Raw genomic sequence first — 72,089 nt, 5'->3', positions numbered from 1 at the left:
ACCAACTAAATTTGATTTACTGAAGTCATTGCGACTTTGAGTTATCGCTTTTACATGTTTCTGAAATGGTCAACCAATTGTTGGACGACAGACGATGGATGGTGAACCAATTGTTGTATTAAGCTGAAAATTCGTTAAATGATTATTTAAATAATTCGTTAATTCCTACACTTTAGATTTTAATTTCGTGTATCTAATTTTATCTGTCTACCTCTCTTCATTTTATAGTTAATACGATAGCTTATATTTGAACATCTGGACGGACAGACTTCCTCTGACAGGATTTTGCTTATACATTCATAAAAATCTACAAATTTGGTTTAAAGGCATTATATCGAATTTCATCTATCTAGCTCCAAGCGTTTTTGAGTTATCTTTATCACAAACAGAGACAAAAATAATTTAAAAGATTATCGAATTCAGGGAAGTCTAAAACGTTTGGTTTGGTTATATTAACTTCCCGTTTTAAAGCAACACTAGGACTATTTTGGGACGGACCTCGTCATTTTGAACCGAGGTCAGGTGACGAGGACGACACCTGAACTGACATTCCCTCTCCACACTACACCGCACCAACAGGAGGAAGTTTGGTCATGACAGATTTAACGTGCGACAGACCCCCTTACACGGCGGTTCTTGGGTGGAATCGGGTCACGAACCTGAAACCCTCCGGCTCCGAAGCTGAGACTAAAATGTGGAGATTCGTCAAAATCTCGAGTTCGAATTTTTGATGATTACTATTTTTTTCTCTATACTACGTATACGAGAAAGTAAAAATAGTTTCTAAGAAGTTCTTAACTGTATGCTGAAAAAGCTGTGAACAAATCTTTTAATTTATATCGCGTTTTGAACAAATAATTCATGGCATAATTGTTAAATTAATACATTAAAAATCAAAAACTCTTTTATTAGCATTTTTACCCCTTTTCACATTGTTAAAATATGTCATGAATAATATATCAATGTTTTCAAACCTCATCTTATGCTTAAAACTTAAAGAGGTTTTATTCTTGAAACTTTCTTTCCTGAAAGTTACGAGATTTTCTGTCTTACTATCTCTCAATTCGACCCTATTTTCTTGTTTAAGCCGCCTATCAGACAATCGATAAATTTTCTTAAAGTTTTCCGAAGGCATTAACTGTTTTTATTGACTTATGAACTGTTTCTGAGCATCCTTTACGATTTCTGCTTTTCTTGGACTACGAAAATATCCGCCTTAAGATCTTGGAAAGCTTCCGTTCTGAGTAATAAGAAGCAACAGCCATGAAAAAACATACACTACTAACGCACTCTGTCAATATTGGAAAAGATTTAAGTAGTTCAAATACAAGAAGAAAGAAACTGGAATAAGATTCGACGTACGACATCTGCATGAAGAAAAGATTCTAACTAGCTGTGCTCACTTTCTCCTTCTTTTTTGTTTCTCTTTCTGATGCTTTTGCATGCAAATGGACTGAGACTAGCATATTCTAAGCTGAAATAAAGAAGAAAGAACACGACATGAAGCATCGGATTTTAGAAGCAAATACATATCTCAGCAAGCATTCCTTAAGACAGCAGGAGTGCTTTATTTTAATAATACGTTTCGCTTCGGAAATCATTCTTTTCTGCTTTTGCTGAAACGTTAAGAAACGAATTGTGTAATTGTTCTTGTCTTTCTATGTGCCAGTAAGTTTATCTGAATTTTTTTCATATCTTAGAAGAATTTAACTAAGTGAAAAATGATGGTTTTGTGTGTTTGCTCTTAGGCAACGCGATTTTATAATACTTTCCAGTCAATGTAATGCACAATGAATGAAAAAAAAATCGACATTTATAAAAATAGCACAGCCGAAATAATTTATAGATATCCAGTAGATTTGGAAAAACCACTGATTCTTTATTTCAAAGTCAAGTTTACAATCTTTGCATGTATAACAATATTTTTAATTTGTTGAAGTGCTTCATTTTAAAAAAATGATTCATAACTGATCTGGCGAAATTAATGAAAAATGCCATGGAATATCTTATAAGTTTGAACAAATCTTGCAAAGTTATGAAAACTTTTTATCTATTTTTTTATTGTTATTTTGTTCTTCAACATTAAAAGTATACTTTGTATACTTTTAAATGTTAATAAAGTATATCTATAAGTATGGCGATTTATAAACGTGTTCTAAACATTTTTATCAAAATTTTTTATAGAAATGAATTTATTTCCAGAAACATCATAATGGTCATAGCATCCCAAAGAATTTTCTTTGAAAGTGTTTATAAATCTGAAATGCAATTCACTTTCTATAATTAATGTGAAATGTAATGTAGAATCGTTCATATTTTAAGCCTTTTTCACTTTTCGGTGCTCTTTTTAAATCCTGAAGTTTTTCCAAGGCCATATAAAGATCAAACAGGTGTTTTTTCGAAGTAATTCGATAGTTTCTGATAACTTAGCTAAAAAGAAGTAAAACATATTGAAGGTCATGAAAATTTTTTGAACAAATTTTTATAAATTTAGTAAGCAATGTAAACGAATGAGCTGTTGATAGTTAATTTTCTTATTTTTGAAATACTGTTCAATAAGGCCTGACACTGATAAATATTTAGCAACAAAAAGGAAGCTGCTAGAAAATTTGATAATTTTGGTTTTATCTTTACTAAAAACCCAGATCATGAAATTCTTCTAGAAAATTCCATGACGTGAAAATCTAATAAATCTTAGGGGATAAGTTGATTCAACCATTCTTGCTTTGAAAGGTAGTCTTCAAGAGCTCTATAGTTGTTTTCGCTGTTATAACGATTTTTTATATAAATATTTGTTATCTGCTTGTGTTAGTGTTGATTATAAGTGCTCTTTTAGTGTACAGTTTTGGCTTTGTGTAAATTTTAAGTACCTATGCCCCGTGTTATCGGGAATATTCTTGGAATAAAATATCACTTTCCGTTAGACATGTATTTTGGACGTCTTGTTTTTAGTCGTTTGAAAACAAAATTGGGCACAAAACTGTAGTTATAGTCACAAGATATCATTCCATATTGTATAAAGAGTTACACTAATCGTACGCTACGAAACAGCCCATTAGCATACAGTCTTAGGCAATTTTTTTAGTAATTATTCGCCGGGATACGGCTAGCACACTAGTAGTAGAAAACCGAATATGTATTTGAAGTGCCTTTTTTCTGACAGGTTGAAACCAAAAATTGTTGCATAGTATTACAGTTAAAGTCACACTATTACGTATCAAATTAAATATATTTAAATCGTTTCTTTTTGAGCTATTACGTAAGTACATTTCATTCTATTTGATAGAAAAAATCTAAGGTATAAAAATTTCATAACATTTTTCGAAAAATTAATTCTAAATGTAGTTACATACTTTAATGTTTTCCTATAACATATCCTGTTTTTACATATATATATTTGCTTTCCGTACAGAGAAAAATTATTTCCTTAATACTCAAGAGTAGTCTATCTTATCGAGTTATAAGAAAGAGTAATAAGTATACCATAAAGAAACCAAACTAACGGGAAAGATTTAAGTAAACCAAGTGTTAAAGAGAAAAAATAAGATTTGTCGTACATCTTAAAGCAGAGATTCTAGTAGGCTACACTCACTTTTTCATTTCTGTTTATTTTTCTAGTGAGTTTGAACGCAGATGGTCTGTGAGTGGCATATTCTCAGAAGGGGAAAAATATACGGAAACAAACACTGGTATTAAGAAGTTAAGTACATTCATAAAGAAATTTCTTAAGAAAAAGAGTGGCAATGTTTTATTTTAAATTATGGCGTTCCTTTCCACTCCTGTTCAAGATCTAAGAAAACGGATTACCGTAATATTTTCATTTATAAATGTGCTGGCATTTTTATTCGGTTTTTATTTGTAACAAAGTGAAATATTGGTTTCACTTAGATAATACAATTCGCTATACGAATTTGTTTTTTAGAATGAAATGAATTGAAAATTGAATAGAAAATTAACTCTTTTTGAAAAGGCGTGCTTCTAATAAGCATTTTTAATACAATCGAAGAATAATAGAATAAATATATATAAGAAATTTAAATTTTCATCTATAATTGCTCTAAAGTAGTGAAGATTATAACGTTTTGACTATTGAAATGCTATTTTATCATATTTGTACATTGTTTGCTCTTAAGTTTAAAAGTTTCAAATGGCTTCATTCATTGAAGTATGAATTAACTATCTATCTCAACTTACAATAAATATAAATGTTTGTGTAAACATGTCCATTGGCCTTCTTCAGGACCATCTGTTAGACCTGGTGCTACTACCATATTTTGCAAAGTTTTAGTTTGGATTTGGAAATATGATCTTGGAGTGTGATAAGAATTTTAATTTATCAAAAATTAAGTGACATTTTGTTATTTTTCCACTATAATTCTAGAAAATATTAAAAAATTGACTTGCACAAAATTGATTTTCCCTCTATTTTAAAATTAAAAAATTGCTCTTTTAATCATATCATTCCAATCGTACACATTCCATCTGAATTTTGATAAATTTAAAATTACTTTTCACTTAATTTTCAACAATAAATTCCGTTGTTGAATTGAAATTAAAATCCCTTTCCTTGTTCCGTCAAATAGAACGAAATTAAAAAAAATCTTTCACTTAGTTACGTAAATTCTCTATATATTCTATGACTTAAATCATCTGCCTTTATAGTTTTTTAAAGTTTCCTCTTAATTATGATGATGTGAGCATAACAGAATGCATTTAATATCGTTTCAATGTGTATATAAATATAAATGTTTTAAATAAAAAACATGAAAAGTTAAATCGTAAAATGCATTTTAGTAATAAACTTATTTTTGAGTTTCTAAATGGAGTAAAAATGGTTTTTATGAAAGAATTTGCTCTGAAATTACTAAAGAAAAACATTAAAATCTCAACTGATTTACAATTGAAAATTTAATTAAACTTTTGAAATGTTCTTTTTATTTAGCACCTGCTGCTCAAGAACTTACTACATACCAAATTTGGTAGCTGTAGGTCTAACGTTTTTTTTTTCGAAAATTTTAAATTATTTTAACACACGAATGTCGAAATTTATAGATGGTTTCCAGTCTGTGAGCATTATCTTGTTAAAATGTTTCAAAAGCAAATTTTTAACACAAAGTTTTAAGCAGTCGCATAACATTCTTCGAAGTCTTTGCCGAATTTCCCATTTATTTTCATCCTTTCGAAGAAAGGTATTTCAGACATTTCGGGACAGAAACATTTTTATTGTTGAGATCAAGCAGTATGAAAGGAAGTTTCAGAAAATGTAGGTGGTTTGCCATGTCTCGGTTTTATTTATTTATTTATTTTTGCTGCTGTTGTCAAGGTATTAGTTGGCTGATATTTTTTTGTTCCCGAACAGCAGTCTGCTATAATTACAGCTTGATGCTCTGAATAAGAGAATAATGGTTTCGCTCCAAGCTAACAAGCTTATTAACCAGAAAACTTTTGGTAACTGTTCTTGTTTGCTTTTGTTTCTTGAGAAATAAATAAAAAAAAATTCTGCAAAAGATTGTTGCACAAAATGCAATTTTGTAGAATTTATTGAAGTTTAAAAAAAGATTTGGAGAGAAAAGTGCTATAAAGTATCACGATTTTAATGAAAATAGTAAAGAAAATGATTTGGAAATCCCAAAGTAAAAGTGAATTATTCTTTAAAATCATATTCTAAATCTCCTTAATATCGAAAAAAATGATGATATCGTTAAAGGAAATCGGACTGTAGGTGAAATAATTCAGGTAGTTTCTAATGCGTTAATTGCCACGTGAAACAAGTGTGTCTCACAATTTATGTATTCATCCAGACCATACGAATCACATATGCTTCACGTGAAATGTTTTGCTTATTTTTATCTGAAGCTCTAAGACTATTCATACTGACCATATGAATCACATATGCTTCACGTGAAATCTTTTTTTTTTATCTGAAGCTCTAAGACGATTCATACTGACCATACGAATCATATGCTTCACGTGAAATGTTTTGCTTTTTTTTATCTGAAGCTCTAAGACTATTCATACTGACCATATGAATCACATGTGATTCACGTGAAATCTTTTTTTTTATCTGAAGCTCTAAGACTATTCATACTGACCATATGAATCACATATGCTTCACGTGAAATCTTTTGTTTTTTTATCTGAAGCTCTAAGACTATTCATACTGACCATATGAATCACATGTGATTCACGTGAAATCTTTTTTTATTATCTGAAGCTCTAAGACTATTCATACCGACCATATGAATCACATATGCTTCACGTGAAATCTTTTGTTTTTTTTATCTGAAGCTCTAAGACTATTCATACTGACCATATGAATCACATATGCTTCACGTGAAATTTTTTTTTTAAATCTGAAGCTCTAAGACTATTCATACTGACCATATGAATCACATATGCTTCACGTGAAATCTTTTTTTTTTATCTGAAGCTCTAAGACGATTCATACTGACCATGTAAATGCTTAACTACTGATAAAATATGTTCCACTGTAAAAAAATAGACTGTTGTTCTTCAATATTATAACAAATGGTTTTTCATTTTTAACGATGATTTATCATTATCTGCTGAACTATTAGAAGATAAATCGCTACATTCGGTTCATCTTCATCAATGCAAGCCTGGAACTAATCTTGGCTGGTATATTATACATTAATTTCTGGAAAAGTTGTTTTTTCTTCACGTAACTACTTTTATTTCTTTTGAAAATGTATAAAATTGTATGTTAAACTAAAATTCTTATGAACAATTATTACTAAAATATATATGAGCATTATGCATAACAATTATTTGTATGAATATGATATGAGCGATTTCATACCATTACTTTCCTCTTAACTATACTGCTAAAAGTTTGCAACTGCGAATAAATAATATTGTGATGTCATGAAAATAAGCCGAGTGAATAGGCCAAATTTGTCTTTATCTTTCTTATTTATAACATCACAGTCGGACAAAACACACAGCATAAAACACATAACATAAAAAACAAAAACATTCAAAACATATAAACAACAGGAAATTAATACATTACAATATTTGTATATCCATTCCCACGACCATCATCTTAATCCACAAGATAGAACACTATCACAAGGCTTCAATGAATTTTACTTTCAACATCACATAACACAACACAACACCACACCACACCACGCTGACTCTCGCCGAAAGAAATCTCCGTTTGCCAAACGTACTACCGGTGTGATGTCATCACATTTTTGATCTACACCAATACGGTGCTCTATCTCCCGGAAATTTTCAAGTCAAATTCTTTACAATATTATAGATGCATTCGTGTTTTGACTCACAAACGATTTGACCAGTTTACATAACTATTTTGATCTAAAAGGTCTCGTGAGACACATTTGATTCTCGTGAACACACTTGATTTTCGTTATTTATGACAGTTTTGTCAAAAAATAATTTCTTTAATAATTACTATGAAAATATTTTTAGGATTTCGCATTTTAATGAGCCAGATCTTGTCCGTGGCCCAAAAGACCGGCACATTTTTTTGTGTTATGATGGTTAATGCATTTTAAATTTTTATACCATTGATGCAATCATTTTACTAGAATCATAATCGCATAACATATCATCCAAGATAAAACTATCCTCTTGTTTCTATATCTTCTGGTTTTTCGTATTATATTTTGCATGAAGCACAGTTGGTTCGAAAATGAAATTGACGCTGCTTTTTTGAGGAGTATCAATTAACATGAATTGAATGAAATATATAATCTCATTTAAGTATTGAGATTTTTTTCCATTATTCTTCATTAACTTTTGTCGTTTTCTCTAATGGTAAATTTATGAAAGTCAAATAGAAATATGTATATTTTATTTTTATGACCAAATATTTTTTAAAACCTTGCAATTATCTGAAAGGATTAAAATTTAGCAGACGTTAGTCAGTGCAAAACAAGTCTAAAACTCAGATTGCTTCAGAATTTCGTGCTCGCTCTCTTAATCTGAGATAATTTTCCTTTTTAAATAATGAAAAAGAATTAAATACTTGCTCCTTTTAAAGTAAAAGCTGAGAAATTAAGTTTAGAAAGAACTTTGACTATTTGTTTAGAAGAAAACGGGTTTTGTTCAAAGAAGGATAAAAGGCCCGTTTTTGCAATTACAGTATTAGAGAAGAATGGGTATTTAAATAATCAGTTTTTTATATTTATTTTCTAAATTGTTAAATGAATCTATCAGGTTCAATGAATTTCATTAATAAATATAAATAAAAAAACTGTGCACCTAATTAGCATATGTGTTCAAGCAAGAACTCATCAGAATTTATTTATCTATATGTATGTGGAATAAAACATGCAAATAATAAATTTCAAAAATATCCTCAAATAAAGATAATAACTTAACAACCATAATGTTTTTTTTATATATTGCCGCATTGAAGAAAGACAGTCGAATCTGCATGGCCGAATGGTCATGGCACTGGTCTCATAATCAAGAGACCGTGGGTTCTAATCCCTCTGGAGACAATGTGGTTCATAGTATATGTAAATATTTAATTGCTTGATTTTATGTTTTCCTTTATTTCATGTTCCAGAAGATACTGGACATTTTTTTAGTTTACCAGACAAGTGTTCTGGACTTTTCTTACTGTCTCCAGAAAAGTATTCTGGAACTTTTCGTGCTAGTATAAAAGCAGAAGATTTGTCAGTCACTATGTTCCCAGTTCAGAGTTGGGTTAATAAATTGGTTTAGCTCTACCTCTTGTGTGCGCCATTCAGTTCTATACTATAGAATCTACGTGAGAACATATTGCCACATTGAAGAAAGACAGTCGAATCTCCATGGCCGACTGATCATGACACTGGTCTTATAATCAAGAGACCGTGGGTTCTAATCCCGCTGGAGACAATACGGTTCATAGTATATGTAAATATTTAATTGCTTGATTTTATGTTTTCCTTTATTTCATGTTCCAGAAGATACTGGACATTTCTTTAGTTTACCAGACAAGTGTTCTGGACTTTTCTTACTGTCTCCAGAAAAGTATTCTGGAACTTTTCGTGCTAGTATAAAAGCAGAAGATTTGTCAGTCACTATGTTCCCAGTTCAGAGTTGGGTTAATAAATTGGTTTAGCTCTACCTCTTGTGTGCGCCATTCAGTTCTATACTATAGAATCTACGTGAGAACATATTGCCACATTGAAGAAAGACAGTCGAATCTCCATGGCCGACTGATCATGACACTGGTCTTATAATCAAGAGACCGTGGGTTCTAATCCCGCTGGAGACAATACGGTTCATAGTATATGTAAATATTTAATTGCTTGATTTTATGTTTTCCTTTATTTCATGTTCCAGAAGATACTGGACATTTCTTTAGTTTACCAGACAAGTGTTCTGGACTTTTCTTACTGTCTCCAGAAAAGTATTCTGGAACTTTCCCTGCTAGTATAAAAGCAGAAGATATGTCAGTCACTGTATTCTGAGTTGGGTTAATAAATTGGTTTAGCTCTACCTCTTGTGTGCGCCATTCAGTTCTATACTATAGAATCTACGTGACAACATATTGCCACATTGAAGAAAGACAGTCGAATCTCCATGGCCGACTGATCATGACACTGGTCTTATAATCAAGAGACCGTGGGTTCTAATCCCGCTGGAGACAATACGGTTCATAGTATATGTAAATGTTTAATTGCTTGATTTTATGTTTTCCTTTATTTCATGTTCCAGAAGATACTAGACACTTCTTTAGTTTACCAGACAAGTGTTCTGGACTTTTCTTACTGTCTCCAGAAAAGTATTCTGGAACTTTCCCTGCTAGTATAAAAGCAGAAGATATGTCAGTCACTGTATTCTGAGTTGGGTTAATAAATTGGTTTAGCTCTACCTCTTGTGTGCGCCATTCAGTTCTATACTATAGAATCTACGTGAGAACATATTGCCACATTGAAGAAAGACAGTCGAATCTCCATGGCCGACTGATCATGACACTGGTCTTATAATCAAGAGACCGTGGGTTCTAATCCCGCTGGAGACAATACGGTTCATAGTATATGTAAATGTTTAATTGCTTGATTTTATGTTTTCCTTTATTTCATGTTCCAGAAGATACTAGACACTTCTTTAGTTTACCAGACAAGTGTTCTGGACTTTTCTTACTGTCTCCAGAAAAGTATTCTGGAACTTTCCCTGCTAGTATAAAAGCAGATTTGCCCCTCACTGTATTCTCAGTTCAGAGTTGAGTTAATAAATTGGTTTAGCTCTACTTCTTGTGCATGTGTCATTGAGTTCCACACTAACGAACCTACATGACAATATTTTTTCCTTTTCTTTCAACCCTGCATAGTTTATCATTTTGACTTAATATTTTTAATATGATTCTAACGATTTCAAATCCATTCAATCATTCATTTTTGATTATTTAATATTACAAGAAAGTTAACTTTCTTCACTAATGATTAATGCTGGTGTCGAAAACATAATGCTAAATGAGATTCCCAAGCACTTTTCCAACTGATGAAATATTTTTAGGTTCTTAACGCAATCAAAAATGTTTAATGAGTATTGCATAAATTAGGTTTACAAGAATGATTGATTTATTCTGTTCGTGAATAATTATGGTATGATTGGAAGCAGAAATTTGATTAGAAAGCAATAAGTTCTGAAAATTATATAACGTTCAAATTTTACCACGAGGAGGAACTACAAATTATCTCTTGAAGGAATAGTGGAAATAAAAAACGTCCATTTGTTTGTAATTGGTTGTACATCTGTTAGTGCTTGTTGAGGAAAAATTGTGTGTTGCAACAAATAGATCAGTGAGTCAACATCCATCTCCCTTATTTTGTGTCATAACAGAGATGGACGTGGGTATTTTGCGTCACATGATGAGGCCCCTCTTTTAATAAGATGGTTTAATTTAATTTCACATTTTAAATGTATTAATAATTTATTTTCCGTTAATATTCTTTTTAACTTTATGAATATGTATTTTTTATTATTTATCTATAATTACTTCAGGCTTCCCGTCATCCATACTTGTACGCAATAATTTTAAAGTAGAAGTTCAGATTAAGAAATCTTTTAGTAATTGAGTAAATGTATTGAAGCATATAGGGACATGGCCAATTATAGTGATAAGAGTGTTAATACTATCCTAATATTTTATCATTTCTTGAGTTTATATTTTTTACAAACTTACTTATTTACCAACTTGTAAAATACAGATTTTTGATTGACCTACTTGCAATTCCCTCTCAACTTAGACGTCCTAAGCAGCTACCCAGTTGGAAATTCACCCCTGGGTCATACTATATACTGTTACAAATTTTTTTTTCTACAAATACCGCCAATCAATTGTAATAACGCAGCTCATTTAATCACTAGTGCAGCAGCTTGCTTGCTGTCTAACCCTCCAATTCTTTTACTTGCCGGTGACTCCAACTAGTCTCACACATGACTTCGCCGCAGATTGAGAGTGCCTGTCTTTTATGGTTCAGGGGAGCGGGGCTAGAATCTTCCAGACCAATCAGGACGTCTCTGGGTGTATCTCGGTTCCTACTGGATGGATCGTGAAACTTCTCGAACTTTCCAGTATGATCCAGTTTGTCCCCAAAGCTGCCAAATAATCGCCAAGTTTGTCGCCAAGCTCTGAGGTCATTGACGCGTCACCCGCTCAGCGTGCACAGGACAGATCGTACAACGGTCTTTCTTACAATGACACTATTCGTGCTGGGAAAGAAATTACAGGTTTGAAACAATACTCTTCTGTTGAAGAGTTATAGTTCTTGCTGTTTTGATATTGCATGCTTGTTGTGTAAAGGTGTTATATTTTTTATACAGAGATATTTCTTGAGCTAGAATTCCATTGTTGTTTTAATGCTGCGCAAACTGTGCGGAATTTTCAATGAAATTTCAGTATGGCCATAGGGCTGGAGAAGAATACAGTGTAAGCTTTGTTATATTTCAACGAACTGCAGCGACCGTTGACGACTGCATTCGGCAGTAGTGTTCACGTTGTTCAATATGCGGTACAAAGTGATTTCAGTCTTAGGGAAGAAGTATTGCATCTATGTATAGACTATGAAAATATTCAACGGAAGAAATTCTCCTAATTATTCTCACTCAAAAGAAAAAAAATCCCACCAATCTCTAAATATTTGCATACCTATAAAAGAGCGATTTCCTTCTAAAATCAGATGGTAGTGTATTGATTTGGCATCTATTTGGATTTCAGATTAAGCGCATTTTAACATTGACTACATCGTGAGGCAAAATTGGCGAATTTGAGGGAAAAAAGTTCCCTTAAGCTAATCGATCATCTCTGGATCCAGGAAAAATGATGGACCGTTATGCCCTCTAAAGAAATAATTAGTCTTTTTTTACTAAAGCCGCATGGATTTGTGGTAATAAAATGCTTTGGAAAATTCTAGTCACATATTGTGATTTATGCTATGGTATATGCAAAGCCACATTGTATGCTTGCAATATTTGTTTTCATGATCTTGTCACTATCCTTCAAAATCGCAATCATATAAAAAGCATCATAGATTGTCCCCTCTCATTCACCGGATTTGAATCTTCGACTTTTTTCCTGAGAATACTTCAAAGACAAGTGGTGCATCAGTAAAATTCTCAAAGTATTGAAGAAGTTGAATGTTACATCTGTAAAGCTTGTTAGTCTATATCAAAGCTGACACGGTTATGAGCTAATTTTCTTTGGAAACCTCAAAGAAAATATTTTGGAGAAGTATGGTGCGTTATATTGAAAATTTTGTTATTTATTTTTTCAAATAAGTGGCGAAATCTTTTGGCGAAATTTGTAACGACTTTGAACAATACATATTTTTTAAATGTTATTATATTTAAAAATGCAAAAATAATATCAAATTCAATGAGGCTCTACTGAAATGTGCTTATTGCCAATAAAAATACTGTATAAATTTAAATTTAATAGTATAATCCAATAAAAATTTATATTCATGTATAAAGGTAATTTGTTTCTTATAATTTTTTAAAGAGTTTAAAATATATACAAATGAAATAAGTGCACAATAAAATTTATCTTGGGACATAATAACTTGGAATTTTCTTATTCCAATTTTTATTTTTATAACTTTCATTTAACTTTACTTGTTTCAGATTTGTAAAGGCTGAATCTTGTGATAGATTTTTTTAAAACATTTGATGTGCTTGAATTTTTTTGAGTATTTATTCTCCGAAACAATACATTATTTTTATAATATTAGAACTTAATTATAAGATAATCAATTAATTTATCAAAGTTTGATTCCAAACGAGCATGAGTATCTAATAATGAATTTGAGAAAAAAAGTTGACGTGAAGATGTCACAATAATTATGTTAAGAATTTATAAATTAAAGGCTAAAAATATATACAAACTAAAATAAAATATTTCTATTTTTAAGTATTCCGATAAAAAAACAATTTTTATTAAATTTGCTAACACTCAATACATTTGTTTATGTTATTAATGCTTTTCAATATATCTATTATCATTTCTTTGAGAAGTTCTCCTTGTACCTCAATTTATTTATAATTAGATTATTTATGATGTAGAAAAAAAATCCAAAAAATATCAGTATCCGAGGAATGAATACTAGTTATGAATGCATAACCAATATTCATTCCTTTTACTAAAAATATTCCAACCTGAAAAACGAATACATTTTTGATAATCATTTATTTAAAGCACTCTCTTTTTGAAATAATTTCTCTTGAATTAAAACATTTGGCATTTGTTATTGTACCAATATATACTCAAATTTTTCATAATATACAATTCACTCTTTAAGTTAGGAAGAATTCAAGCAGTGTATAAAAAAATCAGCTAAGTTTCTTCATTCTTTTTGGACTAACTTTAATTAAACTAATGACTCGAATTTAAAAGTCAGAAAGTCATAAGGTTACCTAACAGTCATAGCGCGACACTTAAAAAACACTTCCTGTGAAATTAATTAGATTCTCCAATATTATGAACGAAAGAATTGCTTTAATGAAGGAAGCAATTAAACGCTTCGCTCGAATTCTTAATTGCTTCGGACAAATTGAATTAAAAATAGAAGAATTAATCTTTGACTTTCCTTAATACAGGGTTTGTTTGAAATATTGATATTAATATTCAATTAAATAAAAAAAGTTTTGGATTTTACGAATGTTATTTGAAACTTTTCCTATAATTAAACGCATTCAAATTCTCTATTTTAAAATGGCTTAAAATTTCTACGGCACTGAGGTAAGAATGAAACAGTATTGACTTTTGAGGATAAAAGTTAATTAAGATAGATTTGATGCTTGTGGTCTATTAGAAATTTCATGAAATATATTCGGAAATGGATGCTGTAATTTTGAAACATGATTAAAAGATGAGAATGATACTTGAATAAATGATTCAAATTCCCGATTCACATCAACGAGAGAATGTTGGCCACATATAGGTAGATTTATCACACACCAAGTCTCTATACAAGGCGAATTTGTTGTGTTGTAGGTTCTTGAATTCATGATTCTCCAGGTTATTGAATTCGTGAATCTCAGACTTCAGCCCCTGATCATGGAGACTCGCATATCAGAAGACTGTTAATTTTAGGCTGAATTTTACTGATGAAACTTCGTATGAATGAGTTTGATGTATATTGAACCTCTTAATATACCAGGTTATTTCTAATAGTCATCATATTAATTCCAAAATGGGATTTTTGTCTAAAAATTAAACAAATTTATTTGATTCTAAGAAATAAAATTATTTCAATGACAAACAAATTTCTATATTTTCTAGTCTGGACGATGATATTACTCTGATTCCCTCCTCCCCTCAGTTATTTAATCATTAATTTTATCCCCATAATTTTAATCATTATCTTTAAATAGTTCAGATAGCACCTAAAAAAGATCATGTGATTCTATTAATATCATGTGAGTAATAATCTTCTAAGTAATAAAACATGGTTGTAACTTATTCATTGAATTAGGAATGACGTCACATTAATGAGATACCGTGATATTCCAAGCATGTCAAATATTGCCCCAATGTAACTCAATTCTGTTTTTCCGATATTTTAGAATGTGCAGTACCTCTTATCTCTCATTTACAACTACCCACCTGAATTATATGTGCTTACTCTAAGTCATCTGTCATATGGAATATTATATGATGAGCGTAGAGTATTTGTATGTGAATTCTAATGGTGGCCATAGGATTATTGTGGATGCAAAGATTGTCTTCTATTGTCCACTTTTTTTGTCAGCCAGATTGGCGACTGCTGCAATAAACATTTGTATGCCAGTGAACAATTAAATAAAGCAGTTCTAAAAGGTTCATTATAATGTGTTTAATAGTCGTAATGTCATGAGACTCTCTATAGAAAATGATACGGAATGTACTATGTAATATAATAAAAATAACAGAGAGTTTTAACATTTCACAATTTAATGGAATCCTGAATATGAAATTATATCTAAACCAATAAATTGAAATAAAAAATAACTAATATTGCAGGCATGCCAACTAATCTTCAAAATCGGTTTATAATCATTTTTTTTTATTTTCCCCCCACATTTGGTCCGAATACGAGATTATTCATAACAGATGTGGAAAAAAATCAGTAAGTCCTTAATATTTGCGAAATAGCCATTAAATTCTCTATTTTTATTATAAAATTAAGAAAGGTATACTTTTGCTTGTTTAATCAATTTATATTGCTGAGTGATCATTAGTCAAAGTAATCAACATTAGCGAAAAAGACTAATCTGCAAGAGCTGATTTCGCTGAAAAACGTGTATTTTTCTCTGATAAGTGACAAAAGATGAAAGGATTGATATGAATGACAGCAGAAAAAAAATATCAACCGATGTATTCTCTAGATATTGCTAGCTAAATATCGAGAGAATGTAAACGAAACCGAAATTAGTGACAATCAAGCAAGGCTGGACTTTATATATCAAATTTTTTTCTAATCACTATAACTCAAAGCTGCTATGCCGATTTAATAAAGGCGATCAAAATATCTCCAGCCGTATTTTTACGACAACAGAGATCAAAAGTATAGTGCCACTTAGTGCTATATTAACAGCTCTTGCAACCAGTTAGTTCATCGAGGTTAATGGTAGACAATAACACAAATTCAGGTCTTAAGAATTTTGATAATATTTACCGTTTAATGATCATAACGAAATTGGGTAAAATCGAATATATTTTTATTACATCAAAAGGAAAAGGAAAAAAAATCTAATTTATCTCAGGGATATCTATAATTTATCTCAAAAATTGTTAAAAAATTTCTTAATTGATACTTATAAACAATCATTCCTAAATATCTCATCAATATATTGTTCCTGACTGAAATTTAAAATCTTGTACTGTTTTTGTAAAAAGTCTGTTGAATGATGATGCACGCTGGATTTTAAATTTCCAATTGCTTGACTGATTTCGGCTTTTGTTAGATAATTTTCTTCAGCCCATCAGTCCTTGTTGGAATCATCAACATGTATTTCTTGGTATGAATCAAAGAAAGATCACAAAGTCTTCAAAATTTTACGAAGAAGAGGCGTGATATTTTCACCTTCACCATAGCATTGTCATTTCTCAATTTTGTTAAACTTTCTTCTTAAGAGTATCAGTAATGTCTGTCACATCCAAATGAATTCGTTTATTTATTATCCATTCTGCTTTCATAACTCTTGTTGCCAACAATTGAGTTATGATCGTCTAAGAGTTTTTAAGAGGTTTATGATCGTTTAAGAGATTTCAAGTCAGATCTGGAAAAGTAACTGTCCATTTAAAGCAACCCAGGCAGTCCAAGATAATGACAGTGTTAACCGCGATCACATTCTCGGCGTCGGCCGAAAAAAAATTCATTTAAATATCTTGTGAAATTTGATTTTAATGGCTTCCCGAGCAAAATATTCTTATGTATTCATTTGATAGATATATTTGATACTATTTTAGAAACCTGATACCATTATATTCATTTCTCAAATTTTGTGTCTGTATCTTCATGCATTCAAATATATAACAGGAAAGAGTAGCAGTGTTCAAAAATGGAAAGACTATCCAACTGTCTCATCACTGCTTGATTCTGATGTTAAACCCTAATTGCATGTATATCAAAATTTGAAATTTTTTATTGAAACCTATTCTGCTTGTATGAATAAGCAGAATTCTTATATTTTGATCATCAACAATGAGAGGAAAAAGATAGAATGAAACATTAATAGCAGCAATGATAAAAAGATTTGAATTTTGCTTCAAATAGGAAATGTGTTACTGTAAAATAAGCTTAAGATTTGCTTTAAAAATTCATCAAAAATGGAAAAAAAAAATACATGGCAAAGAAAAACATATTATTTAATAGGTAATGTTTGGAATTTAAAAACAAATAAGTTAATATGAAAAAAAAATTCAAAATTTTAAGCACTTTTTAATCAAATACAATTAAAAAAAAATGAATGAAAAGCAAATGAAGCATTTTTTCTGCCTAATTTTCTGGTGTATAAAGTGTTAAAACACACACACACACACACACACACACACACACACACACACACACACACACACACACACACACACACACACACACACACACACACACACACACACACACACACACACACACACACACACACACACACACACACACACACACACACACACAGAGAGACAGACAGACAGACAGAGAGACAGAGAGAGAGAGAGAGAGACGCATACGCAGTTTTACTATTATTAGAAATAAATTTACTTTATAAAATGCGACATTAATTATATAGTATTATTTGGATTTTCTATCGCGATTTCATAACAAAGATTAGTGCAATATATTTAGAAACTTTCAATATAGCACACAGTCATAGAGGAACAGCATTTGGAACTTGTTATTTCCAGAAATAAGAGTATGCAATATGTTATTGCAAACCGACGACTCGTAAACACTGCGCAATGCAGAAATCAGGAGGTGGGGGGGGGAGGAAGAGGGATGTAACTCCCATAATCTTCCTCCCAGCACGAAAGACACAAGAAAAAGTCGCACAAACAAAAGCCGGAAAGGGCAATATTTCAAGTCCGGACCGTTTACATTATTGTCTGCCATTGTTGCCACAGACGCACAAAAGAGCATCATCCAATCAATAGTAATTAAGCGAGATATAAGCCAGAAGGAAGGATCATCATCAAGAAAGAAAATAGCCGAAGGGGGGGGTGATAGGAAAGAGGAGAACTGAAATGAAAACAACGTCTGTGAGGGGAGAACGCTACTAAATCATCTTAGCACCACGAGACAAATTTAGTAGCAAAAAATACAGATAAAAGAAAATGACAATTGAATCAGCGAATCAATACCAAACGAATTAACTACCGCATCTCATGCGAGAAAATTGACATTGGCGTTATAATGCGTCCAAGAATGGAATATTGTCTCTTGAGTGCCAGAGAAAGGCTTGCTTTTTTATCTAGTACCGGTAATAAAGAAGCTGGTCTTTTGACGTAATGTGAGAGTTGAATGCATAAACTGCATGTAGAAAATTGCTCTCTCTATCCTAATGAGTCAGTTGATAAAGAAGATGAACATAATTAAAGGCATGTGGGAAAATATTGTAATTTTAGTAGGTCGTTAGTGAGGGTGCTTTAAGCGAAATTAGCTTATCATAGCGGCTTGTTCGGAAATGTACCTGTGCTAAAAGAGGTGCAGTTAGGGAGGATTAGCAGTTTTTTTTCTCAATTTTTTTAATCTGGAAATCGTTTGGAAAATTCTTTTAAAGAAATTTGGAGTTCTAAAGACCGAAGAAAAAATCATTATAGCACATAAAGTGTGTTTTTTTTAAAAGAATTTGCTGGAAAAACTAAGGATAGTGATTTTGCTAAAGAACAATTCAATTTTTGTTGTGATAAAATTTCTGAAAGATTCAGATTTAAAATAATTGTCCATGCTTCATCATCATCATAAAAAAATCCTGTTATTTAAATGCTATATTTGTTTTTGCGATACAAAACAGAGTCATGATTATAAAATAATGAGAGCAACAGTGTTTCGAAAAAAATGTTCTTAATTATCATAAAGCGTCTTGTAAAAGCAATTCATATGTAATCAGATTTTGGTAAAAATATAGAAAATTAGTGTTCATACCAAATTCCATAAATATAACTCAAAATATTTTTGAATTGTATTGTTCACAGTCAGAAAAATATACAGAAAAATTCTAAAAATGTGTTCTTAATATTTAGGGAAGTCTGAAACATGGAGATCCGTCAAAATCTCGAGTTCTAATTCTTTTTGCGATGGCAACCATTTTTTTATGTATACATAGTATATAATAAAGTACGATGGCTTAATTTGTAGAAATAAAATTTGGAATTAAAATACGTATACACATTTAAATCTTTTGATTCCCTTTTGGTAGATGATTATTGTACCATTATATTCATCAAACCTTACCACTATCATATAATTAGCAATTTGTACGTTTTGTTCGTTTAGTAATCTGTCAGAATGATCAAACTTTCCACTTAGATCTGTAGGCGAAAAATGGGTCTCTTCCCTACATTGTATCGAAGGAGAAAAGTATTGTTTATTTCAACCAAACAATCCAATGATTAGGGAATTGTTTTGCTAAGCGGCGTAAAGAATTGCTAAGCCTCGTTTCCATTACGTTTATATACATAACTCGAAAGATTAAAAGTGATTATTAAATTGAAATGAAAATAAATTAAATTAAATTAAAAGGAAAGACCAGAAAGATTCGTCAGATTAAAAGTTTACTTGTTTAAATTATATCATTTAGAGAATGAGAGCCCAATTAAATTTAATGGCTAAAATGAATACATTTCAAAAAGGATTTATGTTGACTTAAATTGAGTAAATTTAGTGACCCCCAATCTAAGCATTTGAAAATTTTTAAAATACCATTGAAAAGCACATAAAAGATTTACAGTTTTATTGAATAATACAGGAAATTAATTCCTAAATTTATATTTAAATATTAAGTTGTTTGTTTCAACATCGTTAAAAGAACTTAAAAGTTATAAGCTTTAAAATTTAATTATCAGATAATAAATGGTTGATAGTGACTAGTGTATTCACCGTATTTAATGGGCGATAAAAATTTCAAGTAAGCTTTTTTTTGAAATTTAGTTTTAACTGTTTCATGAGAAAATAATTTTTAACTTATATTTTTTGAGACACATTACTTTGAAGGCCTATATTTGTTCTTTGTACTAGTCCTAATTTTTTATCTATATTTTTACACTTCGATTACAGGAAAGGATAACAATTTTTAAAAATGAGAACACCAGCACTTTGAAAATATCTTGTCATAGCTTGATTCTACAGTTAAATATTAATTGTAAAAGCAGCAAAATTTCAAACATTTTATAAAAAGCGCACTTCGTACTGAAACCTTTACATAGAGAAATTCGTTGAATTTTCATAACTTGACCATCAACAATGTAGGGCAGATAGTAACAGGATGAATCGTTTGTAACAATACTTAAAAAGAATTTAGTACATTCTTTCAAAATATTGTTACGGAACTTGGGGTTATTTCGATTTGTTGGTAGATGAAGAAACACACACAGCAGTCCTTTAGTAATGAACGACGACTTTTATTATAAAAGAAGAAAGGAATGCAAATACGACAAATATACAGCCGAAACGAACACAGGCAACACATTACAACAAACAGTAGCCTACAAGTAGTACGCGGTAGTAGTAACAACCACAGTCCACAAATTGTCCAGATAAATGCGTCCAATTCTTCAAGGTATCCTAGCTTTAGCTGTATCCAACTGACGACTCACTATTACACCACTGGCTACTCCACACATGACTCGATGCTGCTTCTACAATAAACACCAGGACTTGGCACACAGCTCAATTCAGCAAATGCTTGACCTGCACACAACGCTTGCACTTTGCCGGACTGATCCAACTATTCGCCGTTGACTCTTTCCATGGTTACGACTGTCTTCGGCTTGAGATTGTCGGCTTTTTATAGTTCCAGAGGTGGGCAGAGAAGGTTTTGGAACAATCAGGCTTATTCGGTTCCTGTTGGCTCTATCATCAAAATTCTGGAAGATTCCAGTATTATTTATTTTGTCGCCATAGTCACCAAATTTGTTGCCAAGTCCCCAAATGGTCGTCAAATTTGTCGCTAAGTTTTGGCATTACTCGTACTCAATCAGCATCCAACAGAGATGATTGTAAAACAGTCTTTCTAGTGATTGAACTAACCATGCTGGGAAGCAACATTACAGATTTGTAACAATATGATTAAAATTCCTATTTTAAAAATTAAATAAACTTACTTATTCAAATAAACTTAAAAAATTAGTTCATTGAGAAAATAGTCTTTATATACGTGATGACATGCGTTTTTTTTAAATATGTGACGGCATGCGTTTTGTAATGATAGAATATTTATTTTTGTATAGTAATTAATATATGTGAAAAGATCTAGCAAAAACACGACAAAAATCTTTGAAAAAAAATAGCTTTGAATTGCTCATTCTCATCTTTAAAAGTATATTTGTATAACAGCACGCACACATATATACGCACACACATGCAAAGAGCGAGTCCAATTATCAGTAGGGATAGAGATTTTGATTACAGTATTAAGTGAACAACCGCTTGTTTAAAGAAAATTACTGAATTCCTTTCCTCTATCGCTATTTTATTCGAATTTGTTGAACAATCCAGAGCTCCGAGAAGAAAGTTAACACTCTGAACTTTAGTTCTAGTGTTTCCATAGTAACCGATTCAAATAACTTTGCATCTGTGTATCCCTGGAGACGAAGAGTGAATGCCTATGGACACTTGACGCAAACGGTAACTAAGGAAATGGCTTTCGTTGGAAGGAATTCGCATTTAGAGCATCGAGAACAAATCAAAAATATTCGAGGGAGCATCGACTTTCATTTTGCACCGGAGTGTCATCAGAAATTAACAACGTCAAATCGTTCGGCAATTCGCGAATTCCTATTTTGAACTGCATTGTTCTTGATAGCTATTTTAAGAATGGAGCAACATTTCTAAATTAACTTTCGTTGATATTGAATAGAAAAAGGAGGGGAAAAAGATTTTTTTTTTGCTTTAAAGATTAATAAATAAATGCATGAAATAAAATAGCGTTAAGTTTTATATATTGAAATTCCTTTGAAAGCATTAATAACAGGATTTGAAGAAATTTAATGTTATATATTTAAGCCTGGCTTCTTTGAAATGATAAATACTGAGTATAAGTTTTGGAAATTATTTGAATCGCGTTATACTACAGTAATCAAACTGAACAGCTATGTGGTTTATATTTACATTGCATATAATTTTGCCCTTTAAAATTAAATTTAAAAAATGAAAAGATGAATTTATTCAGGATTTTCGTAAAAATGGACATCACTTTATAGAGAAACACTCGAAGGTTTTTTTATACATCCAGTTTTCATTGTTTAACCCTTTCTAGGGCCGTGGGAAGTATGCTTCCTACAAAATTTATCAATGCTTCCTACCAAATTTATCAATCTTTGTATGAAATTATGTAGGTTGGCATAAGTTCTGACAAATTGTTTTAGAAAGACAGAAACTTAGATGCGTCAGTTCTTTATCTTACATAAAAGGATGTGTCTTGATTTGTTACATAATTATTCATTAACCAAATTAATTAATTAATGAAATTGAATTTATTTAATAATCTAAATGAATCCCTTTTCTTATTCTAATTTCCAGCCTAAAAATATTTTAACATAATATGACTAGAAAAAATGGCCCTTTAAACGGTTAACACGATTTCCATAACTTATATAATAAGATAAAGTATTCTAACGAATCTATAATTTTTCTTCATTGTAAATTAATAGTTATACTACTTGAAAAGAGAGATTTGCGGATATTTTTAATGGATACTGAATGGACTCTGCAAAATGCAAGAATTAGGATCTATATCTATTAGCAACTGATATCATAAAAATTTCATGTGACATCGCGCCTTGTTGGGAGATTACATAAGACGAGGTGGTTATATGAAGAATAAATTGTCTGTTTGGAGTATTGAGGGGCAAGCGAGCTTTCTAGTTTCGAGCGAAATTCTAGTTATTCTCATAGAACGCCATTACTGTTTCCTGTTTACCGACTTTCTGTCTGTTTGTGTTTTTAGAATATCCAAATCCTATACTTTGTACACATTGCAGCTTTGTTTAGACATTTATGTTCCTTGTTTTTGAGAATATTTGTAGAATATGGAATCTTTTTTCATTACTCAGTATTGCGGACTTAGTTCACTGTATTCATGTCTTAACGATTTTCGAAATAGTATTAAAAATAATTTTATCTCTAGTTTTCATTTAATTCCCATGGTTCTTATTAACTTTCACTAGTCTGAAAAAACCCCCCATTTTTTTGGATTTATGCTTGCCAATCTGTGAAAACAATAATTTAATAAAATATCAAGCTACAAACTTGGAATTTTGATAAGTGATCAAATTTGTAGATTATATTAATTTTGGAGAAATTTTGTCTGCTTATCCGTTCATATCTATAGGAACACGATAATCGAGAAAAAAACTCGAGATGGACATAATAAAACTTAAAGGTTTATAAATAGAATTGCAGATCTATATCAAAATTTGGACTCTATTCGTCAAAGGCTACTTGTTCACTTGATTACTTGTCAATCTGCATATTTGCCACCTCATAAATGCGGTAACTTGGAAATTCAACTACATAGACAAATGACATTTTGTAAGGGACTTATTATGAACATTGTAGAATTTCATTAATCTTGGACCATTGATGGAAAGAAAGGACACAAAATTTTCTTCACTATAATATAAATGGAATAAAATGTTCCATATTCAGTAAGTACACGAGAAAGTCGAGCGGTGAACATTCTCTGTATTTGATATTGGAATTTCAGATCTGTGATCCATTTAGACTATTAGATAGAATAGCCAACTAAGAAGTTAGTGGAACTATTTAATCTTGACTTCCTTTATTAGCAATGACTTTATTTGTCATTTAAATCATGCTGTTGTTACAAATCTGGCAAACTAATTCTTTAACACATTAATGTCTTCACTGGAAAGATATGTTTACAGGGATTCTTGATGGATATTAAATGGTTGCCAGATCAATGATCTCGATTTAGTGATCATTTGTCTTGGAATAAGTTAGCTACTCTTTGATGACGAATTTTGTATAAAAAATGAAGGTTTTTGAAAATACAGAAATTTTTATCTCTTTTATAACCCAAGATCCCAGGATTCTTTCGGAAAATTATACACTCTATGAGGTGTCTATAAAAACAAAAGTGTTCACATGAAGATTGAATTCTGTCTTTGGAATGCTATGAAATTTTTAGTTTGTGCGTCGGACATTATTAAGTTGTTGTTACTCAACATTCGGTTAATCGTACGCGATCTGACAGATACACAGTTATTTCTTTTCTCAATAACTGAGAGAATATTATTGTTTTGCTATCTCTCTTGTTTGTTTTTGAAAAAAAATGTACTGTGTTTTTGTTTGTGTCTACTTTAAATTATGTTTATGCATCTACGTTATTCTACCACTAAGCTATATTACTTGTTAATATTAACAATATATAAAGGCGTATCTGAAAGACACGTTGCGGCCACATTTGTTTTAGAGAAAAAAAAACATGCGTTTAACGGAGCACTAAATAATGATTTCCTATCTGCTGTATGCTCTTAATTTCTACCAATGTCATTCATTGCATGCTCAACGGCAGTATTTTTATTACTCATAATTCGTGTTTCCTGAAATATTCAGGGAATAAGGCCGAATTTATCGTTGTCGAGCTTGTACTTAATTCACCATGATGTATTGGACAATTGATGTAACAACACATATAATTACCGGCATCCTGGCCCAGAGATAGTGCGTCTTCCCCGTGATATGGGCATCCTGGGTTCGAGTCCTAGTTCGGGCCTGGTTGTTCTCTACATGTGCTCTATCTGTGAGGTGTGTCAAAGAGCACCCACCCGTCCCCTGTAAAAAGGGATTGTGCAAGCGAGTGTCATCTTCATTTGAGCTAAAGTCAGACTTCTGCCCTCGGGTGCTCAGGGGTCTTTATTCTCAGAAGCTACTGCACCCCTTTTTCCCTGATCCCTTGGACTTGGTTTGAATTGGAGTTCAATCCAAGGGAGATAAGCAACAACAAGATATATATAGATAAGGTCGTAACGTTTTCTACAGGATAATAACATATTATGTATGAATTATGAAGGATGTGACATAATATTGGTCCAAAAATAGTAGTAAAATTTCACTGGCGCATTAATATTTTGATCCCCGCAAGGAAAAAGTTAAATTGAAGCTTAGAATCCGATTATTTATACATCGAATTTTCATTATTATTCTCTTTGTGGCTTCCGGCCTTGTCTTAATCGAAGTTGTCAGAAGAATTCAATCTTCCGTTAATTAAAAGAACAAAATAATTTGAAACAAACAGCATTTAAAATTTAAAAAAAAATTTGTAAGATAAATATAAATATATTCATAACAATCGATAGAAATATTTTTAACCCTAGATTAGCGTGATCATTGAAAACAATGATATAATGACTAACTTAACGTAAGAGGCAGCTAAATTGATCAAAATGATAAATGTTGCAATTTCTTCCAAAGAATGTTTGCGAATGTAAATTAACTTTGAAAAGTCCGTCTTTATGATTAATGTGTTGTTCTCCCAGAATCTTTATTTGAAAACTTTTAAAAATGCCTCCAAAGCAACGTGCAATAAAGAATGATTTACTTCAGAGCGAAAAAAAAATTAATGGAAGACATAAAATGGATATTTCTTTACATTAATAAGTCGAAAAAGGGAGAAATGTTATGAATAGTTGTTTTAGGGGCAGTTATTTCCTGGTTGATAGTTTTAAAAGTCCGGCTTAGTGCCAGATTTTTTAAATGTTACTTTTTTTTTTTACCACTTTTAAGTCATAAAAAGTAAATGCTTTATAAATTACAAATAATGCCTTTGGAATAAATATTACCGTTTATGCTTTTTAATTATTTGGTTTCTTTTGCAATAATAAATTCGCTATTGACTCGTTAATTCCTTAGCTTTCAAATTCCAGATTTTTTAAATTCTTCTTTTAAAAAATTACTTCCCTTTTCTTATTGTCAATTTTTCTCGACAAATGCATTTGTATCTTAAAAATAAAAATGTTATTAAGAAATATTAATTTTTTTGAGAAGATGATATTTACAGATAAATTATTAAATGTCTTTTCGTTTATTTGTAAGAAAAAAATCAAACAAAAAATAAGTAAATAATAACTTTTTTTCCTCCAAAAAAACCACTCAATTATTTATTAGTTAATGTAAAACACGGTGACGGGCATAATTTTTTATTACACAAGCGAAAATCTTGCTTAGCCGAATCGATGATTCATTTGGTAAAAAAGTGCTTTTTTTTATTCGTCTGCCACGCCAGAGAATTTATCGATTAGTTTGTTTTTTAAAATGCCAGGTAATCTTTCATTTTGTCGTTTTATTTAAACAATAAAATAAATAAGATAAGATGGAGGAAAAAAAGAAAAAAAAATTCTTCTCTAGGTGTCCATTTTAAATGCGAAGTAAATCAATTGAGAATTTGTTTTCGGTGTTTTTAATGGGAAAATAAAGGAAATAAGTATTAAAAAGTTGCAAAAAAGTGGAGAAAAATTCAAATGTGCATTTGAATTCAGCTCTTTTTTTATCATTTGTGTACATTGTTTGAAAGCTTTTTTCTGTAGTGAATAGCCATTTATGGGAGTGTCTGTTTTCAAAACTTCTTCCAACAGTTTAAGATCCAGAGCATGCTATCATGTTTTTGACTTGAGAAGTTGCGATGTTTTATTTTTGACAGATTGAAATTAAATTCAATATAATCAATAAAAGTAATAAATATAAAACAGCCCAATCCTTAATAAATTGAATGTAGTTGTAATTTATTTTTGACTGTCATTTTGTTTCAAAGAATTATTGTTAAAACTAAATGATAACTCAACAACGTTCCGCTAAAATATTTTATTTTTTATTAACTTTTTTAAATTAATCTTCTTTCAATTGATTCGTTTCTTTTTTTTATTTTCGTTTCTGATTTCCTATTTTTTTCTTTCATCAAGAATACAATGAAATTATATATGCATATAATTTAATCAAGAGAATCATAGAACCATAGAATATTATCAAGATTACAGATAAATTTTATTCAAGATTTGGTAATGAAAACATGTGACAGTTTTTAGAAAAAAGAGTTATTCAATTTTTATCTCAAGTTAACTGCTTCAAAACGCTGTTTAATAATTAAAAATCACATCTCTAGCAAATATCCAGTTTATATAGTTCGATTCAGTAGTAAAAGTAGCAGCTGCTGAAAAAGGATCCCTGTAATTTACTTATATTAATTAAAAGAGAAACTTGTAATTACAAATTTTACAAGATTTTTGCCAATTTTAATAATTGTGATTAATAAGATCAACACAAAAAGGTGAACTTTGAAACGATTTAAGAAGTAAAGCTTCATAATTCGGTCAATTTTGGTCACGGAGGAGAAGAATTTTTTATGTTTAAAATGTCAGTACATCAGAAAAGACCAGAAAGGCTAAAATCGGATAGTTATGCTTTATTATAATCACACAAAATACAGAATGAAGCTCAATAGAAAACAGACAAAGATAGAACTTCCGGAAACCAACACCGCAGACTTCGATGGGTTCAGCAATCTATTCTCTAATGACTGAATTAGCTCAGCCAACTCACTTAAGCTCGCTCGGCTTTTATAGTCTTTTATAGCATTAAAAGTTTTTAAACGGATTTGCGAATTTCGGCTATTGATAGAGATTTCGTCTAATTACTGTAATTTCGAGAACTTTCATTTTTGTTAGCAAATGGTTGCCAATGCTGAGGCTTATTGGCTTGGAATCCATTCAGTATTCAATAAAAAATCTGTAAAATTCTTTCCCTTTATATGAGATTAAATTCTCAAGGAAATAATATTATAGATTCGTAGTAACACTTCTAAAAGAACAGTGCAAATATCTTAAGCATTGAATATTTAAATGTAGAACATTCACAGTTGTTCATTGATTGACTCAAATATAAAATATAATTCTTAACATCATTTAGAGTATTTTTTAATTGAAAGTATGCACATATCTATAACAGTTTTGATAATTAGCATTGAACTACGTATGAAATGGACAAGTTGTATATGTAAAGCCTTCAATTTATCTTATCTAAATAAATTCTTTCAAGTCGCTCAATTAAAAGAACGAACGCAGTATTCGTTTGTTCAGAGATAAAAGTACAACAATCATTCGAATCAAAATCATTTACATGATTCTAAACAATGCATTTTCAAATGATTTATCCCGTTTAGAAAATATTTAATTTGGATGCATATTTATAACTTTCTCTTTATTGTTACGAATCGGTAATATTGTTAATTAGTTGCCAAATTTGTCGCCAAGATCGCTTTACATTGACATAGCATTTATTAAGAATCCATTTAAAATTCTCTTTCCAGCGATGATGCTAATCTGAAAGGAAAAATTATGTTACATATTTGTAAAATTATGATTTCAAGTTACAGGTAAAAACCCATTCTGCATTGGTCTATAAATGGTCATGGCTGGAATCCACCTCACATATGATTGAAGTTTCTAAAGTCAGCATCCATCAGTTTAAAAGAGAGGTGAAGACTTAAGATAAAGTTTATTGGATTCAAATAACTGAATGCAACCCCTTTCAAATGATACCTGCATTTCCAGCCAACTTATATTGCACATATTTACCAGTGGAATTGGTCTCTCTGAAATTTTCTTACTTACTTCCTATAAAGGTATTCTTCTACACCTCTCTCGAATAAAAACAGGGGATCTTGGACAAAGACGTGAAAGACGAGAGTCCCCACATTTCTATTTTCAGAATCTCTCAAATGTACTTCGGAGATTAGTGGAGAAAATCAAGCATATATTTTGAATGCGTTGTGGTGAAAAGCTTATAAGCCAAATAACAACTACGAAATACGGGCAATTGATTTTGTCTTGTGGTCTTGTTACTCGGCTGCGAACTACAAGGGCCCAGGTTCTATCCTCACTCATAACAATCCGCTACATTGATGTCCTCGGACGATGATCCTTCTACCTTCATGAAGCTGTTGTGGCGCCATCTACCCGCAACAACCCAAAGTCGTCAGATTCACTTGACGCAGCAACGCAAAATCCTCATACTCACTTGACGCAACAGCAACCACTTACCCACACACGCTCACTGCTGCTCAAATGGGTACAGACACATTAGAATCAATAGCTAATACATCACCACTCAACAGCCATATCGTTCGACTCACTGGAGGAAGAGTACTGTGGTGAAGCTTATAAGCCAGATAACAGCTACGAAACACGGGCAATTGCTTTTGTTTTGTGGTCTTCTTACTCGGCTGTGAACCACAAGGTCCCAGGTTCTATCCTCGCTCATAATTAATCGGCTACAGCGTTTTTGCTAACTGAATGAAATCAAAGATAGTCAAAAACTACAATTATAGTAACAAGATCATATACTTCTTTGCCTAAGTACTTGCGCTTGTATGCATATGAATGAACAGACTGACATATAGTCTATGCCTTGTTGATTTGATCCAAAACATGATACGGTGTTATATTTTAGATATTAAAATTGTACACCAGTCTTTCTCTTGCGAGCTTTTGTGTTATATATTTATTGTAATTCTCTTATATTCGGACATACAGATAGACAAGCTTTCTTTGATTGGGTTTCGCTCAAAATTGGATTGAATTCTGGAAAGTTGTAAAGAACAGATATCACATGCAATCGGGCTAACTTAATTTTTTAGAATCCCATTCCTAGACAGACAGACACAATTCCGAAAATGTGTTTCCAAACCCAGGAAATCTAAAGTTCTTATTTTTTTGAAGATTATAATATTTTCTTTTAGTATACTTGGTATACTAGGAAGAAATGAAACATAATACCAGCAGTTTAAAATTTATGTGGCACAGAAATCGATCTTATTACTAATTGTCGAATGGCAACAGTTAAATGTAAATAAAACACCATACGAATTTCAGACTGCTTTATTCATTGAAATTTTCATAGTTGTACTGAATCAAACTCTTCGTTAACTAATTAATGAAGCTGCAAAATATTATTAGAAGTGTTCTGAAGATAGTTTGCCATGTCACGAAAGAAGACATTCAGTCAGAAGAAAGAAGATATAAAAAAGTTAAGAAATAGTCTTCAAACATAAAGTTCAATCAAGTGCACAAGTAGGGTTAACTGTTGTCAAATAATTAATCGTGGTAAGTACTGTGGATTAATTATTTATTAATTATCTTGGTGGATTAATGTACCTATTTCTCGCCCAAAACTGTGTAAAAGACTGCAATCCTGTGTATAAACCATAAATCCTAATAGCGGTTTTTAAAATTGCAATCGAAAATTGCCTCGATTATATTTGACGAGAAATTGCTCCAAATATATTTCAGTTTTGGTACGCGTATATCAATTTTAAGTCTAACGGCAATCGCTATGACTTGCTTTCGGAAATTGATACTCATATCTCACAAAATGATTATCTTTTAAAAAGTGCTTTTTATTTTATCTTCAGACTAAAAACAATACCTCTTTAATGACATACATTTCATTTTCGTACAACTTTTCATTTAACTTTAATAATATTTTTTAATTCGATTTGATACAGTATCAAAAACTCTGTTTTAACGGGATTCAAACTCTCCATCAAAACATTCAAGCACATGCTTTTGACGATCATATAATCTGTAGTAAGATGTTCATTTACACTTTTATTTTGTAATATATGTGCTTTGTAAATTGCAGTAAACTTCCTTCATTGAATTTAAGTCATATTAAATAACTAAGTGAAGTGATTCTTTTTTAAAGAAATACATCCTATATTAATAAATTAACAACCTAATAAGTTTATAATCTGGCCTAACAAACTGGTCGCCAAAGGCGGCTAGTATTTCATAAACTGGTGAAAATTCAGCCCTGAGAAAAGCGATGCATTCTAGTTGAGAACCGAGATCTGACACTCATTGCACGGAGCACGCCTTACGCCAGCATGTCAGAAGGCAGTTCGTTGACTTCGTAATAGCGAAGCCATCTTCTTCCGTCCGAATATCGTATTCTGGGGGGGGGGGTGGAGGGCGAGGCCTAATGGCAATGGTCGTACGTGAAAGAAAGCGCCCGGGCCAGTGCGGAGTGTAAACAGCTAATGAACTCATTTTGAACACAACGGGAAATTCCCGCCGCAGGAAGCCATAATGGGGCCCGCCGTCTCTGGCGACTGCAAATGTGATATTTATGACGTTGATCAACCGTTAAGGTTTCTATCTCATGCATGGCAACAAAGAGAAGGGGATAATGTGGATGAGTGCGTGGATATTTCGCACTGAAATGTGGAAGTTCAGTGCAGCAGATGGCAAAGAGACGTGTTTGAATAAATGATGGGAAGTTCTACAATGCTCTGAAGGTGATGATCTGTTGCCAAAAGCAATCTTTCCGTAGATTTTTTATAAGGACTCTAAGTGATAACAAAGGAGTTAAAAATATTGCAAGTTTGTTACTGAAAATTTGCTCATCATTACTATTTAAATAAATCAGTGTTAAATGATGACGAATGTGACCTTATTATTGAGTTTTATCTCACTTAATATCATTGTATTTTTACATTCGTCGGCGTCTTGGTCTTGGGTAGTGCGTCTTCCCGGTGATCTGGGCGTCCTGGGTTCGAGTCCGGGTTCAGGCATGATTGTTCTTCACCCTATGTTCTATCTTTGAGGTGTGTGAAAGAGCCCCCTATAAAAAAAGGTTGTGCAAACGAGTGTGTGAGTGTCATCTTCGTAAAAGCTAGAAGTCAGACTTCTGCCCTCGGGTGCTCAGGGGTTATTATCCACAGTAGCTACTGACCTTCCCCCCCCTTTCCGTGGTAACGTGGACACCACATCATCATCATCATCATCATTTTCACATTCATTGCATAGTTATTGGAAACTACCTGTTTAAAAGCCCAAGTGGATTATTTTGATATTTTTGTTTCAAAATCTGCTCCTCTGAAGATCACGAGTTGTATCATGTCTTATAGAATTTGTACTGAAATTCCATTTTTTTAAATTGTAGTCTTTTTTTATGTTTCTAACCCCCACCCCCAAAGAGTAATTTCAGTAATAAGATCAATTTTACCGAAATATGCTGATCTTTCTACTAATTCCATGTTTTATAACAAAATTTAAATATACGAAAAACACCATTAAACAGCAATCGTCGACCAGGCCATCTGGTAGTAAACAAAGAAACTGTTTCTTATTTACAAAAACAGTGCTAGATATTGGTCAAAAATCAGTTACAGAATTGTAGAACATTTTAGAATTATTATGAAAATTCATTTTGATTGCAATAATGCTTAGAACAAAACTTGCAGAAGGCGGATTTATTTAATTGCTATTTTTAAAATTTGTGATGTAAGAATTCACATCAACAGTAGAAACAATCATTTTTTGAATAATAAACATCGACCAGAGTTTAGTATTCAAAAATGTTTTTTCAAAAGTTTGCGTTTTGTACCTTTTGCTCAAGGTATGTTTTAATATAAAACTGAAGAAGCTCTGCAATGCTGCAACTAATTCACCCCTTCTCCTTTCTTGTACCATTTTCAAGATAGAAACATAAATTTTGTTGCTTATCGCCAGTTGGCGTTATAACCGCTCTCACTAATGAAGGCATGATCACTTAACTAGGCTTGGGCTCTAATCTTGGAGCAATATCGCCATTCACAAGTGAATGTGAGTAGAAGGATTTTAGTGGACACTCCATATAAAATTGACATAAATGGAACATGCAATATATTTGGGGAACTTATGCAGATTGCTATCTTTATTCCGAAATATTTAAAAAGCAGCATAAAAACATAAATGTATTTGAAGAAAAATGCAAACGTAAAAGTACAATGTTAAATATAAGGAAATTATGTTTTTAATTGAAATATGAGCACCTGCAAATGCATATGTCATTATGAGTTCTTAGGATAAACACTATCAATGGCTCCAATCAATTCCCACCTTACATCGGCCTCTTGATCTTGATTGACGTAATTGTCGAGATAAAAAGAGCCATCTGAAATATGTCATTTGTAATTAATTGCAAAATGGCTCCGACACATCCGTGCACGAACTTCTGTAAGATGCACGTCTAGCCCTCTGAAATATACCAACCACTGTTATTCTACTGTCAAGATAGAGATTCAACCCAAGAAAACCAGCCTACCCATACGGGTGTAAGATTGTCAGTATTACTGGGAAGAAAGGAAATGAAACTGTTCTTAATTGTTTAGCAACTCCTCATCTCTTTATTTGAAGTACTGTCCACAGTGAAAAGTTTGGAAAATAAACAAAATCGTCTCTGGGTACATCTATATCTGCATGCATCCACTTTAAATTGATAATCTAAATAGAATTCCGTAAAGTGGTGCATATAAAGCAGGATTAAGAGTTGTCTTAAATATGATTCGGTTTCATTTATGCATATTTCTAGGAAAAGGAATAATATAACTTGAATAATAAACAAGGAGTTGTTGATGATGATTTCGTGTCCGCATTACCACGGAAAGGGGGTGCAGTAGCTTCTGAGGGTAAAGACTCCTGAGCACCAGAAGGCAGAAGTCTGACTTCTAGCTCACATGAAGATAAAACGCACACGTTCGCTTGCACTACTCCTTTTTACAGGGAGGCACATTCACACACCTCACAGATGGAACACAGATGAAGAAGGATTCGAACCCGGGACGCCCAGATCACGGAGAAGAGGCGCTACCCCTATGCCAGATGCCTGAAAACAAGGAGTTATTAGTGTTTTATGAAATTTTGACAGCTATGTTTTTAATGCTGCACGCAAACAGAAATTATTTCATTTGTTCACTTAAGTACAAAATAAATAAATAAATAAAATAAACATCTTCTTTTTGTGAAAGTACAATGTGTGAAAGTACAATGATCTTTTTCCACATTATAATAGAAAAATGAAATTCAATCCACTTAACTAAGTTTTAATTTCTAACAAAATTTATATACAATCAATTTGTGGAGCCTTTGTTCGATCCAACACAAACATTTTTTAAAAACGTTTTATGGCTTTGATAGGTACTAATATGCAAGAGTTTTGACAGTAATTTTTTTTTATTATACCCATTTAATTTTATGCCACGAAAAATGTCACGTGATTTAGGATTTATGATACATATCATTATTTCTCATATAATGTTTAGGATAAACAAATCTATTCAACTGTTTATGAACTCACACAATCGCTTATATATCCTACTGAATACTTTCCTTACCCAAGAAGGATAAAACAAATAAATGAAAAACATTCGGTTTCTAATTACAGACGCCATTTCGTCCCAGACAGCCTCTTAAATGCATTCCACAGAACTCCTAGATAGTAATCCTAATCGAAATGGCAACGGGAGTCAAAAAAGCAATTTTAAGTCGCCAAAGCAAAAGAAAACGAGCCGGAAGTGGCCAATGATAAAACTCCTTTCAACTCTTCCCAAACCGGACTGATCTGATTTCTTCTGTTGATTGGTTCTTTCGGAAACGATACACTCCTGTTTGAGCAAGCCTTTCCCCAAGTTGGAATGAAAGACAGCATAATTCTTCAAGCAGGATCATCCTTGTCAGGATCGATTATCCTCTTTCTCCCTTTTTTATTTTATCTTAGTGTCCCGTTTTCTTATTCTTTCTCCTTTCCTCTTTTTTTCCATACTGAATTCTGCTACGTTCTTTGGAATTCCGAGCTTCGAGTTGCAGCTTCTGTTCTAGAAGAAGAGGCAACCGAAATGCGCAAATTCGTCTTGCGAACGACTTTGTTTGGGTGAAATCGCCACTCGAATTCGAATTCTCGGAGCTGATCTTTTCTAACGGAATTTCCAATTCGTCTTGTGCTCTTGCTGCTTGCTGTATGGGGGGAAGTGTGTAAGAACAATGGAATTGGAACAGCTGTATTTTATTTTGGAATGTTGGCAGCACAATGTATTTTAAAGGTATTATTTCGTTTTAGAGAAGTTATATTTCATATTTTTCAAGACTGGCCAAACGACATCTGTAAAGGAATTATTGAGATGTAATTTTTTAAAAGTAAGGCAAAGAGTTCATTAAAATTAAAAAAGGAAAATGTTCGAATTTTTTTAAACATATATACTTTTATTCAAAAAATATATCTAATAAATTAAAATAACTCTTGATGCTGTATGGGGCGAAATATGAAAGAACAATCGAATTGGAACAGTCGTACTTTATTTTGGAACGTTGGGAGAACAACCTATTTTAAGGGAATTATTTCGTTTTAGAGAAATTGTATTTCATATTTTCAAGACTGGCCAAACAATATTTTTAAAAGAATTATTGTGGCATAATTTGATTTAAATAAGGTCAAGAGTTCTTTAAAACAAAAAAACGGTATATGTTCGAATTAATATATATATATATATATATATATATATATATATATATATATATATTATATTATATATATATATATATATATATATATATTATATTATATATATATATATATATATATATTTATATATATATATATATATTTCTTTTCATTCAAAAAATATTTACCATAAATATCAAATCAAGATTAAATAATATTATTATGCAAATTAAGCTTATATAATAACTTCGGAATAAATACTGCTTACTTGAAAATAAAAAAAATATGGGGTCATCTGGGACATTTAAATGAAATTCGGATAAAAAAAATGGATATTCAATATTGCCTCTTTTAATCTGGGACATCTACCTAAGTTAATATCAATCATGCACATTAGATTGCTTTTTTCGTTGTTAAATTTCGGATTATATTTCAATAAATTTTTCACGAAAAGTCATTTAATAAAGAGAAATATTATTCGATATTCTGAAATAGAACAAATCAATGCATAGTGCTAGTTATTTGCTTTTATAATAACATGACAACTACCTCAAACTTTGAGATTTTCTGTTTGATCGAAATTCCTTAAATTTTCTTCCGTAAAAACACTTTGAAGCAGGATATAATCTTTGATTCCATATTCCTATCTATCATTTTGAAATGATTTCTTGTTTAATTGTTTTCCAAGAAATGCAGACATTAATGCCAAAAAAAGCAGACATGTCTTAAAAGGCGATATGCATTTTTTCATTCGAGAACATAAAATTCACGAATCTTTAAAATTAACCACAAAATTCTACTTCCCCCTTCCTAAAGGTATTCAAATATTTCTGGCAGCAGAACACTGCGTTAGAATTGGCGAAAACTATGGTTCAGTCCAGAAGACTGAATGAACAGCTACGGTATAACCCTTCCAGTAAGCGACACATCTCTACTGAAAAGATCACTATCGGTAGGGAGTACCCAATATCGGTATCGGGAGTACACATTGGTAGAAAGTACCAAAATCTACATTATTTCTGTACTCACCAAGGCTTGAGAACCAACTACCACGGTAGATGCTTTTCATCCACATTTTTGACGTACTTTTAATTTGACTATTTAAAGTAACTAAATATAAATCCTAGCGACTGGATAATAGAAAATTAAAAAAAAAATATGTCCACAAAAATTAAAAAAAAAAGAAAAATGAAGTAGAAAAAGAACACAAAAGCTGTTTTGATGTTTTAACATTACTCAATACGCCGCACTACTTGAGAAATCAGATAAATATGCTTTTAAATAAGCACATATTACAAGAGGCAAGAACTACGTAGCAAAAAGAGCTCTATCAGCTGTCCGTTTCCTAATTTCAGAAATGAAAAGCGTTTACATGCCGAAAGATAGCAACTATTAAACCAGAGCTGTTCAGATTTTAGAAAGGCAAGAAAGCAATACGCCCCAATCAAATCAATAAAAAGAAAGAGATGATAAAACAAGAGAGAAATTAGGAAAATCCTTACCATATAGGGTAGGCGCAGTGTTGTGGCTACCATTTGATCAAAGCCCAAGGCGTTCTTATCTAATCTCGTGGCAGTCTTCCTTCTCTTTCTTCTTTAGAGGCGAGGAAACTGACGGTTGGCAGGAACGAAGCAATCATTCACGCAGGGTCTGATGCCATTTAAATATCGGATATTTACCCAAAACTTTTGCCCGACAGGCCTTCGGCATAGCATCTTCACCTTTTATTTTTCTTTCAAATATTCACTTGACATACGACGAGTGAATTGTCTTTATGGAGCCCGAGGTACCGTTATTTCAATCAAGGTAGTGTGTCTAAAAGTTTTCTAATTTTTTGCTGTTTGGGAAAGTTTAGGAGATAGGATTTTATTGATGTTGATCATGAAATAAAAAAAAGGAAGGATTTGTATGTTTGTTTTAAAAAAGATTTAAATTATTGTGAATTATATTTGTTTGGTTAAAGGGACATACTATCCGGTCAATTTGAAATTAAAATACAAAATGGATTATTCATTTTGATATGCTTAGAAGAAGACAAAAAAAAAATACATTTGTATCAAATCATGGTTAAAGAAAACAAGGAAAATGAGTGTTGTGAGTTTTGAGCTACAATGCTTGTTTTGTAGAATAAATTGGATAAGACAATGTGTTGATTCATATTAGATTATACGTCCAGCTATTTTTCTATTTTTAATACAATACATAATAAATTCTTCGTTTTAATTCCAATAAACTTTTAAAATAATTTGTATTTTAAACAATGTATGATTTTTCAAATTGAAAATAAATATTTTAGCTTAATATCGGAATTAACGATATATGACAAGTATTAAATAGTGAAAATGTTACTTAATATGTAATAATAAAATATAATACTAATTGAAGATGTGTGATGTTTGATACATATGATATGTATAAATTGTATATTCCCTACTATATGATGCACTCTTATGAGCATCTGTGCTTCAAAACTGATGAGTTGGAATCCAAATCTTGATTGATCTACATTATTCATGTTTATTTGGATTACTTTCTTTTATCTGAAAATCGAGTGAAAAAGTTCCGAATGAGGTTGGCTCTGTTTATAATCGGAAATTTTTCTCTGAAAAATGGCATATTTGATACTATGATTCATAAGATGATACTATGAACGTTGATGCAATGAAAATATAATTAATGTAACAATTGTTATACTGAAGAATTGAAAAGCTAAAATGAGTTACGATACGTGCTGCTTAAAATCAGATAAAAGAATGGTCTGGAAGATTTTCTCAGCGAATTTTCTACAGAACAGAATATTATGTAATACATAATATTAATAATTCAGTAATAACATAATCAACTTTTTCTTACAAGTTGAAAGCAATTCTTTCGTATCATCTTCTTATACAATTTATTTAATCAGAAAATAATTTATTCTTATGAATCTTGAATTCCTAAATATCAAAATAACAACATTTTTAAATTAATTCGAGTTACAAAAACTAAAGAAATAACTAAAATATTTTCTATAATCCACTCTTCCTAATTCTTCCTCCTTAATTCCAGAAACTACAAAGCAATGAATTTTCAACAGCCAATAAATACTAAATCACAGCTGGTACTACTTCAGTTCTAAAGAATTAAATCAGGCCTAAAGAGAAAAAGAAAACAGCCTGTCCAGACAAAATCAAGACAGAAAGGTAAAGATAAAAATTTAGAAAACTCTCGTAAAAGTTGTTTCTACAAAGGGCTGATAAAAGTTTCAATATAATGTTGTGGCATTGTTACTTGACCCTTTTTCCATTGACTGGTTTATGTGTGGGAGATGATGGCTGTCAGGAACTGGCGATAATTCATGTCCGGAGCGATACTACTTAAATATAGAATATTAACCTAAAAGTTGTCACGAAAAGGTTGTCAAAAGAATGCCTTCCTTCTTGCAATCTTCTTTTAAAACTTTTCAAGACATAAATTGCTGAAGCTATCGAAAACTTTAGTTTAAGATGCCTAGGGCTCAATTTCTTTTGTTTGGTTTGCGTCTCTCTACTGAAACTTTTGTGTCGGTAGAGAGAAATGTTGATTGTCTCTTTCGTCCAAAAGATTTCATTTCAACTTTTCTTGTTCCGAATATGAAAAAAAATGATGTCAATATGTAAATTATTTTTTTTGTTTTCAAGTTATGTCTGTTTTTATTTGAAATAAAGTTTCAATTTCTGATGTTTAAGGCCTTGCTAAAAGTGGATGTGTTTTCTTTGTATGAAAGCCATGCTATTTTCTCCGTGTTCACAGAGCCCGCGCGCACACACACACACATGGAAGAGTTTAGTCTTAAAAGTGTAGAATATGAGTTGATTATCATTTGTCATAATTTTTGTTGTGAAAATATATTTCTTAGTGAAAATATATTTTAGGTGAACACACAACGTTTAAAATAATTCTCATGTCGATTCTTTTCACTTGTGGTTAAATTTTACAATAACTTTTATTTATAGGATTTTATATTCTTGCATCAATCATGGTGAAATTCTGTTTAATATTTTTTTTTGTAAATATTATGAATTCCTTCACAAACAAACACATATAATATGATATAATTCATAATGTGAAGGAATTCACATTATGAATTCATTTACATTCAAATTCTGAATAATGAAATAAAAGTATTCCTCTTTTCTAAGTCAATCTGTTTTAATTACTTTTGTTATATTCTATTTCATAAGATTTTATACATACAAAAAAAAAAGTAAAAATCTTTTCTGGATCAAAAATTTCCTAACATTCAAAATTTACTTTTCTTGGAAAATAAGAAGTTTATAATTTATTTATCCTCAATGAATAAAGTTTCTTAGAGACTCGCCTTTTAAGTTACGATAAAGTTGAATATTTCGATTGCATTATCTGCAGTTAAATAAGCCTTATAATAAACTCTGATTTCTAAAAACCGACGAAACTTATGTAACTGACGAAACTTTATACGTAAACTTATTTTATTATTAAATTCTTTCATCTACATACATCATAAATATAACAATCTAAAAAGTTAGCAATAAATGGTCCAGTCACATTAATTTGACCACCTGTCAAAATCCAGAATAAAACTTTTCGCAGAGCGGACATCTGCGAGACGTGTAGGAAGAGAGTCAATTAGGTTCCTGAAGGGTTCACTGGGATGTTGAGACATGCAAATTCTAGTACCGTGACCAGCTGCGTTGGGTTACGTGGGTGAGGATCCATGGTGCTAACAATCTGATTGAGGTGCTCCCACAGATTTTCGATTGGGTTCAAGTCCGGGGAAATTATTGGCCAAGGGAGATGGGTAAACTCATCTTGGTGTTCTTCGAACCACGCACGTACACTGCGAGCTTTATGACACGCCGCATTGTCCTGCTGGTAGATACTATCATCCTGAGGGAAAACAATTCGCATGTAGGGGTGAACATTGTTCGCAATTTGTGTTGATCCATCATATCTTCCACAATGATGAGTGCACCCAGAGAATAACACGAAAACACTCCCCAGACCATAATGTTCCCTCCTCCAGCTTGAACCCTTCCGACAATTGTTGCAGGGTGCTTGCTTTCAGATGTTTCATGCCGTATACGCCAACGTTCATCTGTCCGATGGAGCATAAAACGTGAAGAAATAGCCACCTTCCTCTACTCAATGGTAGTTCAGTTGCGGTACTGGGGTGCAAATTCCAGCCTTCGTCGCCGATGAACAGCAGTCAGCATAGGTGCATTAATCAGGCGTTTGCTGTGGAGGCTGAACGTCGATGTGGAGACACTGTTGGTAGCCCCTTGGTTCATCTGAGCGGTCACTTGCTCAACGGTTGCACGTCTATTCCCCCCAACGCATCTGTGCAGCCGTCGTTCACCTCTGTCATCTATGGCCTGTAATGCACGTCGCTGAATTTGGATAGTGGCATTTTGCCATGCACTGTATACTTTTACCACGGCGGTCCACGAACAGTTTACAAAATTAGCCGTTTCGGTAATGCTTACCAACCTTGATCCGAAAGCCAATGATCATGCCCTTTCGGAAGTCGGATAAATCGCTGCATTTCTGCACGACTCAAGAACTGAAATGTTTTCCGAATGCCTACAACATACTTTATATTTGCTGATAAGATGTGACTTCTGCGATTGGTTATTTAACGTTGAGGTCAAAAGTAGGTCACATTAATATGACTGGACTGTGCATTATGAAGCCGATAACTATATCATAGAGGGTGAAATTGAGGAAGAAACATATCCAAAATAAAACTATGAAGGAAAAGCTAGGATAAAAAACAGGAATTTAAACAATGTTTAGCACACAGGAGCAAAGTAGTATGATGGTTACTATCTGATAATTGTCTATCCATTTTGTCCATATAGAATATAGATGTATAGATAAAGACATAGATTTGAAAGAAGTTTATATCCAACATACAAGATTTGTAGAAGCGTATTATAAACAGGAGAAATGTTTGTAATTCTAAAAGGATAATAAAATTGAAATACGCATTTTAAAGCATTTGCCAAAGTGAAGAAAACCTTAAGATGGAATGAATTATGATAGTTTTTCATTGAAATTTAGATGGTAATGTAAAAAGAGCACTCTCATACATTACGATATATTTAAAGTTTTGATCTTGAATTTCCTATATTTATATAATGTCCAAAAGGCAGTCAGTATTTTTATTTCTCTCTCATACACATTCACAGGGACAATAGTTGCTTTTTTCAGTGTAAAAAATGTTGACAGTTCTATTTTTTACTGCTCTATTACAGATTGATTTTTTTCTTTTTATAACCTGGAACTTGGTTTTGCTCCTATGAACTATACAGTTATTTAAAGATTTACTTTTCTTCTGTAAAAGTGTAATAAAAAATCTGTAATTTTTTTATATGCACCTGCCTTAATAAAGGGGATGTTTTGGTGCTCACTTAATAGCCATAATGGCTACAGGCATGGGTGTACTATCTTAAAAAATTAGAATGCGTATATAGTTGATCCTATTTGTTGGATTTCTTGTAGTCTTCTGTTTCTTGCGTCTGGCATTATCTATACTTATATAAAGCTCAATGTGTGTGTGTGTGTGCGCAAATTTTAATTATTAATTAAAAACTAACTTTCCCGCCAAAAAAATCTTTTCATTTCCCCACCGCCAAATGAGTAAAGCTTCAGTTTTTTTTCCACGATAAAAAGGATAGGCTTATGAAATTTTCGGCCGATTATTTCAAAGGATTCTGTTTATTTTCCTAAGGTTTGATGAATTTAAAGTTAAACATTGTTAATGAATCGATCTTTCAGATTCATTCTGAAGTGCTTTTGAATTAAAATGAAACAGAATAAAGGAAATTAAAAATTTCTAATCTGCATAGCGTTACCCTAACTGGAGTAGAAAATTCACGCATTTGCGTTACCATAATTGGAGTTGAAAATTCACGCATGCACGTTCTGATTGTTGACAACGGATACGGACTTGGTTTTGAAGTCTATCGACAGATTATTTCAAACGATTCTGTTTATTTTCTTAGTGTTTGATGCATTTAAAACAAAACATTGTTAATGAATCGATCTGCTCATGATGAATCATGATGAAAATTTTGTTGAAAACTTCTTGATTTATTGTATAAATTAAGAAAAATATTCTTTAGTGCCCATAAGGTTTAAATACTCAGCGACTCTGTTTTCAGTACTCATATTTAAAAAAAATGCTTCGTTTCAGTTAAAAAAAATTATTATATTTATTGCACTTAAATCATTTCCACTTTAATTTAAAGCATAAATTCTACGGGAGGTAATAGAAAATTAGAGAGATACATATTACGTTATAGCTGAAGACCTTTATAATATTATGAGGGAATTATATGATTATTAAAATTTGAAGTTTTAAAATATTTTAATGAAGAAGCAATTAAAATGGGAGTTCTATAAAATATTTCATTATTAAAATTTTTACTTGCATTAAGATTGGCGAACCGGCTGGTCGCCAAAGGCGGCTAGTTTATAATAAAAATGTAAAACATCTATTTTATTTAATTTTAAATATATTTTATTTATTGTTTGATATTTATTTATTTATTGTTTAATATTTATTTATTTATTGTTTAATATTTATTTATTTATTATTTATTTTAAATATTTTTTTTTATTTAAATATTCTAAAAATATTTAGAATATTTTGTATTTAAAATGAAATGCTTGAAACATCAGACAGTCAAAAATTAAAATATAAGATATTTAACGCATGAAACATAACGTACGAAATATTTTAATTGAGGCAAATTTCAGGGTCGAAAAAAAAAAGAAGATCTACAAAAGAATTCTGTCACTTTTCCATTCCTAACACAAAATCTGCAAAGCAATTAATCTTCGGAAGCCAGTAAGCACTAAATCAAAGCGGATGAGACGAGACGAAGGAAAGAAAATAACCTGTCCAGATCAAACCTGGGAGAAAACGAAGCAAAAAAATTAGAAAAAAAAAATCTGTGACATACAGGGGCGGCGGCTGAATTGTGGCCACTGACTGATAAAAGCCCAGGGCATTTTCAATCTAATCTTGTGGCATTGTCTCTCCCTTTTTTTCGATTAGGGAGGAGGTGGAGTGGTGAAAGTCCATTGGAATGGGACAATCATTCACGCTGTGGCCCCTGCTCGTTAAATACCGGATATTCAGCGAAGAAGTGCCCGTGAGGCTTTCAATATAGCAACCTTCACCCTCCAGTTTTCTTTTAAAAGTTCACTTGATATACGACACTGGAGTTGTCGAAACTTTCACATCGAGGGACCTGGGGCATAATTGTTTTTTTTAAGTATGTCATGTTCTTATCCATTTCGAATATCTTTGTCTTGAGAATACCTGTCTTACGCATGCTTTTATCTTCGCAGAAGAAATCAAAGAAGTGAAAGCCAAATTATCGATACTTCCGTTTTAGAATTTAATGAATTTGAAATTCAGGTACTTTTTTCAATAACTGGGTTGTTGAATTTAAAAAGAAGATATAAATTGATTAGTAAACATGTCCACATTTTTGTTTTGTTTTATAGCATCAATAGCACCTGACGCATTACCCGCTCAGAAGAAATAATTTTGATGATGATGATGATGTCGCGTCCCCGTTACCACGGAAAGGGGGTGCAGTAGCTTCTGAGGGTAAAGACCCCTGAGCACCCGAGGGCAGAAATCTGACTTCTAGCTCATATGAAGATAAAACTCACACATTCGCATGCACAACCCCCATTTCACAGATGGCACATTCACACACCTCACAGATAGAACACAGATGAAGAACAGCCATGCCCGAACCGGTATTCGAGCCTGGGACACCCAGATCACGGGGAAGATGCGCTACCCCTATGCCAGGACGCCGACAGAAATGATTTTAGAAACATCATTTGAAATTTGAAATAATTGTCTTGTTTAATTAGGAATGATAGAAAGAATGATATTTATTTTCTTGTCGATCATTAATAATTAATTGAAAATGAATGATATATTAAGGAGAAGTATAAATAATATTTCTTAATAATTTTTTTTTTGCTTTATTATTTGAGTATACTTTAGGATAAACAATTTTTGTTTTTGTTTTTCCATCTTCAGCAAAAATAAATAAATCTCTTGGCTGTCCGATTAGTGATAATTTAACTAGCCATGTGAAAAACATGGATTTTATGGGTTCAAAGCAATAAGTTGGTAGAGTTTTATCACCATCAGATGAATAGAACGACAGAGCATAAAATGCGAACAAACAAACATTCATTTTTATATATTAGATATAACAATTGTACTATACCTATAACCTTCGCGCAAGTGCAAGCAATAAGTGGCAAAGTTTTTTCGCTATCGGATGAATGGTACGTCAGTGCATAAGGTACGAACAAACAAAAATTCATTTTTATATTATAAGATTATGTATTGTGAAGACTATTGTTAAAATTAAAATTCTAATTGAAATTTTTAAAATATTTTCATGAAAAAAAAAAGTTACAGAAGGTTTTTAATAGCACTGAAATATTAACCAGCGGGGACTCACTTTTGTGAGAGATAAACTAGAGAAGAATTATCCTTTTCCGACCGAGTGGTATGAAAACATGACTTAGGCTATTCTTGCAGCGTATTTCGACGAACTGTGAGTCAACGTTTTACAATGTTTGGAACTCGAGGCTTTAATAGATCTCTGCAAATTTGTTATTTGTATTTTAGAGATACGCGCATCAGTTGACGTAAGTTTTGCGGTATTTTCTTTTATTTGCTGCTTTTTACAAAAACTGTTTAAAAAATAATGGAGCCGAAATCAACAGTTATATCATTCATTCGACAAAAAAAAAGTTTCCCAGACGGAAATACTTATGGAAACTGATTTTCTTTAGTTATATTAACTTCTCGTTTTAAAGTAACACTAGGGCTATTTTGGGACGGACCTCGTAATTTTGAACCGCTGTCAGATGACGAGGACGACACCTGAGTTGGCACCCCCTTCCAAACTATCGAACCACACCAGTGAGGGGACGTTTGGTCCCGACGGATTTAATATGCGCCAGACCCGCTTATACGACAGCTTTTCGGTGGAATCGGGTCTCGAACCTGAAACCATCCGCTTCCGAAACCGCGGCAGTTGTCAAAACTGCTAAAATGAAAGAATTTATTGAGCGAAAAATACCTATTCGCTTACAAAGCAAGATGAAGACTAAAAATTTTTGGAAAAAAGAAAAGCAGAAATGAAAGAAGTATTATCAGGTAGAAACCCAAAATACATCACCTTTAAGGAGTTATAACTCAATGATATTGTTTAATAATTAACCTCTTAAAAATTTATATTTTGTAATAGCGTGTCTATAAAATACACTCGATTTTTCATGTTAGCACAGAAGACGCTGTCGATGGAAGATAAAAGAATCATTTATAGTTGCTGTAATACTTTAAACTAATGATTGGAAATGGAGTGCCTATTATTTTAAATAAGAGTTTGATAAAGAAAAAGAAAACAAATTTGAACAAGATTCTTGAATTTTTTTAGCATTTCACTATTATAGTAATTTATTAAACCTTAAAAATAGCCAAGGATTATCGATACAAATCTATGTTATATATATATATATATATATATATATATATATATATATATATATATATATATATATATATATATATATATATATATATATATATATATATATATATATATATATATATATAGTAATTCAAATTTTCCATTAGAATACAATCGAACATTGCCTGATTGACTGCCATGGTTATTGTTTATTCTAACAGCGTATTGTATGCATAAAATCAGTAGTATCAGTGGAGACAGAATATCCATCCTTCAGTGCGGAATTTAATGGTGACGAAAACATTGGATTAAGTGAAGGACAGTTTTTTTTATCCCCCCCTTTCTGTTGATTCACTAGAATTCTAGCACTGTATCGATGCTATCTATCAATGTGTTAGAACCAGATGTCGAGGACAGAAAACAGCTGCTACGGACATTTATAAGCACGCTTGTGTAAGGATACAAATATAGAGCCTATTTGAATTTCTATAATTATTTTTAAAATTGTGCAACCAAAATGTTAACTAAATTATTAAAATACAGAAAATTCTAGAACCTTTCCTTTAGGTGAAGAAGTTAGAAAGGAAACCCTTTTTTACTTATTGTATACGTAGTATAGAAAAAATATAGTAATCGTCAAAAAATTCGAACTCGAGATTCACGAATTGTGACGAATCCTCCCTAAGTACAAAAAACACATTTTTGAAAAATGTCCACCTTTCTGAAACAAAGATAGCTAAAAAACGCTTTGAGCTAGATGTATGAAATTTGGTATAAGATCCTTACATCAAATTTGTACATTCCTTTCAGATTATGAACTGAATCCATTCAGAGGAAGTCTGTCTCTCTGGATGTTCGAATATAACACGATAACTACAAAACGAAGAGAGCTAGATGGATAAAATTTGGTACGAAGAATTATCTATGGTCTATACATCTATCGAATTTCATGCGAAATCCAACAAGAAACTGCTTGTCTGTCGGTCTGTACTTTTAGAAACATTTAAATACGATAACTCAAAAACGGAATTACTTAGTATATCAAATTTGGCGTAGGATTTTATTAGTACGAGTACAGTTTGGCTTTAATTTTTGTTTCAATCGGGTGGGAAAAACGAATCTGAAACACAAATCCATTTTCTGATATTATTAAACCCAGAAATTAATCGCCAAATAACTCGCCAAGGGTGACACGATATATTCAGCAAAAATGCTAAATTCCCTTTAATTATTAATATTTCTTAAATATTGTACGCTAATGCTTTGCAAAGCGTTCTCGGGATAATATATTAATTGTGAGAAAGTTTTGGAGTGAATACTCCTGCTGGTTGTATGAATTATAAACATTTGACTGAAAAGAAATAATATGCATCTGGCATTCAACTCTATACTGATGACGTCGATCATTCTGTAGCCATTTATATACCGTCGCAATAGGAACAAATCTATTGAAGTTTTAATTTCTGCTTCTTATCTCAAAATAATATTTAAAAAAAAATTTAAATCTTATTAATTATACTAAGCAATAATATTAAAAAGAGTTACGAAATTTAAGAGGACATTTTTATAATTAATTAATAAAAATTTGTTCAAAATTTTTTAGGAAGTGTTACAGAAATGAAATGAAATAAAATTTCTGAGAGATTGCAGCAATATCTGTTGTTAGATAAACATTCAAATTATTGTTAGTTAATTTATCTCCTTAAAACAGGTATCTTAGAAGAATAATAAAGTTTTAAACTTGGAATGACCAGTGGTGAGCATTCCTTACATTTTTGGACGAATTTCGTTGAACACATTCAGAATTCGTACCGTCTATACATTCACAAAATATCTGGATGAGACTCTTTGTACCAATGCCAGTCACTACAAAATGAGCATTTTGTTTCAAAATTAAAAAAGATAAAATCCCCAAAAGATGTATTTTGTTATGCTAGCAAAATATTTTAATCTAGTTTTGAAATTTAGCTAAAACAGGAAGTGTTGCTGTCGAGAATTTTGAATTCGTAGAAGTTTTTTTTCTTGAAGTTAGTACATATTTTATTCCGTAGACGGCAGCTATGCAACGTTTAACCATACAAACTTATAAAGTATATTATTTCCCTTCAAAAAATGCATTGAAAACTTGAAGATGGTTGATTATTTATGTCTTGATGATATATTTTTGAAAACGCCACGGTGATTTACCCAAAGCAATGACATGTTAATAAGTTATAGACATCGGCATTTCCTCTTGCATATAAATCTATAACCATTTAAAATTGGAAACAACTTTGATTTTTATTCAAAATATCCTGTTCAATCTAAATGAATTTATTTAATTAAAATGACGTCCTAATGGACGTCATTTTAATAAATAAACGTCATTTATCAAGAGACGTCATTTTATCAAAAATAAGTTCTCAATATTATTCCTGGTAGACACTCGCCGCAAAAATCACACAAGACTACTCCGTCTGTCCTAATAAAAAGCATTAGGATAAATTTGAATGATCGGATAGTCGCGTCAGCACTGGCGGGAATTAAGATTCAGTAATAAGAGCCATCACCGGTCACGGTACAACCTTCCTCGTGGTAAGCATGCCCCTTCATTGGTAAGAAGTAGCTGACCTCCACCATTTTTGTACCTACTCGAGTGGCGAGAACCATTCACCACATCGAAAGCTTTTCATACTCATATCTGAGGTGTCACTTTCAGGGAGCTATCACGTTAATAATCGTTAATATGAAGTTAAAATAATCGTTAATATGAAGGTGCTGGATACAAAACTCCATCCAAGTTGAGACTAAACGAGAAAAGATGGCCCACAGCACAGAAATCCATCCGACAAGACCAAGAGGATCACAGATCATCAAAGGACAAAACCGAAAATTGGCAGTCGGCTCGTTAACATTTCAATATCTTTTATATATCTTCTTCCAAATAAATAATCTCTCATTCATAGATTTCTCATTACATAAATTTATTGTCATATTTTATTCTATATTTTGGACAAATTTGTGTTTACAAAAGTTAACCTAAAAGCAAAATAAACGACACCAACAAAGAAGAAAAGAACAATCTAACGGTTCCTTCTTTTGTTCCTTCGACATGGATAATCAATAAAGTCCCATCACCAAAATTGTTCTTTTCAGACACAAAGGCGAAAGTCCGAAACAAACTAAAAATTCCATAATGTAAGAAATTCGAAAATTCGAGGTGAACCCACACTGAATGAAACAGCGACGCTTCGGGGCTTCCTAAATTTAAATCTTCGACAACCCCAGTGTCGTATGTCAAGGGAGCTTTTAAAAGAAAACCGGAGGGTGAAGGTTGCTGTATTGAAAGCTCTCCAGGCACAACTTTTGGGTAAATATCCAATATTTAACTGGCATCAGCCCCTGCGTGAATGATTGCTTCGTTCCTGCCAACCGTCACCTCTTCTCGCCAATCCGAAAAAAAAAAGAGGAGAGAGACAATGCCACGAGATTAGATCGGAACGCCCTGGGCTTTTATCAGTCGCTAGCCACAACACTGCGCCTCCCTTGTGTGCAAAGGATTTTTCTAATTTCTTTCTTTTTTTTATCATCGTCTTATCCCTCCTGGTTTGGTTTGGACAGGTTATTTTCTTTTCTTCCTCGCGTCTGAGCAGTTTTGATTTAGTGCTTACTGGCTCCCGAAGATTAATTGCTTCGCAGTTTTCTGGAGTTAGGAAATGGACAGGTGACAGAACTCGTGCTAGTGTGTGGCGTTTTCAGCTTTTATAATCTGTGTTTATTTAAAAGCGTAATTTGTTGAGCGTTAATTGAATATTTCTATTACATGTTGCGATTGACAGTGTCTTAGAATAGAGGGAAAGTAAAAATAAATAATAGCTATGTTGTGCAGTGATGAATATTGAACTAAAGGAAGTGAAATAGTACTTCAGTAAGAACTGTTTTTTGTTCTTAGACAGAGTTTAGATGAATACTCGATGTTGTTCTTTTAAAAAGTTTCAGTTGGAGTATAATTACGTTCTCCAAATCGAACTAATAACTTGAATGGATAGTAATGAGGTAAGGTAAAAATGAATTGGGCAGAACGGTTATCGTAGTGAATTATACTTTTCTTATGTTTCTACTTTTGCAATCGATCAGAGAAACGATGTGAAAAATTCCTGGTTTAAAATTGCAAGTCAATTTAGATAATTTGTTCAGCTGAGTTCAAGCAGTGTTGCAGCTTATATATTTATCTTTTCAATAATTTAAAAAGCCATAAATTTAACAGATTTATGCAACAATTTACAAGTTTAAATGTCTAATGTTAATATATATTTATATTTGTAACGCTGTAAAATATTATTGTTACGGAATTCTACTTCTGGGTTCTTTTTCCGAATTGTTGATCGATGAATTAAACACAATCAGCAGGCCTTAGTAGAAAACAGCGACGTTTATTGAACACGAAGACATTAATACAAAGACGACAAATATACAGCCGAGACGAACACAAGCAACACACAGCGGCATACTACAACAAACAGTAGCTTACAAGTATTAATTGGTAGAAATAACAACCACAGCACACAAAGCAGTCAGACAGAATTCAGAAAAAGGAGGGGATCTACGTAGCTTCTCTATACGGTCTCTCCAAACACCTGCAATTCATCACTATCTCTTCACTTTAGTTGTATCCAAATATCGACTCACTACTACACGACTGGCTAATCCACACACGACTCGATGCTGCTACCACAATAAACATTCTTTCAGTGGTGGTGGGTTGGACGGCTGTACATAAGAAGGAGTATGAATAAAGTAGATATGCAGTTGAAGAACAATTCTAAGATATACTTTCGGATTACGAAGTATATCAAGACATATTCGCAAGACATATCAGAAGAATACGATATTTAATTTTTCTAAAATAAATAATTCTTTTTTTATATCAGTTGTGCAGTTGACAGGATTTGTTACAGTTTTCCATATAAAACTCTAATTTTAAGTTGAGGCAATGTAAGCAATTTGGGTGTCTTTGTCACCCTAATTTTTAGGAATCTCTAGAAATTTAACATGCTTGTAGTTATATTTTGAGTTGTTTGTTATTACATTTAAAATTAATTATAATTTATAGTATATTTCATAATCACTAGACTTATAATGCAAAATATATATTATTTTAATTTCTTCAAATAATTATTGTATAAACTATATTATTATTACATACGTTATAATATAAAATATATTTTAAAAATTATTGCAGTTTTTAACAGTTATACCCATAGTGTCCTTTCTAATTGTGGGCCAAAAGCTAATTTTATATCTTCAAAGATAGTCATGTTATTTTATGTTTAAAAGAATGAATAAGTATAATTATATATTCTGTTATTCAAAGGGTTAATATAAATTATCACTTTGGCTACATATGTGTATATATAGATGCATACTACATATATTCGTTTAAACAACTAGGCAGAATTTAACTGAATTTTGCTCAATTATTGTATATAAGACCTGAAAAAGGATACTGTTGTACTTTCAAAGTACAAAAAATAATAAAATATTTAATTACGAGAAATTAATAAAATCATTTTTACATTTGAGCTTCTCTAGCATAATTTTTTAAATAAAATTTCTCTCTGATTTTAATACATATTTATTCTTTCCTTAAAGTACTAATTTGATTTAGCTGAGCTTAAAATTAAGTTTAAGTCAATCCCTCAGACAAAGACAACCTTTTCTATATTTTAGCATATGTGAGCAAAATTTGCTGTATACTAATATAGAAAGTATAAATAATTTACAGAGGAAATTAGTGATTGGTGGTTTTTAAAAATCGTCTGGTTCAAATGATATTCTAAATTTTAATTAAAAGTAGACGATGAAGATTTTAGACGGTAAAAAGACTTTGTATATCATAATATTCTAAATTTTAATTAAAAGTAGAAGATGAAGATTTTAGACGGTAAAAAGACTTTGTATATTATGATATTCTAAATTTTAATTAAAAGTAGAAGTATATTCTATCCAGAAGTAGTTTCTACGTTGAAAATATTGTATACAAAAGGAGTTTAAATATCGATCAAAGCAGAATATATAAAATAGTTTATCATAAAAATCCAGGTATATATTTAATGAATAATGAAACGCTCAAAGAAACGCCAAATAAAAATATTTATATAAGTTTGAAGAATGATGGGATTTTTTGAATTTTGAATTCTATTATGCTTTAGATCCCAGACTTTGAACTTCCTCAATATAAAATAATAAAAGGAGTACGCCTAAAAATAAGTAAGGGGATTGTTATTATTGAAATTAAACCAATAAAATCTTATTGAATTAAAATTAAAATGAATAATTATTTTTAAACCTGAGGTTACCTTTATATCAACATCTTAAAAATACCTAGCATTTTCATATCAGATAATAAATATTGTTTTTAAATTTTACAATGCCATTAATTTTTTAAATTATTCTTAAATTATCAAGAAATAATTGCACTTATTATATGGCTATTTTTCTTTAAAATCTTAATGTTGACATTTAGTAGCAGCTTTTTATCATTAGTGATTAGTAAACATTTCTGCAGTAAAAATTAAATAAAACTATCTGTGGCATTTGCAAATTATTTCATAACATTAAAAATATTCAAGGAATGAAATTTAAAGTAAATAAAAGCAAATCAAGCCAATATTCTGCTTTCTTAAAAATGGCAGTGAAAATTTATTTAAAAGATTTAAATTTGATCTAGCTAGTATTCCAAAAAAGGAACATTAGATGTTTTTTTAAAAAAAAATAAACATGTAAAGCGTTCTCAGCAGTAGAACTCATTCATTTTTAAGCCAAAAACATCAGCATTAAGAAGCAATTACAACAACCTTAGCTTTATCAAGCAAATTAAGAAAAGGCATTTGAATAAATTGGTCCTATAGTTCACTCTTCTTTTCCCGATTTGCCCTTTGAAATCTAAATCCAATTTAGAATTCTAGATAAGCTTTTCATGCAAAAAACTTTCCTTTTTGCCATCACTGCAACTGGAAAAGAAAAGTGAGTTTTACTAAAGAAGAATGATTCTTTTGATTAATTGCACGAAACAAAATGGCGCTCTTTCACTGTAACCGATTTTTCAACGGCTTACTTTCAGAATCTAAAATACAGAATATACGTGGATTCCCTTTTGTCATTTAATTAGAAAAATGCAAATTTCCTTATCAATGAAACGGTGCCTCGTATTTATTGGAGCGGAATTCCATGCTTTTCAAGAAACCCAAAATGGCAGAAAATCACGTTTCCTAATTCTTTGTAATCGTTCTAGAATTATTTAATCATTTGAAGGGGAAATTTACTCTTCTTCTCCAAATAAATAAGAAAGGCATTACTGTTTTGGAAATATATTATTTGTGCTATTATTTATTCATCAAAAATATTGTTTGATCCACTGTTCATATAAATGCACGCGACGGTATTGCGTTCTGTTGAGGAAAATTAATGATTGATTACTTAACATTTATGTGGCATATTAAAGCATTTATTTGATGCATGTAAAATTATTTTATTATTTTATTCTTTGTTATCATCAGACTTGCAACACATTAACTACCCCTCCCCTATTTCTGTATTCGAGATCACTTCACAAAAATGAGGGTGGAATGTTTAAGGCTGTCACCAGTGAGAGTCAAATCAGTCTCAGAGAAAATATCTATCATCATCAGACTGCAGGCAATTCAAACGCGGAGCATTTCTATACCCTCATTAGAATCTACAATCCGTTTACTTACCTGACGAATCTGCAATCAAGATGCAAGAATCTGCCATCAAATGAGGAATTATTATCAACAAATGTACAGAAATAATCTAAATCATGAGAAATTTAAAAAAAATAATCAACAAAAGTTGAGACAATTTATTCCTTCCAGTAGATATGTGGCAGATGATGATCACTTAACGAGACCCGAGATACCTAAATAGGGCGCAACCGGAACTGAGGGTGGAATCCTAAAGGCTGTCAACGATCACTGCCCAATCCGTCTCAGAATAGATGCGTACCATCATATTATAGGCAACTAAACCCAAAACATTATTATACTTTCATCAGAAGCGATAACTCACTTACTTATATGGCGAATCTTCATCCACGTATTCGTGATGAATTATCAATAGAAATACATAGTGATCCTAAAATAATGAGAGAAATTTTAAAGGTAAGCAACATATACAGAGACAATTTAATTCTTCAACAGGAACATGGAATCGTAAATGCAAAGAGGCGAAGCTGCCGGAGGGAATTTGCCAGTGAATATAATAGTGATTTAATGTGATTTAATGGGAAAAAAACTTACAATCGCATGATTATAACACCATTAAAACTCGTAAAGCAACATGACAAGCATGCATCAGTATCAACAATAAACTTATGAAATACGTAACATAATTGTTTATACTTTTTTAATGTACACACTTCGCCTGTTGCTATTTATTCTATTCTCTCATGTGAATGTATATTCGTATTCCATTAATCTCGATTTATTTATTTTATCTGATGTGTCTGCTATTGTAGTAGACCAAAATTAGAAAATGTCAGTGAATGTCGACACGTACTAAACAAGTCAGTGAAATCCGGAACAAACCGTTGGAACAAACGAAAAGATGAGAAGATACAGCCCGAGAGGCAAATATAACAGTCTAAATTATCGCAATAAATAAGATTGTATAGTTGTATAGCAATAATAACTTAATTTCGAAAACGTTTGTTATTGGTGTTATTTTATTTTTCTTATGTAGTATGTACTGTTTGTATCAGGTTCAACAGACTATATACGAGTCTCGTATTACTTACATCTTTCCCTGTCTTGATAAAAATAGTGTTACAAAATTTTTTCTGCTACAAATACCGCCAATAAATTGTAATGACGCAGCACATTTAATTGCTAGTTCAGCAGCTTTCTTGCTGTCTAATCCTCCAGTTTCTCTACGTGTCGGCGACTCCGACTCCTCTCACACACCACTTCTGACGATACTTCCGACGATCTCGATCTCGATGATGGGTTTATCGGGGCACCCGTCCTTGGAGTAGGACTATCCCCTTATTGATGTGGCTGATAAGAGCTTCTTTGCTTTTAGTATATTGCCATGATACTTACTTCTGACGATTCAGAGAGCCCGACTTTTATAGTTCCGGGAGGCGGGGCTAGAATATTCAGACCAATCAGAGAGTACCAGAGTGTATCTTGGTTCCTACTGGATAGATCGTGAAACTTCTCGAACTTTCCAGTATGATCCATTTTGTCACCAAAGTCGCCAAATTCATCGCTAAGCCGCCAAACGCTCGCCAAGTTTGTCGCCAAGCTCTAAGGTCATTGACGCAGCACCCGTTCAGCATGCACAGGACAGATCTTACAACTTTTTTCCCGCGATGACACTATTCCTGGGTAGCAAAATTACAGATTTGTAACAATTGTAATATATTTTAATTATAAGGATTGGCAGAAAAAGTCATAGATTTGGTTTAAGGTAATAAAATGTTTTTATCCAACATTTATCATTAGTGCGCTCTAATATGTCAATGTTTGCCGGCGTAAGTGAGAAATAATGATATTTAGCAAATACGTAGGACGCACACAACAAACAATTAAGAGAATATTATCATTCATTTCAGAATATCGACTTTTAACATGTATCGGACTTTTACGGATTCATTATTTCGTTTACTCATTTCACCACCATCAGCTTCCGGTAGAGGTTTTCCTTTGCTTTCATGTTCCCTTGTTCGATTGTGAAAATGATTTTTTTCTGTGTACTTATTCTTCCCAAACGTTTTGCCTCACCTTTTAATCCTCTTCTATATCGATCCAACTTTGGAATATTAATATATTTATAAAAAGTTCTTTAATGATATTACAGAAGAAATGATAAATAGATAATTGATTTTATTGAAGTAGTTTAAATTCTTTGATATTCACAATATATTGAATAAATAGAGATTTACAACTTTTAAAAAGCTAGATTGAGACTATTTTACCTCAAGACCGACATTTGCGAATTTAAGAATTTTGCTGCTTTAAGCACGTTATGAGAGTACATTTTTAATAAGGGGTAAGTTAGCGGCACATTTTGACTTAATTAACATGCTAATGATTTATTTTAGTTATTTTTCTTTTTATTTTATAAACTTCATGAAAATAATTAAAATATTTATTTATTTATTTAATTTTTACTATATATCTGTAATGAAAAAATTCATTAAAATTCTTGAGGTATTAACAACAACTATAAATAATTTTTATACTTATAAAAGTTGCATCTAATTAATATATGTATCTAATTGATTTATTATGACTGTAAAGAAGTAATAAACTTTAAGTAAATCCAAGATTTAAAATTATTTTACAGAACCAATCAAATGAATATCTAATTTATTCAGTTAAATGAATAATTAATATTGCGTTACGAATAAATCAATTATTCTTCACTTTAATTAATAATGCCTTTAATAATTCAATATCAATCCACATTTTAATCATAATATTTTACAATTCATAAATATGTATTTCTTAGAAATTTATATATTTGACAACTCGGATAATACAATTTTACTCTCTCTTATATGTAGTATAGAGAAAGTATTGTAAATATCAAAAAATTTCAACTCGAGATTTTGGCGAATCTTTAATTTTTACATGTCTTGAGTTCGAAAAATACTTTCTGGAAAATATTCGTCTGCTCTGTCTGTGACAAAGATAACTTAAAAACGTTTTGTGCCATATCGATGAAGTTTTCTATGTTGTCTTTATACCAAATGCTTAAATTTCTATCAAAATTTTAGCAAATTCCATTCAGATGCTTTCTATATCTGCTGTTCAAATATAAGTTAACATGATAAATAGAAAACGAAGAGAGCTAGATAAATAGAATTTGGTACACAGATTTAATGTCTATAGCTTAGACACGTATCAAAGTTGGAGCCAAATCCGACTAGGAATTTACCGTCTAATTGGTCTGTATTTTCAGAAACATGTAAACACAGTTATTTAAAAACGCAATGGCTTAAATATATCAAATTCGGTATAGAAATTTATGATTGCAAGTACAGTTTTGTGTCAAATTTTTGCTTCAATCGGTAGGAAAAAAACGCGTCGAAAATGAAAATTCGATATTTGGATACTGTGAACCACACGCAAGGGATAAATCGCCAAAAATATCTCCAAGGATGGCACGATAGATTTAATAAAATGCTAAATTAACGCTAAAGGATAATATTTGGTGACTATTGTACAGCAATGCCATGCTAGTCATTCTATGGGATAACCCTTTTATACAAGTGTAAACGTTCAAGTTTTATGGAGACTAATATCATTGATTTCAATCGTCTTCTGTGATCCCCTCAGTACAACGGTCCTAGGCAATTGCCTATTTTGACTAATCGATTATCTATCTCTGAAGAGAATTCTAATTTTTATACAAACAGAAGCACCTTTGGGTTTGAACGATTTTTATAGAAAAAATGTATTTGGCTTTACAAGAAAATAAACATTTTAAAGTAAAAAATATAATTTCATGCCCAATTATCGTCTGTAGATACGATAGCACAATTATTCAATTGCATTTCACATATATCCTTATGAAAAACATGCAGCCACATTGTTTTACTGAATTAAATATTTAACGATAGAATAAAACATATTTTATAAAAGAAAAGACAGAATCTATTAGTTAGAATTCTAATTTAAATCTTCAATTTCTTGTAACTTTTGGAATAATAAATGAAATGTGAATGTTTATTAATTCAAACACAGCGTCATCGAAACTTTTATCTTTCCCGATGCAAGAATTAAACACATATAATTTAAACAACTTACAGACCTATAAATATCGGATGTAAAGAATAAAATAAAGTTGCTCCTTTTATTACTTCAGCTGAAATATATTAAAAGACATTTCACATGGAAGTAATTGAAACAGTTTCAGCTGCGAAAAAAAATCATCAGCCGTATTCGAAATTAAACAAATATAACACTTCCTGAGAAACTACATCAATTCATTCTTTGTTATTTGAAAGAGGAGAAGAACAAAAAAAAATCAACTCAATAAATATTTTCTATAAAATAAAAAGACTGCCTTATATTCTCTGCGAGAGAGAGAAAAAAAAACCCACTATCTTCTAAGAACTAAACTCGCAGGTCCTCAGAGATTTTCATCCGTTTTTATCAACTACTGTCAGAACTGCTGAAATACACTTTCTATAATTAACAAGGTAATAAGCAAAGCGAAAGAAATGCTCAAGTTAAACAACATCAAATATGTCTCCCGTGGCTGTTTGGAGTAACGAATTGAAAAAGGCTGCGAGTAATTTTCAGTGCGAGCTGCCTTTAAGCCACATGCGCCTCGTTTGCTGTTTGCTCACCAAGTCAAACAGAAAACAGTTGCGAAAAAGAAATGAAGTGAAGTAAGTGTCACTCGATTAAGAATGTTCTTTTTTCTCTTTCTGGCTGATGTTCTGCAAAAGTAACAAGGCTTAGCTTTGGAATTTCTTTTTGTTCCTTAGGTAGCATGCGACTGGAGAGTTTGTTTAAAATAAAAGCGTTTTTCTTTTTACTCGTTTAAAATAGAGAAAATATGTATAAAGCGTTAATATTTGCGTGAGTGAAATATCTTCTGTTTTTGTATTTCTGATGGAAATGTCAAGTGTGTCATTATTTTTTATGTCTAGCGTAAAAAGCGCATTTTTTCTCAAACAGGTTATAAATGAATATGTAATAAAAAAAAGGTCGATAGCAGTAATGATATTTTGAAATTAATACTACAATACAAAGCTTTGCCAGTGTCTTCTTTCCATTTAAGTACCTGCTATAAGATTTTCTTTTTATGTGTCATTTTATTGATTACAGCTTACAATAAATAAAAAATTCTCATTGGGAAGGAAAAAAACATCTTTCAGTACAGCAAACTGATTTGCTTTGCCGTAATTTCCTATTATTACGATGTTTAATAATTCGTTTTGTGGCCTAGGGTTAGCGCGTCTTCCCCGTGATCTAGGCGTCCCGGGTTCGAGTCCTGGTTCGGGCATGGTTGTTCTCTTGCTTGTGTTCTCTCTGTGAGGTGCGGGAATGAGCCCCCCTGTAAAAAGAGGTTGTGCAAGCGAGTGTGTGTGTGCTATCTTGGTTTGAGCTAGAAGTCAGACTTCTGCCCTCGGGTGCTCAAGGGTCTTTACCCTCAGAAGCTACTGCTCAAAAATTGGCTTAAATAGTCACACGACAAAAAAAAATGAAACAGTTTGTTCTAATGCATGCATAAATTACCACCCTTTTTACTTTCTCGTATTATGAAATATAGAGAGAGCATTGTAATCTTCAAAAATTTTGAAATGGAGATTTTGACGTATCTCGGCGTTTTACCTCTGAATTATGTGTCTATAAGACATTTTTAACGTTGTTTATCTCTGTCTGTCTGTTCTTTTCATTTAAGTACCTGATATAAGATTTTCTTTTTATGTGTCATTTTATTGATTACAGCTTATAATAAATAAAAAATTCTTATTGAGAAGAAAAAAACATCTTTAATTATAGCAAACTGATTTGTTTTGCCGTAATTTCCTATTATTACGATGGCTAATAATTCGTTTTATATGAAACAGTTTGTCTAATGCATGTATAAATTACCACCCTTTTTACTTTCTCGCATTATGAAATATAGAGAGAGATTGCAAACGTCAAAAATTTTGAAATCGAGACTTTGACGTATCTCAGCGTTTTATCTCTGAATTATGTGTCTATAATACATTTTTGGCGTTGTGTCTGTCTGTCTGTTAATCTGTAAACACAAGAATTCAAAAATGTTTTGAGTCTAAACTGCTTACATTTTGTTTGTGAATTTATTACTAAATTCGTAAATTTTTAACATGTTTAGTACGAAATCCATCATTTGGTACACACATGTACAACTAAATGACAGAATTCTATCAAATTTTGAACCAAATCTATTCACTTTCCTATGGGTATTTTGTGAATTTTGACCTTGCAGAGCTAGTCGGTGGGGTGTATGAATGTGAAAAGGCTTATAAATAAGTTTGCAAATAAATAAAAAAAATTGCTTTCGTTTCTTAATTTTTAATTTCCAGTATATTTAATATAAGGAAAGTATAGTGATCGTCAAAAAATTCGAACAAATCTTCACGTTTTCAGGCCTAGCTGAGTTCGAAACACACATTTTTAAAAAAATGTCTGTCTGTCTATTACATTGATAACTCAAAAACTAGATGGTTGAAATTCGGTATGAGATCTTTACACGAAATTTGCAGATTTCTATCAAATTTTCTGTAAAATCTGTTCAAAGGAAGTCTGTCTGTCCAGCTGTTCGAATATAAGTAAACAAAACTAAAAGAGCTATAGGAATAAAATTCATTTCACATGTTTAACATCTATAGTATAGACACCTATCAAATTTTGAGCCAAATCCATTGAGGGTTTGAATGTCTGTCGGTCTGTATTTTCATAAACATGTGAATTCAATAACTCAGAAACACAATGTCAATTGTAGTTCTGTGTCAATTTTTGGTTTCTATTTGTGGAAAAACCACAATTCACCTTTATTAGAGAGTATGGAGAACATTTTAGGGAGGCCAATTCCGCTGGTTGAAATAATGTAAAGGCGAGGAAAAGTCAATACATACAAAGGATTCCACTCTACTTATATTTCAAGCAAAGTTTTGTTCATGACAAATGAGACTAAATTAGAGTCGTAAAAATGATATCTGAGATCTTTGATTATAAGGGTAAATCTATATCTATACTTATAATAAAGCTCAATGTGTGTGTGTGTGTTGGCGCTCTACAGGCCAGGTCATTTGACATACAGCTACCAAATTTGGTACATGTATACCTTAAAGGTCGGGAATGTGCACCTGGGGTCCCTTTTTTTGAAATTTTAATTAGAATTTTAATTATTAATTAAAAACTAACTTTCCCGCCAAAAAAAATCTTCCATTTTCCCCACCGCCAACTTTTCCGCCAAAAAAACCTTCCATTTTCCCCACCGCCAAATAAGCAAGGCATCAGTTGTTTTTTTCTCCCAACAGTAATGAGGCTAGGGTTAAGATTTTTCGGCGGATTATTTCAAACGATTCTGTTTATTTTCTTAATGTTTTATGCATTTAAAATTAAACATTGTTAATTAATCCATGTTTCAGATTCATTCTGAAGTACTTTTGAATTAAAATAACACAGTATAAAGGAAATTAAAAATGTATAATCTGCATAGCGTTACCCCAACTGGCGTAGAAAAATTCACGCATTTGCGTTACCGTAAAAGGCGAAGAAAATTCACGCATGCGCACTGTGTTCTGATTGTTGGCATGGCAACTATTATCAACGGACGATTTAAATTACTTTTAGGTTAGTTGTATGCTTTTGTAAGTAAATTGTATTTATGTTAGTTATATATTTTTTGTATATGCTTATAGTTTTAAGTACATCGTTTTTTAAGTAGTTTTTTTAAACCTGTTTTCGATCGATTATTTTAAACGATTCATTTTATTTTCTTAGTGTTTGATGCATTTAAAATGAAACATTGTTAATGAATCGATCCTTTCATGATGAATCTGAGAAAATTTTGTTGACAAATTCTTGAGATATTACATAAATTAAGAACGATATTCTTTAGTGCCCATAAAGTTTAAACGCTCAGTGACTCTATTATCAGTAATCATATTATTAAAAAAATGCTTTGTTTCAGTAAAAAATATTATTATATTAATTGCAGATTAATCCTTTACACTTTAATTTAAAGCATAAATTCTACGAGGGGTAACAGAAAATTAGAGAGATACATATCACGTTATGACTGAAAGCCTTTATAATATTATGAGTGAATTATATGACTATCAAAATTTGAAGTTTTAAAATATTTTGCTGAAGAATCTATTAAAGTTGGAATTGCATAAAATATTTAATTATTAAAATTTTAACGAACATTAAGATTGGCGAACCGGCTGGTCGCTAAAGGCGGCTAGTACTTATAATAAAGCTCAATGTGTGTGTGTGTGTGTTGGCGCTCTACAGGTCAGGTCATTTGACATACAGCTATCAAATTTGGTACATGTATACCTTAGAGGTCGGGAATGTGCACCTGGGGTCCCTTTTTTTGAAATTTTAATTAGAATTTTAATTATTAATTAAAAACTAACTTTCCCGCCAAAAAAATCTTCCATTTTCCCCACCGCCAACTTTTCCGCCAAAAAAACCTTCCATTTTCCCCACCGCCAAATAAGCAAGGCATCAGTTGTTTTTTTCTCCCAACAGTAATGAGGCTAGGGTTAACATTTTTCGACGGATTAATTCAAACGATTCTATTTAATTTCTTAATGTTTTATGCATTTAAAATTAAACATTGTTAATTAATCCATGTTTCAGATTCATTCTGAAGTACTTTTGAATTAAAATAACACAGTATAAAGGAAATTAAAAATGTATAATCTGCATAGCGTTACCCCAACTGGCGTAGAAAAATTCACGCATTTGCGTTACCGTAAAAGGCGAAGAAAATTCACGCATGCGCACTGTGTTCTGATTGTTGGCATGGCAACTATTATCAACGGACGATTTAAATTACTTTTAGGTTAGTTGTATGCTTTTGTAAGTAAATTGTATTTATGTTAGTTATATATTTTTTGTGTATGCTTATAGTTTTAAGTACATCGTTTTTTAAGTAGTTTTTTTAAACCTGTTTTCGATCGATTATTTTAAACGATTCATTTTACTTTCTTAGTGTTTGATGCATTTAAAATGAAACATTGTTAATGAATCGATCTGTTCATGATGAATCTGAGAAATTTTTGTTGACAAATTCTTGAGATATTACATAAATTAAGAAAGATATTCTTTAGTGACCATAAAGTTTAAACGCTCAGTGACTCAATTATCAGTAATCATATTATTAAAAAAATATGCTTTGTTTCAGTAAAAAATATTATTATATTAATTGCAGATTAATCATTTACACTTTAATTTAAAGCATAATTTCTACGAGGGGTAACAGAAAATGAGAGAGATACATATCACGCTATAACTGAAGGCCTTTATAATATTATGAGTGAATTATATGACTATCAAAATTTGAAGTTTTAAAATATTTTGCTGAAGAATCTATTAAAGTTGGAATTGCGTAAAATTATTAATGGTACGACCGGAGTTTTATCCCCTGCTTGGCGAAATTTTTAAAAATCGCAAACAACGGCCTTGCGAAATGTTCAAAAGCAAAGAAACAGATGTTCAATTATAGTGCATAATAAAGATAGCCAGCTTTGGTGCGTTATCGCAACTTGGCGAAGAAGGGGGTTAAACTCCGGTTCAACCTATTTAGTTATAAATATTTAAACGAACATTAAGATTGGCGAACGGGCTGGTCGCCAAAGGCGGCTAGTAATAAATAAGGTAAGGTTTGAAAATAAGGTAAAAAAGATCCGAATTCTGCATTAAGTATACTTTTATATAGTATTAAATAAACGTATGAATGATTCATTATATGTGTATGATTCACCGCTACTACACTTTGATAAAAAAATTTAAAAAATGAAAAAAATTGCTTAAAATATTTTGATGAATTAGTTGTTCTTATTTAATATTCTTTTTAATAAAAAAATAATAAATGTAAAAGAAATTCTAAATATAACTTAAAATATTGTTTGGTGAAAAATTGAACGCACCCATCAATAGAATTATTATTAAGGGATGGTTCAAAAAATAAGCATACATCCTTTATCATTATTCCAAAAATTCTTGATTTAAGTTTGTCTTAATAATATTAATTATTTAATTCCTTCAGAATTTTTGATTGTATTAAACAATATGCCTTTAGAATACTGTTTAAGTATTTTATATTTTACTTTTATTTACATATGTCGAATATAGGGGACATTTCTTTAATGAAGTATTTCTGCGCTGTTCATGAACATATACCCTGTGCTCCTGTTTGCAAAAAATAGAAGATTCTACGCAAATCAGGAAACAGTTTTCTTGACTAGTCATCCATGTATTCATATCGAGCCACACCTTATTTTTATGCAATTTCAGATAAGCTATTCAATATCATGGTCAAGAATATTTCTTAAAGACAATAAAAATTATTTTCTTCATACACTACTAATTTCACTAGAAACTCGCTGGGTTTCAATGTGATCGTTAAAATAAATTTACTCTCCTTTTACTCGAGAACTACTAATCGCTCACACTCACATGAACGTCGACTCTTTCTTGACTGCCAAGCAAAGCAAGAAATCTTTTCTGCATAACTTTCAAGACAACGCCATCTGGGATTAGGAAGGGTAACTAATCCCAATAACATATTTGTGTTAAATATACAAATAAAATAATAAATTTCAAATTCTTATTTAGTTATATTTCATCGTTCTTAACGGTGAACTTTAAAACACCCTTAATATGTCTTACAGCACATTTATGTTACCAACAATTGAAAGGAAAACTTTAATGACGGTAAGTATTAGTAGAGTGACATATTTGCTACTTTAGTATTCATTGAAACAACCCCTAAATCAGTTTTCTTAAAATTCACCTGTTAGTTTGAACCGATTTGTTTAAAATTTTATATCAGAAGATTTTCCCATTATCCAGAACCATTTAAAAGACGAAACATTGGGAATTACAATTAGAAAATTTGAAGAGACTGTAAATATAAATAAATATGCAGATAACCCCTTATAAAAATGCCGTTTATATATTTTTAAAGAGGATAATCTTTTATGTTTAATGATGTAACTCCCTTGAATTTAACTTTTGTAGATTAGGAACAGTAAGTAGTATCCGGATCCCTTTTTAACGAACTGCCCAATTGTAAACAGGCTAAAACAACGAGGCTCTTGGTTGAACTTGCACCGAAATGCACTCTTGAAAACAACAGTGGCTTCACTATTTCCATATTTCGCATGAAACATTACTTTTTCTCGTAAATAAATCGTAATCGTAATCGTAAATTACTTTTTTTCGTAAATAAATCGTAATCGTAATCGTAAATTACTTTTTCTCATAAACAAACACTACTTTTACTAGAAAAGTCAAAATATAAAAAAAATAAAACTTTGATCCTTCTCCTATCCAATGATGTATTTATTGTATGTATCTCTAATTATTGTCGTTAATTAGAAATAAATTTTATAAATCTGCTTATTCATTTTAAACAACCCTGTAATTTCATCCAAAACTAGAAAATGGAATAATAAGAAAAATGATAAAACTATCATCTTCTAAGCGACACGATCATATTCTTTCTTAAGAAAACAATTGCATGAAAAAAAAAAGCCAAAAGTGTTTAGTTTCAAAACTAATCCTACAGTTCTTTTAATCAGATAGTTAATACGAATGTGTTCCTAAACTGCAAAACCAGATATTAACGACGCAAGATGCTTTAATTCGATGAAGTTCTGAGTGAATCAAATTTCGAAGTTACTATGGCAACGCAGTTCTTGAAGAATTCCATGGAAGTGCTTCAAAACAATCAAAACGGCAGAATACTTTAGTTGGGCGACGTCTGCTCGTTAATGAGAATTTGAGAAATTTCTTGCATTCTCTCAACTGTTTTTTTCTTAATTATCCGTTCACTGGAGAGAAGATTAAATTAAAAAGCAATTACTTTTTCATCGGGAAGAGGTTTCGATATGTCACAGAATAGGAAAACAGCTTAAAGAAACTTTTAGTTTTTAAGGCGATTTTGGACTGTTAGAATTTATTGATCTGGATTCTGCGTCAAAGATTTTTCCGAAACTTAAAAGAAAAGAAAAGAGAAGAAGCGCACAGATTTGATTCCGATATAAAAATACTTTTGTAACTGCTTGTCTTTGGAATTTTTCTCTCATTGATTTCAATGCTTGAAAGTTTCTTATTAGTTGCCAATTGTTCTTTTTGTTATGCAAAAAATGATGAGGATAAAATCAAGAAATTCAATGATTTTAATTTGATTGAAAATTCTTTTACTATTGTAGAAAAATATGTGGTTTCATTCATTAAATTCGAATCATATCGACAAAAATGTAAAACATTTGCTTTTTTAAAGCCAATGTATTTCCATAAATTTTTCAAAACTTCTTTATAATCCTTAACCCTTTAAAGGGCCCTTTATTTCTAGTTATATTATGTTAAAATATTTTTAGGCTTGAAATTAGAACAAGAAAAGGGATTCATTTAGCTTATTAGATAAATTTAATTTGATTAATTAATTAATTTGGTTAATTAATAATTAAGTAACAAATCAAGACACATCATTTTGTCTGAGATAAAGAACTGAAACATCTAAGTTTCTGACTTACTAAAAAAATGTGTCAGAACTTAAGCCAACCTACATAATTTCATACAAAGATTGATAAATTTGGTGGGAAGCATACTTCCAACGGTCCTATAGGAAAGCAAGGTTGTTGGTGTGAACCTCATTTAGTCTGATATACTAGTCAACTTTTAGAATGTGGTTTTATTAATGAAATACATTCTATAAAATTCAATTTAATTCTATTCGAATAAAAATCTCTAAAACTGGTGTATTTAGTCAACTTTTAAAAATGTCGAATTTTTTAAAAATCACAATATATTAATCTATATATTCCTTAGATGATCATGTAAAATGTTATTCACAATATTACATACTAGTATATAAATTTAACTTCGATGAGACTAAGCTGACATTTTAAAACAACGAACAAAAATGTAAAGCATTTGCTCCCTTGAAATCTACTGCATATCCATTAGCATTTAAAAACTTTTTTATAATCCTTAAGAAAGCAGGGTTGTTGGTGCAAACCTCATTTAGCTTGATATACTAGTCAACTTTTAGAATGTGTTCTTATTAATGAAATAAATTCTATGAAATTCGGTTTTATTTTATTCGAATAAAAATCTCTAAACCTGATGTATTTAATCACCTCTTAAAAGTCCCGGATCCCAATATTTTCATCTGCATACTTCTTATATGATTATGTAAAATAGTTTTTCACAATATTATGCTCTAGTATATAAATTTAACTTCGATGAAACTAAGTCTGCATCAACAAAGAAACAAAACTTTCACCATAATTATACCAAATCTTATCAAGCAAAAGCTTGCAGTAGACTTACCAACGAAATATACTACCTCCCGAAATAAGAGCACTCAATTCCTATTAGATCCTTCCAAAATCCCATTCTTTGCTTTACTTCCAACCCTGTGTTGCCTCCTACCTGAATACCTGGCAGGGATAGAGGGAAGGAGAGCCGGACAAACCTCTGCCGGATATTGCGCCGTAGTTCTTGGAGAAACCAATAGCTTCCTATTGCTGATACTGGAGGCGGCGGTATTTATACGATCCTTTGCTGCCTTCTTAATGCGGTACCTCCTTCCTCCATCTAATGACGGACTCCTACAAAGGGAGGCGATTTCCCCCTACGCTGATGAGACGACTCTTATACTCCAGTGGATTGTTCTGGAGAGGCGAAATGGAGGTGTGTTTACATCGTTTTGTGCCGACAAAGTAACCGGAGTGCCTTAAGGTTGCTTGGTGGAGCTTGTTTTTCTCTACTTGTGTTGTTCTTAACAAGGCTTAGAAGAAAGAACTGGAGCTATTTTGGTCGCATGGAAATGGTGGTACAACCTCTAAAATATCAAAAGATAATTTGTACACGTGGAACATAATTAAACAATATCCTCGTCCCAGTTTTTTCTATTCTTAGACTATCTTTTATAACTAAATCGTAACAAATGGAAAGACAAAGATAAAAGAAACATTAGTTGTTAATTGGGTTAATCTAAATAAAAGTAAATGATTTTCAGTATAAGTAAATATCGACTGCTTCAAAAATTGCATGCACACATTGAATATGTTTTGAATAAATATTGATAAAATACATATTTTTCAGTATTAAAGTTAATTATTTAATTATCATCGAAAAATAGGAATTAATTAATTTGAGATGTGTTTATGGAATAGGAATCTTAATGAAATGGTAGTAAAAGCATGTTTAGAGCGAAAAGGAAACAATGATTCCCTTTTCATTACTAATACTACCATTTACAACAACAATGGGATCTAGATTTCGATAAATATGGTGACATTTTGGGAAGAAATGTGAAATATAATTACTACTTATTATTTACAGTGAACAAGTTAGGAGCAACCATAGAGATAGAAATGCCCGAATACCAATTTATATGTTTAATGATATTTTCAATCCTTATGGGTGTCTTACCGGAAATAACAGCCAGCATTTCTAGAAGTATCATAATTGATATTATTTTGTATATTTTAAATAAACTATGATTGTGATGCTTTGATACTCGCTGTTAATTTTTTAAATATAATAATAGGGTGTTCGCTCGCCAATCCCGATGATGTTTGATATTTTACCGGATGTTCATCAGTTTTAATTAGCAAGTTTTTAAACTCTACTGGCTCTTCGTTCAATGTTAGAAGCTTCCTCTTTCCGTGATGACAACATGTATTTACCGATTGACTTGCTTCCGATTCAAAATTCCAAGTCTCACAATGAGAACATTCTTCGTTCATATCTCAAATATATTAATATTGATTCAATTTTTCACGCTTTGCTGCCAATGCACCATTTTTACCATCAACTTTTCTTTTCAGTTTGACAAATTCTCGCTGGATCTTTCTTCACAGTTTTTCTTCATCTGATATCATTGACCGCCTTATTACTATTTAAAAAGCAATGCATTCTTAACATGTGCGTTGCTTAGATATTCAGACGATTGCTAACCGAGAAACGAAACATTTCTGCTACTCGAAAAAGAAACTATTCATCAGTGTTGCCACAAACGGAATGTCTAAAAAGTGAATTTAAAATAATATTGTTTTAAATTCATTTACTGTTAATTTGGCATCAAACATCAATTAAAGCTTTATTTATTTTGGCAACATGTAAGTACAATATAAATATTTACTACAGCATAATAATAATAATTTTCATTAAATGCTTCAAACAATGCTGATAAAAACTTTAAATGACAAGGATCAGGTGACTTGCTATCTACAAATTACAAAGCGAATAAAACATGTTTATATAGTTTGTTTTTATATTTAATAGAGGGAGTTTTAGGGGATAACTGCCTTAGTTGCCAAAATTCCCATTCTCATCACATTTCAATCAATAGAGATTTATTCAAAGTTTGTATAGTTTATCATGTATTGTTATTATATTCTAAAATATATATAACAAGTTTTGCATACAATATCCATTACAATTGCATTATTTTGACTGTTGAAAAAAATCTAGATTCAGAGTTTACATAAACTATTATAATCTCGTCAAATATTTTATTATTTCTTCCACAATTTAAAAATCTTAAGAGGGATATAATAATAGTTACTTGCACAGTTTTAATGACCAATCTTATGGATAAAAATGATTGTTATTAAATTTTTTCTATGCTGAATTTATATTTAAAAAAATTCTCGTATTTCAATCCAGATTCATTGATTTTAATGCATTCAATACTACTGCATTATTCTATTACAAAAAAGAAGAAAACTTCTTTTCCGCTTTACTACCAATTTTTGTCTGCAATCTTAATTTTGCAGTTTTTCTGTGACGTTACTATATTTGGTCCAATATCTCGTTGTGCTTTGTTTTAGAATTACAATATTTGTGGGAAGAAATTCGTGGAATATTTACAAAATATTCTTATGAGAAAGTAATTATTAATGGCAAATGTATTTTTTCACATATAAAGCGATGTTTAATACAGTCAAGATCAAAATTGGGGAAACTTCTGAAAAGAGAGCATTTTTAAGATCCGAAAGCCTCATAATATCATTTCATTAAATTGTATGTCTTAAAATTATATATCATTTTCAAGATTATTTAATCAGAATAATTAGAATAATTTTTAGAATGTCAATTGTATCAGAACAGTAGTTAATAAGAAAAAAATGATGACAAATACAAATTTCTCACTTATAGTGGTTAATATTTGGCATCAAATATGTCTTATAACGTTAGCAACAATTATGTCTTGAAATGCCGTTCCATCGAGTCCCCATGGTTTTTAGCACCTCAGCTGTTATAGTGTGATACCAAGAATAAATTATTGATTTAATTAATTGGGTTTTATTATTAGGTTGATTCTTTTTATCAAGTCTCTTTAGCTGATTCCATAAATTTTCAATTTGGTTAAGGTTTGGGCAAATTCCAGGTCATTTTAGTAGTGAAATATTACTCTTTTGAAAGAAGATTCTACATGCAGTGGCAACGTGACACGGAGCTGAATCCTGTTCAAATATAATTTCTTCATTATCTTTGAAAAGATTATATGAGGAGGATATCAATTTAAGAACAAGTTTTTCTTTTATGTAATTTTCGGATTTTATATTTTCATTAGTCTCGAAAAATTTCCCTACTTCTTTTACTGTTATAAAATCTCAGACCTCAACACTAATTGGGTATTTAACAAAGGGTTAATGCAATCAAGTGAAATTCTTTTCCTATTCTTCTCCTTACGTATTACAAGTCATCGCAACCAAATAGCATTCTTCAAATCACACTTTGGGGTTTCGCATTGTTTATTCTTTTCAAAACTTGTTTTGGATTTAAAAATGGCATTTTCATGGAATTCTTATGTTTAAACAAGATATCTGTAATCTGGATCAAATGGTCATCGCATTGAACTTTACATTGCATTGTGCCATTTCACTTAGATACACTACTTGATTATTTTATTGATCACGATTGATATTGATTTATCTCCAATTGATTTGTACCTTTTCCAGTTTCTACCAATTTGGTTTCCTTTTGACACAAAAAAATATACTTCTTCAAAAATTTAGAAATACTATCCTCAATTAGATTTTCACCAATTTCCTTTCTAATGTTAATAGAATTAAAGCTTTGTTCATGTAAAAGTAAAATTTTGTAACGCTGTTAGATGACCAGTCAAATTTCTGAGTTATTTCTTTTATTTTTATACCTTTAAATTTCACAAAAAGAAGAATACCTAAAAGCAGTGGAAAACTTGATAGCCATTACAAAAATTATGGAAAAAATCGTTTATATCATTTTGTGTATATAGATATACCAGATTGCATCAGTTGTTTTTCCCATAGATTTATCCACTTAAATTAAATATAACATTCCTTATGTTGATTAAATATAACATCCCTTATGTTAAATATAACATTCCTTATGTTGATTAAATATAACATCCCTTATGTTAAATATAACATTCCTTATGTTGATTAAATATAACATCCCTTATGTTAAATATAACATTCCTTATGTTGATTAAATATAACATCCCTTATGTTAAATATAACATTCCTTATTCCTTCCACTTCTTCTTTCATATACTTAGGAATTCTATTATAATTCTTTCATATTTTCTAGAAAACTTCTTAATCAAAAAATAAAATTAAACCGCATTTTCCAAAAACTCATTTTACAATGCTGCATTTTGCTAGTTTATATTTTTAAAACAATATATATTGCTTTACAGGAATCAATGTAAACCTTATAAAAATTACAATATTAATTTTAGTGTAAAGGCAAATTCAATTTTAAAATTTATTACGCATTTCACAACTGGGAATACATAACTCATTTTTCGCCTCGAACTCGAAATGTTACTCAAAATATGAAATATTAGCCATCAAAGCGATCTTTTCCCAATATTTCAGCGTTGGGACTCAAAGAGGGGCCTTTGTTGAGTGTCGAAAAGGTTTCAGAAAATCTCCCTCCAGTTTCTGCGAAGTGGAGGCATAAAATTCATCAAATGCTTCGAAATTAATTACCCTAATCTTATTTACCTCCCTTGCCATTCGTTCGCATCAACACACCTGGGTCATAAATTTTTCTGTGCAAAGATGACCGCGACAATTCATCGTCTTGCTAGCAGAGGCGTTGATTTTATTAATTACATTGTGGTAGTGGCCATATTTTCCATTCGTTGTTATAGGATAAGTGGTTGGTTGCAATAGATGCCATTAGAAATGAAGAAATAGAGCACAATGATCGAAAATGGCAGCGAAAATTTGAGAATGAGATAATTATCTAAGCTCTTTCATCTGGTGGTAACAGTCTTTAGCTAAATGAAACAGAAAATATTTCCTTTGCAGTAGCTATACATATTTAGTTGTAAGATAATTTAATTGTTCGTAGATACCAGATATAAAGCCTTT

Source organism: Argiope bruennichi, chromosome 3 (genome assembly GCF_947563725.1).
Source record: "Argiope bruennichi chromosome 3, qqArgBrue1.1, whole genome shotgun sequence".
In the NCBI taxonomy this organism is placed as follows: domain Eukaryota; kingdom Metazoa; phylum Arthropoda; class Arachnida; order Araneae; family Araneidae; genus Argiope; species Argiope bruennichi.
Note: the sequence above shows the minus strand (reverse complement) of the source record.